General features: G+C 32.3%; 4 protein-coding genes across 4 annotated transcripts in view; 2 read left to right on the top strand and 2 right to left on the bottom strand.

The window, feature by feature from the left end:
* LOC124917828 (3-phosphoinositide-dependent protein kinase 2-like) overlaps positions 1 to 2,656 on the top strand; it is a 4,518-nt gene extending 1,862 nt beyond the window's left edge. The window contains exons 5-10 of the mRNA XM_047458127.1: positions 1 to 14; positions 153 to 231; positions 412 to 712; positions 828 to 991; positions 1,499 to 1,721; positions 2,266 to 2,656. The exon at positions 1 to 14 is cut by the window's left edge and continues 95 nt beyond it. Coding sequence (XP_047314083.1) covers positions 1 to 14; positions 153 to 231; positions 412 to 712; positions 828 to 991; positions 1,499 to 1,721; positions 2,266 to 2,349 — 865 coding nt within the window. The 3' untranslated portion in view covers positions 2,350 to 2,656. The remainder of the gene's footprint in view (positions 15 to 152; positions 232 to 411; positions 713 to 827; positions 992 to 1,498; positions 1,722 to 2,265) is intronic.
* Positions 2,657 to 29,013: 26,357 nt separating this feature from the next.
* LOC124917830 lies at positions 29,014 to 31,151 on the top strand. Its single transcript, XM_047458128.1, has 2 exons — positions 29,014 to 29,423; positions 30,632 to 31,151. The coding sequence occupies exons 1-2, from the start codon at positions 29,118 to 29,120 to the stop codon at positions 30,737 to 30,739; spliced, it is 414 nt and encodes a 137-aa protein (XP_047314084.1). The 5' UTR covers positions 29,014 to 29,117; the 3' UTR covers positions 30,740 to 31,151.
* Positions 31,152 to 33,876: 2,725 nt separating this feature from the next.
* LOC124917827 lies at positions 33,877 to 34,320 on the bottom strand. The gene has a single exon (XM_047458126.1). It carries the CDS (start codon positions 34,318 to 34,320, stop codon positions 33,877 to 33,879), a length of 444 nt encoding a protein of 147 aa, XP_047314082.1.
* Positions 34,321 to 57,955: 23,635 nt separating this feature from the next.
* LOC124917826 (alpha-galactosidase-like) lies at positions 57,956 to 61,148 on the bottom strand. The gene is made up of 15 exons (XM_047458125.1): positions 61,030 to 61,148; positions 60,893 to 60,951; positions 60,431 to 60,487; positions 60,324 to 60,358; positions 60,134 to 60,237; positions 59,964 to 60,039; positions 59,811 to 59,869; positions 59,597 to 59,662; positions 59,434 to 59,517; positions 59,273 to 59,337; positions 59,123 to 59,205; positions 58,661 to 58,751; positions 58,440 to 58,489; positions 58,148 to 58,288; positions 57,956 to 58,071 (listed from the first exon to the last, which is right to left on the bottom strand). Exons 1-15 carry the CDS (start codon positions 61,146 to 61,148, stop codon positions 57,982 to 57,984), a joined length of 1,179 nt encoding a protein of 392 aa, XP_047314081.1. The 3' UTR covers positions 57,956 to 57,981.
* Between the last annotated feature and the right edge of the window lie 10,941 nt (positions 61,149 to 72,089).

Raw genomic sequence — 72,089 nt, 5'->3', positions numbered from 1 at the left:
AAATGCAGCATCTGGTGAGTGTTGTTATGCATATCTATGAATATCAATCAAAATTGCCATGCAATATGATGACTCCGCTTGGCATGTCCATTATAGATACTTTGGCATTTATGGATTCTAACAAATTTGATCAAATTGGTCTTCTTTACCAGATGACAAGGCTTGCACCTTTGTTGGCACAGCTGCTTATGTGCCACCTGAAGTTCTAAATTCTTCTCCAGCAACTTTTGGGTAAAGAACTCTTTTCCAAGATATCTACGTACCTTGCTAATGTGGCTGAGACATTAGTCCCTGATCCGCCCCATTATCATCCATAATTTTAGCACAAAATTCCCTGTATATAGATAGTCAGAGTTTAAAAATATATTTCCTCGGGATAAGGATTCACACTCCTTTTTATATTGATAACAGAAATGATCTTTGGGCACTGGGGTGCACTATTTACCAGATGCTTTCAGGAACTTCACCCTTCAAGGATGAAAGCGAATGGCTTATTTATGACAGAATTGTTAAAAGAGATATCAGATTCCCTGATTGCTTCTCAAATGAAGCGAGGGATCTTATAGACCAGTTGCTGCATATGGATCCCAGAAAAAGAGCAGGTGATAATCGAGATGGTTATGCTTCTCTCAAGCAACATCCCTTCTTTCGTGGAATTGACTGGAAAAATCTAAGGACTCAAACCCCTCCAAAGCTAGCTACAGAGAAACATGTGCACTTCTTTTGCTTCACCTTCTTCCAATTAAGCTAACTTTAATTAAGATTTGTTAATCTTGATTATTGTTCTAATTCCTTCCATTACTTAACTCACTCTCTCTATTTACTAGTCTCATTCAAGTGACGGTGAAGATGGTCAAACGGCTTGGAATCCATCACATGTTGGTGATGGTTCGAGCAAGCAGGTTGAAGGAGGTGGAGGAGGCTCTGCATCACCTTCTGAGTACAGCAATTTAACTCGGCTTGCTTCAATTGACTCATTTGATTCAAAATGGTAACTATTTATCATCTTTCAGATCTCTATTTACTATCGTTCTCTCAAATTTATATGTTGATTGAATAATAACTCCCTGGCAAAACACCTACAACTTTATTTTTATCTATAAATCATCAAAGTTTTGTTCTTTTATCATTTTTGGATTCTGCAAAGTGGTATATCTCAATTGGAAAGATGCCTTAGTCATTAAATTTGGTATAACAAAAAAATTGTACTCAAATAACAGTTAATAATACATGTATCTGCAATTGTTTATTGCAAATAGACTGAAAATAGCACAACATAGAGGAACTGTGTTGTAACCTACAATTATCTTACTGTCTCTCTTTTTTTCTCTGGATATTACCCTTTTACTGTGGTTATGATCAATTGAAATTTCACTCTACTTGTTACTATTTTTGTCATTTCTGGTGTGAATGAATTTTCAGCTTTTCTACAAAGTTTTTTAGATTACAGTATCTGAACAATATCGAATTTTGTAAATTTTATTACTTTGATTAACAGGCAACAGTTCTTAGAACCTGGGGAATCGGTTCTCATGATCTCATCGGTGAAGAAACTTCAGAAACTAACGAACAAGAAAGTGCAACTTATCCTTACTAATAAGCCAAAGTTAATCTATGTCGATCCTACAAAATTTGTGGCTAAAGGGGATATACTCTGGTCTGACAATCCTACTGAGCTTAATATCCAAGTCACGTCTACTTCACATTTCAAGATCTTCACTGTAAGTTCCCTTCCAGCCTCTCTCATGCCCACCAGATTTCTACTTTTCTCCTCTTCTTTTTTTTCAGGACCATTGGGTTCAAATAAATGAAATGGAAAAGGAAATGTGGTAGGAAAATGAAAGAAAAATAATTGTCTTGTATATGTATCTGGTTTAGATGGATTGTTTCTTATATAAAAATGTTGAGACCAACTCAAAGTGACTTGATGGTTGAGTTGTTCAATAAACAAGGTCGAAGGGGGGCCTATCTGATCCAGATGACAAGCCACCAATAAATTGAATTTGTGCTTGGCGAAGTTTTGTTTTCAAATATGATCTCATACGGATCTACATAGTTAGAGATCCTCTACAACCATTAACATTTGAAAGGTTTTTAAAAGTTTCATGGAAAAACAACAATTTTCTTGTGCTTTTACTTGAAAAATATTACAAAATTTCACTTTTCATTCTTTTTTGCTCGACTAAATGGACTTCATTGTATATTTAAACTACATGAATGCATGTCTAAAGATTTACCATTGTTCTTCTTCCATTACAAACACAGCCGAAGAGGGTTTTATCATTTGAGGACACAAAGCAGAGAGCTTCTCAATGGAAGCAGGCTATAGAGGCTGTTCAAAATAGGTGAAGCGTATATCCTGTTAATGAAGTTATGCATTCTTTTTTTATGCAACATTCTTGTAGAGGAACAAGTCAAAAAGTTCATGCAGTTATTGGTGGAAAGAGATTAATTATTTTTTGCGGAAACAAGCCTTCGCAGTACAGTCCTAAGACACGAGATTGTGGTCTTGACTCCAACTATTGTATACAACCGTTAAGAATCACAGCTCTTGTATTTGAATCTAAACATGTTTGAAGGCAAAGTGGGAAAGTATGATACATCATGGATGCAAGCAAAACAGTTTTATTTTATGGCAAGTTCTCAGTTTTGACTATGTAGTAGAAAATGTGAACCATGGCATAGTAATCACCAATGAATTTTTGAATATATATATCCTTATAAGTTTGGCATGAAAGATGTGATTGGCCGAGATGCATAGAAAATTGTGCAAATTTCAAAAGTTTAGATACACTCCTATTATGGAATGAAATCTAACAAAACCATATTCATATGAAATGGTGTAAATTAACCCAAACAATTTTTGTTAATTTTTCTAATGAGGACTCTTATCTTTCCACAAACTTTTATTAAACTTTTAATATTTCCTTAAGTTTTGTATGATAAGTAACAAATCTGACCAAAATCTCGACTTGAATCCGGACACTTATCATATATATATATATATTAGTTAGTTAAAAATTTGAATTTATATTGTTAAGAATGTCCCGTGTTAATCAAATTTGGTGTTAAATTTAAAATATAAAGTCTTATTAGCCCAGTTGATTAAATAATTGTACTTATTTTGTTATGTTGCAAGTCAAAACATACATATAACATTTTTAATATTATTTTTAACAGTTTTAAGTTTATGAGAGAAGGACAACCCACAATCTGACCTAAGTTTCTATTACTCTCACATATATATACAAATTAAACACAACTCTCGAACTGGCAATTTGAACACTTTGAAAATTACGCATCATTAAATATATAAAGTATTCTGATCAACGGGCACTAATTTGGATGGAAAACTGTATGAAACTCAAAAAATGGGCAGAAGGTATGAACCTCTTTAGTAAGTCCAAAGAAACTGCGTAAATCTGGTTTCAATTGCGCAACATCCCTCCCCACATGTATAGCCCTGAAACATTAAGTCACTTTGTAAGTCTATTGGGGAGTTTACTCTACATGGACTCAACTACAGAAAAAGGTGAGCATATGACTTATACTAGGATGTGCATTGAGATACACCCGAGATCAAATCATCCATATCAGATACGGTAACAGACAGAAAAAACGAACCCACAATTATGAGAATCTCATATGAGTGGATGCCGAGTAAATGCATTGACTGTAACACATTCGAATATGTTTGTTACAAATGCTCGAAAATGATTGAAGAAGAAAAGAAGAAAAAGATCGAGCAAGAGACAGAAAAGAAACCAAAAGACGAACATGAAAGGTTGAAAAAGGAAAAGGCTGAGAATGAAAGGCAAAAAGGAGTTACTAAAGAATTAGTATTGAGTAAGTAGAAGGATCGAGATAAGAAAGAAAATTCAGAACAGGGTTTGATGAACAGGGGAAGGAAGATAGAGTGGTAAGAGATTCAGAATCAAATGCTGAGAATGAAGAGGTAACAAAAAAAACTTAACCCGGAAGCAAAAATTAATACCGAAGAGGTCGTGGAAAGAGAAAGCGTGAGAGAAAGAAAGAAAAGGGAAGTGAGTGAAGGAAATGAAAAAGATAAAACAGAGGTAGCTGAATCGGGTGAAATTGTGCAATCTCCAATTCAGAAGAAGGTTGACCAGAGAAACACAAAAATCCAAAAACAGCAAGGTAAGCAAATTAAAGAAAATACAATTCCTTATAACCCTGTTACATTAAAATCACTATTTGTTGTTTGCCTAAACTTTTGTCCGGTTTACTAAACACAATGACAAAGTGTATACAATAAAAACCGTTCAACTTAGCTATGGATCTTACACCGTTTTTGTCTGTCTTTATTTATTTTTTTATTTGATCGTGAGGGGGGATTTATTCTTTTTAGTGAATGGACAATAAAAAAATAAACTCATGAAAGAAAGTAAGCTTTGTAGTCACCCTATAACTAACATTCTCGTTGAAATAAAATGGGAGATTGACATAGGTCTTTTTAAAAATTTAATTTTAAAAATAAATTTGCGGTTAAAGAATTGTAACGTAACTATTTTCTAGCAAAACTAGGAAAAAATGATTTAAGTGTATGCACGTTTTCGCACATTAAACACGTTTTTGACATGTTTAATACGTTTTTCACATTTTTACGTTTGACACGTTTAATACGTTTCTCAAAATTTTGACACGTATAATACGTTTTCACACGTTAAATATGCTAAAACATGAAAAACATGTTAAACATGACAAAAACGAGAAAAACATGTTAAAAATGTCAAAAACGTGTTAAACGTGTTAAAACTAGTCAAAACGTGTTAACGTACAAAAAACATGTTAAACATGTCAAAAATATATTAAATGTGCGAAAACGTGTTTAAATGTCAAAAACGTGTTAAACGTGCCAAAAATGTGAAAAACGTACAAAAAAACGTGATAATGGTGAAAAACATGGAAAATATACCAAAACGTGTTAAATATGCTAAAATTGTGTTAAATGAGCCAAAAACGTGTTAAACATGTTCAACATGTCAAAAACGTGCCAAAATGTGAAAAACGTATTAAACATGTAAAAAACGTGTTAAACATGTGAAAATTGTGTTAAACATGCCAAAAACGTGAAAAATATGTAAAAACGTGTTAAACATGTTTAAAACGTGTTAAACGTGCCAAAAATGTGTTAAACATGTTAAAATGTGTTAAACGTGTCAAAAACGTGTCAAAACGTGTTTAACGTGCCAAAAATATGAAAAACGTTTCAAAATGTGTTAAATGTGTCTTTATCGTGAAAACGTGTCAAAAATGTGTTAAATTAAATTTGTCAAAAACATGAAAAACGTGTTAAACGTGTCAAAAACGTGCTAAAAACTTGAAAAACTTGTTAAACTTGTCAAAAACGTGATAAACGTATTAAACTTGTCAAAATGTGTTAAACGTGCAAAAAAACGTGAAAACGTGTTAAACTTGTGAAAAACGTGTTTTAAGTGTGAAAACATGTTAAACATGTCAAAACGTTTAAACATGCTTAAACGTGTTAAACGTGTGAAAAACGTGTTAAACATGTCAAAAACGTGTTCGACTTAAAGTTAGAAGATGATTAGTTTATATTGGATTAATAATAAATAATTAAATTAAATTTATATAATTTGGATAATTTGAGTAACCCTAACTCAACCCAAATTAAACTCAACTCATACTCAACCCAACCCAAATTAATATTTTGGGTTTGGGCTAGGGTTGGGTTTGGGTAAACCCAATTTATGCTCACCCTAGTCCTTACGTATAACATATCGCCGAGGGTCTTTTCTACGTGTAACCAAACACCAAAGCATAAAATATAATCTAAAAACTCATATTCATACACATGACATGTTTTTTTTCTTCTAATTTTAATGAAATAAATAAGGGGCGACTCTTACATGTCAAAGCTAGTTTAGGCCAACAATCTTATGCATAAATTCGAATTTAAGTATTAATGTCTGAGTTACGAAGGTACAAGTTTATTTGTAGTCGGAACAGCCTATTTTCGAAGTTGCGTTGGTAAATAACTTCGATTAAATATAATAACCACATAATATTAAAATAAACAAAATGAAGTCATAGTTGATATTTTATAAGAACTGAGAAAAAAGAAATTTTACTTTGTTCTTAACTTCTATACATTACAGATTGAACTACAAATATGTACAATTTGTAATCCATGTTGGCTATCAAATATAATATTAGACAATTATTTATTTATATATAACTAAATAATTATCCAAATAAATAAATTTCAATATGTGGCTTATAAAAAGATTATTTATTTAATTAATTATTATCATATATCATTAAAATCATTAATGAAAATATAAAATTATTTTATTTCAATTTAAACATTATATATTAGTCCAATATTAATTTTGCTTTTAATAAATTAATAATACTTTAATAATTTTTTACTAATTATTTGATCAAGAAGTTTTCGATTTTCATAGTAAAAAGTTGATGTTACTCCAATAGACAATTACTAAATTGAACAACAAAACAAAAATAAAATTATTATTTCATATAAACATAACAATATTATTATATTTATAAATAACCAACACAATTATCTGATATAATTAATAAAATAATAACAATTTGTTAATCTGTCTATTAGAAAATAGACAATTTGACATTCTTTTAGACAAATAAGTGTTCAATTTGTCAAATTCTTAACAAAAATAGTAAGATGTCATGCTTCGATTTGGATTAAAGTACTATGAATATTAATCATATTTAAAATTATCAAAATAAAAGTTAAAGAATTATGACATTTAATAGGAAAATTTAGATTAAATCAAATAAAAAATATTTATGTGAAAAATGGGATTTTTTTTCCAAATTTTTAGATAATAATAAATGAAATTGTTTTATTTTTTTTATTAAAACAACTTTATTTTTACAAATTGTAGCATTTTCAAAAAATAAAAATGAAAAGAAGATATAACTTGATTGAGATTGTGCCCAAATAAAGCCGTGCATATTAAATATAGATGAAAAAGAAATTTAATTTTCATCTCGTTAATATAAATATGATGATGTGAAACCCTAATTAGTAAACACTTCCACCTCACATTGAAGTACTCACATTGAAGTACTGTTCATATCTTTTTTATATTCTGGATTGGAGTGTTATTAATATTAATCATATTTAAAATCATCAAAATAGAAGTTAAAGAATTATGACATTTAATATGAAAATTTAGATTAAATCAAATAAAAAATATTTAAGTAAATATGAGACTTTTTTTCAAATTTTAAAAATATAATAGATTGACAATTTTTTTTTTTTTTACTAAAACAACTTTATTTTTACAAATTGTAGCATTTTCAAAAAAATAAAAATGAAAAGAAGATATAACTTGATTGGGATTGTGCCCAAATAAAGCCGTGCATATTAAATATAGATGAAAAAGAAATTTAATTTTCATCTCGTTAATATAAATTAATATGATGATGAGAAACCCTAATTAAAAACCTGCATCACATTGTCCAATTCTGCATCACATTCACATTGAAGTACTTTTCATATCATCTTTTTATATTCTGTATTGGAGTGTTATGAATATTAATCATATTTAAAATTATCAAAAATAAAAGTTAAAGGATTAAGACATTTAAATTGAAAATTTAGATTAAATCAAATAAAAAATATTTAAGTGAAAAATGAGATTTTTTTTTTCAATTTTTTAGATAATAATACATGAGTTTTTTTTATTTTTTTTACTAAAACAACTTTATTTCTACAAATTGTAGCATTTTCAAAAAATAAAAATGAAAAGAAGATATAACTTGATTGCGATTGTGCCCAAATAAAGCCGTGCATATTAAATATAGATGGAAAAGAAATTTAATTTTCATCTGGTTAATATAAATATGATGATGAGAAACCCTAATTAGAAAACACTTCCTGCATCACATTGAAGTAATGTTCATATCCTCTTTTTATATTCTGGATTAGAGTGCTATGAATATTAATCATATTTAAAATTATCAAAATAAAAGTTAAAGATTTATGACATTTAAATTGAAATTTTAGATTAAATCAAATAAAAAATATTTAAGTGAAAAATGAGACTTTTGTTTTCAAATTTTTAGATAATAATACATGATTTTTTTTTTTACTAAAACAACTTTATTTTTACATATTGTAGCATTTTTAAAAAATAAAAATGAAAAGAAGATATAACTTGATTAAGATTGTGCCCAAATAAAGCCGTGCATATTAAATATAGATGAAAAAGAAATTTATTTTTCATATCGTTACGATGAGAAACCCTAATTAGAAAACACGTCCAATTCTGTATCAGATTGAAGTATTGTTCATATCCTCTTTTTTTATTCTCTTCCATATACTTGGATCAATCAAGGGAAGAATCTTTCCGATATTACTGATTTTACAAATTGAGAATGGAGTTCTTTCTTGAAGATAATTCTACATCCATGTCCGTGATTGGAATTATAATTTGTTTGTGATCTTCATTTTGTATTATCTTCTCTTTCGATTCTCGATTGAAGTGATATTAATCATATTTATAATTATCAATATAAAAGTTAAAGAATTATGACATTTAATATGAAAATTTAGATTAAATCAAATAAAAAATATTTAAGTGAAAAATGAGATTTTTTTTTTCAAATTTTTAGATAATAATAAATGATTTTTTTTTTTATTTTTTTTTACTAAAACAACTTTATTTATACAATTTGTAGCATTTTCAAAAAATAAAAATAAAAAGAAGATATAACTTGATTGAATTGTGCCCAAATAAAGCCATGCATATTAAATATAGATAAAAAAGAAATTTAATTTTCATCTCGTTAATTTAAATATGATGATGAATTAAAAAATAAGTCCAGTTCTGCATCACATTGAAGTACTGTTCATATATCTTTTTTTATATTATGGATTGGAGTGTTATGAGTATTAATCATATTTAAAATTATCAAAAATAAAAGTTAAAGAATTATGGCATTTAATATGAAAATTTAGATTAAATCAAATAAAAAATATTTAAGTGAAAAATAAGATTTTTTTTTCAAATTTTTAGATAATAATACATGAAATTGTTTTATTTTTTTATACTAAAACAACTTTATTTCTACAAATTGTAGCATTTTCAAAAAATAAAAATGAAAAGAAGATATAATTTGATTGGGATTGTGCCCAAATAAAGCCGTGCATATTAAATATAGATGAAAAAGATATTTAATTTTTATCTTGTTAATATAAATATGATGATGAGAAACCCTAATTAGAAAACACTTCCAATTCTGCATCACATTGAAGTACTGCTCATATCCTCTTTTTATATTCTGGATTGGAGTGTTATGAATATTTATCATATTTAAAATCATCAAAATAAAAGTTAAAAAATTATGACATTTAATATGAAAATTTAGATTAAATCAAATAAAAAATATTTAAGTAAAAAATGCGACTTTTTTTTTCAAATTTTTAGATAATAATACATGACAATTTTTTAATTTTTTTTTTACTAAAACAACTTTATGTTTACAAATTGTAGTATTTTCAAAAAATTAAAATTAAAAAAAGATATAACTTGATTGAGATTGTGCCCAAATAAATCCATGCATATTAAATATAGATGAAAAAGAAATTTAATTTTCATTTGGTTAATATAAATATGATGATGAGAAACCCCAATTAAAAAACACGTCCAATTCTGCATCACATTGAATTACTGTTCATATCATATTTTTATATTCTGGATTGGAGTGTTATGAATATTAATCATATTTAAAATTATCAAAAATAAAAGTTAAAAGATTATGACATTTAATATGAAAATTTAGATTTAATCAAATAAAAAATATTTAAGTGAAAAATGAGATTTTTTTTTTCTTCAAATTTTTAGATAATAATACATGAAATATTTTTAATTGTTTTACTAAAACAACTTTATTTCTACAAATTGTAGCATTTTAAAAAAATAAAAATAAAATTAAGACATAACTTAATTGGGATTGTGCCCAAATAAAGACGTGCATATTAAATATAGATGGAAAAGAAATTTAATTTTCGTAGTTAATATAAATATGATGATGAGAAACCTAATTAGAAAACACTTCCAATTCTGCATCACATTGAAATACGGTTCATATCCTCTTTTTATATTATGGATTGGAGTATTATGAATATTAATCATATTTAAAATCATCAAAATAAAAGTTAAAGAATTATGACATTTAAATTGAAAATTTAGATTAAATCAAATAAAAAATATTTAAGTGAAAAATTAGAGTTTTTTTTCAAATTTTTAGATAATAATACATGACAATTTTTTTTTTTTTTTTTTTTTTTTTACTGAAACAACTTTATTTTTACAAATTGTAGCATTTTAAAAAAAAATAAAAATGAAAAGAATATATAACTTGATTGGGATTGTGCCCAAATAAAGCCCATTTAATATGAAAAAAAATTTAATTTCAGAAAACACGTCAAATTCTGCATCAGATTGAAATACGGTTCATATCCTCTTTTTCGATTCTCTTCCATATACATTGGATCAATCAAGGGAAGAATCTTTCCGATATTACTGATTTTACAAATTGAGAACGGAGTTCTTTCTTAAAGATAATTCTACATCCAGGTCCGGTATTGGAATTATAATTTGTTTGTGATCTTCATTTTGTATTATCTGTTGTTCTTCGAGGAGTAAGAAATATTGTTCTTTATCTTCAATTCTTATATTCGCATTCTTCGCCATTTTTGATTATCAAGCTTCATTTGCACGCTCTCCGAAGACTCTATATGTTCTCTTTCAAGATTTGGTCTCAATCCTCCATCTCTTCTCCGACGAAATTCAACTTATCCATCTACAATCATCAAACCGAAATCCTTGAATTGCAGGATGGTTCATCCAATACCTGCATTAGAGTATTCCAGTAAAAAAGAAATTATTGTGTAACAAATAATATAAATTAATAATACATGCAGAAAATCATAAATAGATCGCTCAAGTCGTGTTTAGGGTTTGGAGCAAGTGAGTCTATTAAGTTCGGTATTACTGTAATACCGAACTTAATAGACTCACTTGCTCCAAACCCTAAACACGACTTGAGCGATCTATTTATGATTTTCTGCATGTATTATTAATTTATATTATTTGTTACACAATAATTTTTTTTTTATTATATCTCATTGAATTATTATTGTTTCAGAGTGACGACGAAGGAGACAATAACCAAATGTGATAAAAGAGAGAAGAATTTTGGGAAGGGAAAGAAGAAGATCGAGATAGAAAAAAATGAAGATAAAAAACAAAATCGGTGGCTTTCTCAAAGCGTAGAATGGGACTCTTTAATAAGGCGGATCAATACCACCAAAGTACTGGCTCTAAGATTGCCACCATTGCCTTCTCACCGGCGGGTCATCTGTACACCACCGATGGCACGTCTGTTGATGCAATTGTCGACAATTATCTGAGTTTTGCCGGTCTTCCATCCACGAGAAATGGTTTTCCATCCACGAGAAATGAAGACGATAGCAGCAGCAGCAGGTGGCGGCAGCAACGATGCTGCAATGATGACTGAGTGGATATTGGACGAGATGATTGTTGGAGAGAAAAGTAATGGAGATGATCCCCTTGCGATGAAGGCCAGTATAACATGCTAGCTAGTGATTTAAAAGTATATATGTATTGTGTAGCGATTTAAAAGTATAAATGTATTGTGTAGAGATTTAAAAGTATATATGTATTATTAATATGGACGGTAATTTTAAGTGTTAAAATTTCCACTTGTGTTGAAGTCTTATGAATTGAGTATAATTATTTTAGTGAATATCTAAGTAAATTGAATTTGGATTTGGTAAAATCAAAACATGAGACAAATTCTAAAATTTGATTTATAGAAATCTTTCCAATTTAAACCTAACTTGAAATTGAATTGAAAAGTGAGATAAGAAATTTATTTAACATCTTTTGCTTTTTTTTAACAAATTTCAAAATATAATTTCAGAAAATTGTCATATAGAAATTTATGTTCAAAATAAATGAAGATAGATTTGGAGGAAGTGAAAGAGGTTTATTCATTAATCAATGATAATTTTTATCTGAAAAACATCAAACTGATTTGAAAATTATAGAATTCTTAACAGTTTAATAACTTTGAATAATTAGACCTAGGATTCAAAGATAAATGTAGTTTAATATAATAGAATGTTTTATTCATGTTATAACGTTTTCTATTTGAATTGTCTTTTAAGCTAAAATTAATTAATTTTAAAAATGTTAGAATTTTGAAATTAATTTCTAATCACGGTCTTAATTTGATTTTTATTTCAAGTTGTGTTCCATCGACTTGAGATCTAATTCAATATTTTTTATAATATAAAGATAATAAGTGTAATGTGATAAATTATGATAATATCTATTATATTAGTTTTTTAATGTTTATACATTACACTTAAACTAGATAATTTTAAATAAACATCTAATACAATCTCCTTATATATTTTAACATGGTATAGAGCTAAAATTGTATTGTTGAGCTACAAAATATAGTTTTTCGCTGCCTCCATCGATGGTTTCGGACTCTAATGCTATATTAATTATTATTTTTTTAATAATTTTTTTTTAAATAATTATATTGATTTTCTTTTTTTTTTGCCAATCACATTCTCTGAATTTTGTTTTCAGTTGTTGTTTTATCCCAGTAATTAATCTCCATATTTTTATTAGTATTAATCCAATCATATGTGCTTCTTTATAACTAATTATTTAGTCAACACACTATCATCATTTCGTTAGAATAAATTTCTTTGGTGTTTCACCCCATCATTCTATGCCTATGGGGTTATACATTTTTCACTAGTTTTTTTTATGCAACACTGTCATCCCATCATTAAATGGATCTCAAGACTCACGAGTAACTTTGGAGTTTATTCAGTTGTTGTTTCACCCGAACATTCAATGCCCATGACATTCTACCTTTTCGTTGATTTATCAGTCAACACATTGTCATCTTATAACTAGATGTAGCTAACGAGTTTTCAATCTTGAAGAATACATTATCAACATTTCAACATCTCGTCTTCAACCTCAAGTTGTTCAAGTCCTTTTCATCTTGAGTTTGAAAAATGATGTTATAATATAAAAATAATATATATCTGTAAAATAATATCATAATATGATAAATTGTGATAAAATCAATACTATATTATTATATTATATTAGTCTCCTTATAAATATAATTTAATGTCTATATATTAGACAAAACCTATGTAACTCTAAATAATAATTTAATATATTAAAACCCCATGAAATGTAATGCTTGATAAACTTAAGTGTACTGTCTAATTAACTGAAGTATAATCATTGATAAACTGAAGTGTATTGTCTGATACACTGAAGTGTAACGTTATATTTATTCAACTGTAATTATTTTACACTAAACATTAACATTTTATAAAACTCAACTAGAATGTAAGGTAATGTATGAACTGTAATAAAATGTCATTTAAATACTGATCTTTAGTGGATTTTTAAACTAAAATGTAAATTCAGAAAAAATGATGTGTAATGCTTAATAAACTTAAGTGTACTGTCTAATTAACTAAAGTGTAATACTTGAAAAACTGAAGTGTATTATCTGATATACTAAAATGTAACATTATATATACTCAACTATAATTTATTTTACACTAAACATTAACGTTTTATAAAACTCAACTAAAACGTAATGTAATGTATGAACTGTAATCTAATGTCATTTAAATACTAATCTGTAATGTATTTTTAAACTGAAATGTAAATTCTAAAAAACTGAGGTGTAATGTTTGATAAACTTAAGTGTATTAGTGTAAAACACAATGAAATTTATTAATAATAATAATAATTTAAATAAATATATTAAAATATAAATAATCAAATTTATAAAAATAATAATTTAGATATATATAATATAAATTATTAAATTTAGATATATTTAATAATGAGTTATAAAAGTTAAAATAAAAATAAAATAACTTAGTTTGAACATTAAACTATATTAATTTAAGAATAAATTCATAAAGTAGATTATTTTGAGAAAATAGATTTCAAACAAAATTATTTTGAGAACTAACTCCTAAAATGGACAAAGAGGTGAGTAGAACAAGAATGAATTAATCTACAAACGATTCTTATAGTAAAATTCTTGAATCATTCAAATCAAATTTCTTACATCTCATTCAAACATTACATTTAGCCTTTGTTCTATGTGGATATATAATCCACATAGATATGGATAATAATGTGTATACTAAAGTTAATGAGTTGTTTGATTATAAAATTTTATAGAAAAAAAAGCTTATTTAGACATATGTTTTTGTACAAGTAGCACACTAAACATACGTTCTCATAAAATGTAATTTAAATCTATGTACTATAAAAAAAATAGGCTCATTTAGCTTCCGTTAATAAACAAAATTAATTTTTATTTTTTAATTTATATATTTATTAATTAAATATTAATATATTTTCTCTCTTATTTTTTATTAATTAATGATTTCTCAATTTTAATATTTTTATAAATTTCTTATTATTCCTATATGAGTATTTATTATTGATTATTTTGATTTTATTAAACATTTAACATTAATTATTTTAACTTTATATTTATTCTCTTTTTTATGTTTTTTTCTTATATTAACATTGATTATCAATTATTTTAAAATTGTTTGGTCTTAATGGTTGGATATAACAACGATTTATCATTTCAATAATAAAAATCCTTCAATACAAAAATAAATTAATTAATAATAAAGAATTGAATAATAATAGCAATTCATTCATCAAACAACAAAAGAGTAATAATCAAATATTAGACAAAATAATATTTCTTACTACTACTATAGGTCATGAATCAAAATTTAAATAAAAAATTATTAATTTTATTTTTATTTATACTAAATTAAATAAGAAAGAAACCCTTAACAAAAATATTACACTAAAACAAAATTCATAAATAAGTTACTAAAATTTCTTTAAAAATGAGAATTTAAGGATTAAGAGAAATAAAAATTGATAAAAAAGAAAGATGAAATAAAAGAAAAAAAAAATATATATATATATATATAAAATATGATGCTTAATTTTTAAAGTGTCCGGATTGTCGGGTCGAGAACTGTGGTAAATTTGGATATATAATATATATATATATATATGCGAGAGTAAATGGATACTTGGGTCGAATTGTGGGTTGATCCGCCCATAAACTTAAAACAGTTAAAAATAAAATTAAAAATGTTATTTGTATGTTTCGAACTTGCAACCTAACAAAACAAGTACAACCTTTTAACCAAATAGGCTAACAAACTTTATATTTAAAATTCAACATCAAATTTGATGAACGCGAGACATTTTAACAATAAAAGTTCAAATTTTTAACTAACTAATATATATATATATATATATATATATATATATATATATATATATATATATATATATATATATATATATATATATATATATATATATATATATATATATATATATATATAATGATGCTTAATTTTTAAAGTGTCCAGATTGACGGGTCGAAATTTGTGGTTAATTTGGATATATATGTGAGAGTAAATGGATACTTGGGTCGGATTGTGGGTTGACCTGCCCGTAAACTTAAAACGGTTAAAAATAAAATAAAAAATGCTATTTGTAAGTTTCGAACTTGCAACCTAACAAAACAAATACAAGCCTTTAACCAACTAGGCTAACAACACTTTCTATTTAAGATTTAACACGAAATTGATGAACGCAAGACATATTAACAATAAAAGTCAAATTTTTAAATAACTAATCAATATATATATTTATATAATGATGCTTAATTTTTAAAGTGTTCGGATTGCCGGGTCGAGAGCTGTGGTTAATTTGGATATATATGTAAGAATAAATGAATACTTGGGTCGGATTGTGGGTTGACCCTCCCATAAACTTAAAACGGTTAAAAACAAATGTTATTTGTATGTTTCAAACTTGCAACCTAACAAAATAAGTACAACCCTTTAAACAATTAGGCTAACAACACTTTATATTTAAGATTAAACACCAAATTTGATGAACGCGTGACATTTTAACAATAAAAATTCAAAATTTTAACTAACTAATATATATATATATAGTGATACTTAATTTTTAAAGTATCCGGATTGCCGGGTCGAGAGCTGTGGTTAATTTGAATATATATGTGAGAGTAAATGGATATTTGAGTCGGATTGTGGGTTGACCCGCTCATAAACTTAAAACGGTTAAAAATAAAATAAAAAATGTTATTTGTATGTTTCAAACTTGCAACCTAACAAGACAAGTACAACTCTTTAACCAACTAGGCTAACAACACTTTATATTTAAGATTAACACCAAATTTGATTAATGCGAGACATTTTAATAATAAAAGTTCAAATTTTTAACTAAAAAATCTATATATACTTATATAATGATGCTTAATTTTTAAAGTGTCCGGATTATCGGGCCGAGAGCTGTGATTAATTTGGATATATATGTGAGAGTAAATTGATACTTGGGTCGGATTGTGGTTGACCCGCCCATAAACTTAAAACGGTTAAAAATAAAATTAAAAATGCTATTTGTATATTTCAAACTTGCAACCTAACAAAACAAGTAAAATATTAACCAAGTGTGATTGAGATGTGGTTTGCCGAGGAATAATAGGTCGGTATCATTTGAAAGTGGTTAAACAAATATGAATCAAATATTTGATTGACCAAAGTGTGAGGTCACAATGCTAATTATTAAAAAATATGAATCAAATATTTGATTGACAAAGTAAAATTGTAAAGTAATGAGATGAGAGATTTATTCGGAAAAAATATGTGATGAAACATGTGAGAAAAATAAGTTGTTTTACCGAAGTGAATAAAATGTGGGATGAGAGCATTCTATTTTTTATTTTGATATATTATTCGTGATTTATTAAGAATTTTAAACATTGAATAAATATTATTATAATTTTTTTTAATTTATTTTGTTTTTATTCTTAGCCACAGAAATTTTCCTAGTTAATATAAAAATAATAACAAATTAGGAATGAGATAAATTTAAATTGTTTAATTAATAAAAAAGAAGGAAAGAGAAAATATATTAATATTTAATTAAGAAATATATAAATTAAAAAATAAAAATTAACTCTAGTTTACTAAAAGGGTTAAATGGGCATATTTTTAATAATACATATGCTTAAATGATCTTTTATTAGTATATACGTTAAGTGAGCTAGTTGTACAAGTATATACGTCTAAATGAAATTTTTTCCAATTTTATATCTATAATATGTATAAATTATACCTCAAAATACTATATAAAATTATAACTATTAGTATTAGGTATAAATTTTACTATTTTTTACTTTCCATATTTAACAGCTAGATATAAATCTCTTTCTCAATAAACCCCAATTTTTCATCTTTTATTTTATCTCTTTTCAACCTTTATCCATTTCTTCTTCTTCGACCTAATGTGTAAATATAAGATGAAAATCTTAGAAAGTTAATCTCAAGATCAATCCTAAATCGAACGAAGAAGAGGCGGTGGTGGCTGAACGTTTTCATCTTCAACCTAATTAAAAACAGATACAGTAGTGGTGAACGAAGTGAAACTTTTGAAACCTAATCTGAGAACGAATATGAAGAATAACAGTTTTCTATCTACATCAAGACTCCTCACATCATCAAGCAAACATGTTTTTTTATAGTATTTCTTTATATACTGAATAACATTTTCTTTTATTTGCTTAGAAATTATAGATCTACAAACTAATATGGAAAATAAAATTAAGTTTGATATATTTGATTTGAGTTGAGTTTTATCCGTACATAATTTCAGAAAGGCTTTCATAAAAGAACACAAGATGTTGAACTTTAGTATTACAGTATAAGTATTTATAAATAGATGGTGATCTTTATAGGAGTAATTGATCTTTATAGGAGTAACTGAATATATATATATGCAATGATAACTACAATATCCAACTATGTGTAATAGATAACTTTAGTATTGTTAAAATATATTATGTGACCCAACCCATCTAGAATTTGCCCTAATTTGGGCGCTAAGATAAACCTTGTATATATATATTGTAACCCTTTGTTATCATATTAATTATATATAAATATAAAAATATTTATGAAATGGTATGAGAGTCGCTACCATCAGATCTTATTGTCATCCGCCGCAATTCAGTTCAACTTCGATCATTGACGCACCTGTGCAGTCATATTTTGATTTCGACTATTTTTTTTATTTATTTTCAGATCTGATTTGGTTTTATGAATTGTCTACTGTTTTCCAATTCGCTGAGAAGTTTTAGTTCTTTACTGAATCTTTTGATATGTTTTTTGGCTAGTTATTTGTATTTTTTATGACTTGGATTCTTCCTTTATGTTTCTCAATATGGATCGTGTGGAGGCATCTGGTATTACGGTTATATTGTCAAGAGACAACTATGATTTGTAGTCTGATATATGAAGAGTTTTTTAATGGGTAACAAGTTGTGGCGATATGTCACTAGTGACTTCACTATACTAGTAAAACTTGTTGGATCTTCCTCTACTCCGCTGGCTACAAAAGAAATTGACGATTATTGTGTGGCTATTGATGACTTAGTAAGAATCATACCATTCTTATCTAGATTCGAAATTCGTCATCTAGAAATAATAAGATCCAACTTTGGCGAATGGATACCGCCAAGATGACATGTGATTATATGAAAAATTGATTCTAGGCTACCGGAGGAATGCACCACTATCAGTTGTTGAGTTCGTTGCATGCACTGAAACATGATCCAAGAAAATCCATTGACAATTTCTTCTCTACTGTTCAGTCACTCTAAGATCGCATTGACGAGGCCATCATTAATGAGAAACACTTTAGGGTCATTTAGTTACTAATGAATCTTGGCCCTGAGTATGAGTCTGTTCGTGGATCATTGATCCATTGTCATCCACTACCTTCGTTAGACATATCTATGAAGGAGATCTCTTTTGAGGCTATTCGTCTTGCCATGCTTCGATCTCCCACTACTGATTTTGTTATGGTTGTTTCATCTTGTCTTCCCGTGTATCCTCGTAAGAATGCTCGGAAAGATGCTCGATCATATATGTCTGTTAAATGTCGTCGATGCCTGAATGTTGATCATGTGTACACTCATTTCCCCAACATTGAGTGTTGTTATTGCCACCAAAAGGGTTGTATCCTTTAAAAATGCCAAAAAGGGTCATACATCTTCTTTAGTTGATTCTTTCTCCTCCATAGCCGTCGTCACAAATGATTGCAGCTGCCTTAGTTCACTACTCCCACCCTTATAGATATTCATAAACTGCTCACTTATGTTTTATTTGTCATTCCTTCATTAACCACCACATCAGGTAATCAACAATGGTTTATAGACTCTTTTTGTTGTATGACCTCTAACATTAATCTGTTACATTCCCTAAAACCTCTCACCACATCACCTCCCATTCACACTGCAAATTGTGCAACTATGCACATCACACATAATGTTCATGCCACTTTACCATCTCTCTAAGATATCTACTACATTTCCCGTTTAACATTAAACCTTATTTATGCTGGTCAGTTGGTTGAGCAGGGAGTTATTGTTACTTTTACGACTTTTGGTGTACATGTTCAGGATTCACAGGCGGGTCAGATTCTTGGGAAGGGGTGCAAGACAGATCACTTGTTTGAGCTTTGTTCCCTTCAGCCTTTTCCTTCCATTCTTATGTCGTTTCTCCTTCCCCATTTATTAGTGGCATCTTAAACTAGGGCATGCTTCATCAAATAAACTTCAGTCTCTTGCTGCTAAAGGTTTTTTTGGGTCCTATTCAATTTGAGTTATTTGATTATGTGCATTGTAAGCTTGACAAACAACCAACACTTTCTTTCTTGAATAATCATTCTATTACTGATAAACCTTTTTCGCTAGTTCACTTAGATATTTGGGGGGCCTCCCCTGTTGGTACATTTCATGATTATTGATATTTTGTGATATTTGTTGATGATTATTCATGGTTTAATTGGATAAAATTTTTCAAGAAATGTTTTGAACTTGTCTATACTTATTCCATTTTTGCGAAAATGATTTAACACAATTCTCATGCCATATTAAAACACTTCGTACTAATAATACTCTAGAATACAATGATTATACCTTTCTCGACTTTCTTTCCATCTAGGGTACTGTTATTCAGCGCTCATGTCGATCCTTACACTTCAATAAAAAATGGTAGGGTTGAACGTAAACATAGACACATTCTAAATACTATTAGTGCCATGCTTTATTATGCTTCATGTCCAGATCGGTTTTGGGAGAAGTTGCCTTTACTGTTGTCTATACAATCAACCGAATGACATCTTCTGTACTTTAGGATGTCTCTCTTTACCAAAAAAATCTTTGGTCAGACATCAGATTACTCCATTATTCGCCCATTTGGTTGTGTTATTTTTGTCCACCTTCCCCCGCATGAGCAAAACAGATTGGAGCCTTGGAATCGTCTATGTTGTTTTTTGAGATATAGGGTAGAATATAAGGGCTATCGTTGTTGGGATCCTATGTCAAATCGGATTCGTGTTTCTCTTTATGTCACCTTTTGGGAACATAAGATGTTCTATTCTGATTCCAAGTTACCACTCCTTTTCAGATAGATTCCCCATATTTTTGTTTAGATCCATTCCTTCTTTTACAGGTCCTAAGCTCACACAAAATTTTGTTGACACTGTTGCTTCTCCCCTGTCACCCTCATCTGACCCACCTGTGTCTCATGAACAAGTACCTAATTGAGTACATCATGTCCTTGATGCCACTAATTGACATTTTACCCGGGTACATTGTCTTCCTCCTCATCTCTAAGATTACCATTGTTTCTCTAACATTCTAGCTAACCATGAGCCTAAGATCTTTGTGAGGCAAATTGTGATCCATTGTGGCGTGAGGCTATGTCTAAGGAAATACAATCTCTTCAGAAGACTAGGACTTGGGATATCGTTGATCTACCACCTATCAAGAAATCTTTTATTGAAAATGAGTTTACAAGATCAAAAGAATTATGGATCTATTGAGCACTACAAAGCTCATTTCATGGCTAATAGTTTCTTACAGGAGTATGACATTGACTATGAAGAGACTTTTGCTCCCATTGCCCGTTTGACTTATATTCGTTGTCTTTTGGCTATTGTTGTTGTTTTTCGATGGTCTCTTCACTATTTGAATGTAAAGAATGCTTTTCTTCATGGAGATCTTTCTAAGGAGGTTTATATGAGTCTATTGTCGGGTTTAGACATTTCGGGGAAGGCATGTATACTACGCCATACTCTTTGCGGCCTGAAGCAATCACCACGAGCTTGGTTTGCCAAGTTCAACTCATTACTTATTTAGTATGGTTTTACCGCCTCTCCTTATGACTCTGTTTTATTTATTCGTTGCTCCTCATCTTGGATTATTATTCTACCATTATATGTTGATGATATGGCGATCACTAACGACGATACCTTAGGAATATCTTATTTACAGACCTATCTTCATCAACATGTTTGCCAAGTTTAGCTAAACACTTATTCAGTATAGGTTTACCGCCTCTTCCCATGACTCTACTTTATTCATTCGTCACTCCTCATCTGGGATTATTATTATATTATTATATGTTGATGATAAGGTGATCACTAAAGACGATGCATCTAGAATATCTAATTTACAGACCTATCTTCATCAACATTTTGGTATGAAGAGTCTTGGTAAGCTGCGTTACTTTCCAGGTCTTGAGATTTCTGAAATAGCAGATAGTATCTATTTGTCTTAGGCGAAGTATGCTTCTAACCTTATCTCCCGCGCTGACTTGGCTGATAGCAAAACTGCATTGACTCCACTTGAGGCAGATTGTTGTCTTACTCCTCTCGATGAAACCCCTCTTAAGGACCCCACGCTCAATCGCAAGTTAGTGGGCTCCCTGATATATCTGACCGTCACTCGCCCTAACATAGCTCATGTAATTCACATCATTAGTTAATTCATGACTTGTCCTCGTACAACTCATCAATCTGATGTGTTACGTATTCTCCACTATATTAAGGGCACTTTTGCCGGGCCGTTTTTACATGTTATTGAGCAAACTCAAGTTGATCTCTACTCTACCACCTTGAGCTTGAGGGGGGGTGTTAGAATATATTATGTGGCTCAGCCTAGCTAGAAATTGCCCTAATTTGGGCGCTAAGATAAACCTTGTATATATATATATGTTGTAACACTATATTATCATATCAATTATATATAAATATAAAAAAATAAAAATATGTACGACGCGTATTACAGTCTCCAACTATGTGTATCATCCAACAATTGGTAAAATTTCTTAGCATCATCAACACGGGATCACCAAGATATTCATTATCATTGTTCATATTAGGATACAAATCAACAATAATATCGTCCATTAGGTGATCATTACAAACGGCAACAGGTTCATCGATGGTATTACTCCCGTTATTGTGTTGTACATTAATTGGTTTGTGTACAAGCTCATCATCTGATTCATCTTCCCCACTCTCACTAACAACATTTATACTTTCACTTTCAATTATCATTTCCCAGTAAAAATACCAATAACCATAATTATGTCTTATGCCGAATACAATCAGATGAGTTCTAATGACTGTCTTATTCTTATATACTCGATTTGCACATTTTACACAAGGGACATGCAATCAAAGATCTACCCGTAGACCTTTCCGCAAATTATATGAAAATTTCAACCCCTCGATATATTTTGGATAAGTCCGACGTAGGGTCATCCATGTTTTGTCAAGAATTTCCATTGGGAATAGGCAAATTATTATTATGTCAAAGAAAAAGCATATTCTTTCTAAATCATGCATATACCTAGGCCAATAATCTAACATAGAATCCAAAAATTTTCAATCAATTTATAAGCATGATTTAGTAATTTCAGAATATTCATTCTAGACAACCAATTTATAAGCATGATTCATCTTCAACGGTAAATGAAAGAACAAAATATACTCTAGTAGACAACTTCTACACATGTTTTGATTCACTATAACTTAAACAAAACAAATTAATTTGTCATTAAATATATTTATCATATTTGAATCTTCATATCTATTGATAAATTAATATGATGATATTTTCAAATGATACAACTTATAACCTCACACAAGGAGTAATCAATTTTATTTTCAAATGGGAACATCATAATATAAATATTTATTTTAACACAAACTATATAAAAGCAGCAATCCAACAACTAATCTAAATATTCATTATTGCGTTGTTGAGCACTAAATATTCATTAAACAATATTTGTATATCGATGAAGCCCTAATTTATCACTATAATTTAAAAAAGAATTGTTCAGGCGAAGTATGCTTCTAACCTTATCTCCCACGTTGACTTGGCTGATAGCAAAACTACATTGACTCCACTTGAGGCAGATTGCTGTCTTACTCCTCTCGATGACACCCCTCTTAAGGACCCCACGCTCAATCGCAAGTTAGTGGGCTCCCTGATATATCTGACTGTCACTCGCCATAACATAGCTCATGTAATTCACATCATTAGTTAATTCATGACTTGTCCACATACAACTCATCAATCTGATGTGTTACGTATTCTCCACTATATTAATGGCACTTTTGCCGGGCCATTTTACATGTTATTGAGCAAACTCAAGTTGATCTCTACTCTACCACCTTGAGCTTGAGGAGGGTGTTAGAATATATTATGTGGCTCAGCCTAGCTAGAAACTGCCCTAATTTGGGCGTTAAGATAAACCTTGTATATATATATGCTGTAACCCTATATTATCATATCAATTATATATAAATATAAAAAATAAAAATATGTACGACGAGTATTACAGTCTCCAACTATGTGTATCATCCAACAATTGGTAAAATTCCTTAGCATCACCAACACGGTATCACCAAGATATTCATTATCATTGTTCATATTATGATACAAATCAACAATAATATCTTCCATTAGGTGATCATTACAAACGTCAATAGGTTCATCGATGGTATTACTCCCGTTATTGTGTTGTATATTAATTGGTTTGTCTACAAGCTCATCATTTAATTCATCTTCCCCACTCTCACTAACAACATTTATACTTTCACTTTCAATTCTCCTTTCTCAGTGAAAATACCAATAACCATAATTATGTCTTATGCCAAATACAATTAGATGAGTTCTAACGACTGTCTTATTCTTATATACTCGATTTGCACACTTTACACAAGGTACATGCAATCAAAGATCTACTCGTAGACCTTTCCACAAATTATATGAAAATTTCAACCCCTCGATATATTTTGGATAAGTCCGACGTATGGTCATCCATGTTTTGTCAAGAACTTCCATTGAGACTAGGTAAATTATTATTATGTCAAAGAAAGCATATTCTTTCTAAATCATGCATATACCTAGGCCAATAATCTAACATAGAATCCAAAAATTTACAATCAATTTATAAGCATGATTTAGTAATTTTAGAATATTCATTCTAGACAACCAATTTATAAGCATGATTCATCTTCAACGGCAAATGAAAGAACAAAATATTTCATCTATTGACAACTTCTACACATGTTTTGATTCACTATAACTTAAACAAAACAATTTAATTTGTCATTAAATGTATCTATCATATTTGAATATTCATATCTATTGACAAATTAATATGATGATATTATCAAATGATACAAATTATAACCTCAAACAAGGAGTAATCAATTTTTATTTTCAAATGGGAACATCATAATCTAAATATTTATTTTATCACAAACGGTATAAAAGCAGCAGTCCAACAACCGATCTAAATGTTCATTATTGCGTTGTTGAGCGCTAAATATTCATTAAACAATATTTGTATAGATCGATGAAGCCCTAATTTATCACTATAATTTAAACAAGAATTGTTCAAATTATAATAGTATATTATAACTATGTGTTAAGCTTGAAACAATAACTTAGCTTTCCGAGTTCTTGATACTAAGAATCGGGTTCTTGATAGTTGGGACCGAGGGTGGGATTCTATACTCAAGCGCAACGGATATAATGTGAGAAGAGAATTCGAGGTTAAGGATAGAAGAACCAAAGGTGAGAAGAGAAATACTACTAGAATACACCTAGTAGTCCAGGATAGAGGTCCAAGACCGAGAGAATAACTTAGAGTAACAACTTTCACAAGCTTCAATTCATAGCCCAAAAAGTGGGATGGGCATCAGCATTTAAAGCCGTTGAATTACCCAAGAGTATTCGGTTACAAACTTGTTACAACAACTTTCGAAATAACAGAATTCGGTTTGAGAGAAATATAAGAGAAAGGAAACAAAATAAAATTATTAAAAAAACCATAAATTGGCCCATGTGCACCATAGGACCGAGAAAAGGGTGCTGGAAATTGTTCTAGGACCGAGGCCTTGATTGTTGACCCTAACATAATCTCCCCCTTCAAAGTTCGTCGCCCTCGACGAAAAGAACGTGAACTGGTCAGCCTCTAATGCGCATCCTCAAAACTTCAAAAAAGACTATTGCTTCGGTCGGGCTTCAGCAAGTTCAACAAGAGTCCCAACATAGGACCAGACTTCTTAAAAAGCTTTCGGCAGAATCGTTTCAATAGTGGAGCTGGTCGGGTCCTTATAGTCTTCTGCACTGCCAGGTCACTCGCCATTCCGCCCATGTAAGAAATTTTTTTGCACCCAAGGTCGAGTTTTTCATTGTTTAGGGTTGACCTTTGTTGCTACAATGTCGCCAAGACTTGGAGAAAATATATAAAACAATTCTTCCAGCTTCGATTATACTCTATAGTGTTATCAAAAATCCAGGCCAAGACTTTTTCCCGAACCAGCATAACAGGGGCAGCGAAAGAGCCATAGCTTCTAATTATTCTCCTAACTTATGGTCGGTCTTCGGGTTGCTGGAATAGAGCATTGAACACTTCAAATAGTTGTTGGAGATCTTCAGGAATATCTTCCAAGGTCATTGCCGCAAGAGAAACAGTTTGTCCTTCAGGCTTACTTTTTATTTGCACTTTGGCAGCAACACTACTTTCTTCCAAAGTTTTTTCCAACTGGTTACCATGCATCAAAGTGACCTGCGATCAAGGAATCCCCTTTAGGACCGTGGTTATGCCATGTTTCTCATACGAAAGGGTCATCTTTTCGAAGTTCCAAGATGAAAGACCTAAAGTAATCAACCATTCAATACCCAGCACAATATCATATCCGTCCATGGAAATTACCTTCATTTCTGTTTGATAGTCATTTCCTTCCATCGACCATTTCAAATCTTTGAAAATTCTAGAGCATAAAACATTGGATCCATCAACCACTCTAACCGATTGCACCCGGGTTGCTATGCTTTTGTGGCCTATTTTTTTTCCAAAATTCTGATATTGATAAAATTGTGGGTGTTGCCTATATCGATCAGGATAACTACTGGCAGGTTCCCAACTTTGCCAAGAATTTAGAGCGTTTAAAAAGCTTTAGAACCGGTCAATGCATGTAAGGATATGGCTGGTTCTTCCCTTTCCCCGAGCAACGAAGGTAGATCATCCAAAACAGATTCTTGAATGGGTTCTTGGTCTTCTTGATGATTGACCGAGACCATGAATAATCCGGATTTGCACCTATGGTATGGTTGCCATTTTTCATTGCAAGTGTAGCATATGCCCTTCTTTCTCTTTTCATCCATTGAGATCGAGTCTAATTGCTTAACATGGCCCTAGTTTGCACTTGAAGAGGACCCATATGATGAATTCTTGAAGTCGGTATTGGTGCTCGACCCGGCTGTGTTGATATTGGATGGCTTGGGCAGCAACGGTGCTTCAGATCTGTACAGGTGCCCGCTGCACATTAGGGACCGATATGTTGTTTCTTGGACCTTAGCCATGACCATGGCTTCATATAGAGAGTCGGGAAATCGCAACCTGATGCAGTTTGCAATCTTCTCCCTTAGACCGGACAAGTAGCAATCTATGACGTATTCCTTTGGCATGCCGTAGAGTTTTTGAGAGATCGACATGTATCGCAGATTATATTCTTGAACCGACCCAACCTGTTTCAAATTCATCAGCTGTCTCATTGGAGTGTCGTGTATAGAGGGTCCAAATTGCGTCATAAGATCTCTCTTGAACACATCATAAGATAAGGTCTCTATATGGTCTCAATTCTGGAGATAAGATCCATACCACATTCTTGCTTCGCCCGAAAAGTGAATGGGTGCAATTTCTAGTTTCGTGGCATCCCTAGTTTTGTCCACTCTAAAGAATTGCTCGACGGATATTAGTCAGCCCTCCACATCCGACCCATCAAACCGGGAAAAATTGACCTTGGTTAGCCGAGTGGGAGGAACATAGTGTTGGTCGCGGGTTTGGCCAGGGTGCTGGGGCCTAAACGGGGAAGGACCGTGGCAAGAATTATCATCGTAGGGTCTGTGGCGGGGTTCTTGCATATTTCTAGATGTCCCACTCTCAAAGGCTTCCATTCGTTCTTCAGCCGCATCCAATCTTCGGTCTATAGCAGTTTGCATCGCAGCTGTTTGTTGGGATATATTTTCAATAAGGGCCCTGAGCGCATCCATTTTTGAATGCTGGCGAGTTTCTACCATTCCGAGAATCGACCAGCTCTGATACAAATATGTTAAGCTTGAAACAATAACTTAGCTTTCCGAGTTCTTGATACCAAAAATCAGGTTCTTGATAATTGGGACCGAGGGTGGGATTCTATACTAAAGCGCATCGGATATAATGTGAGAAGAGAATTTGAGGTTAAGGAGAGAAGAACCAAAGGTGAGAAGAGAAATATTACTAGAATACACCTAGTAGTCCAGGATAGAGGTCCAAGACCGAGAGAATAACTTAGAGTAACAACTTTCACAAACTTCAATTCATAGCCCAAAAAGTGGGGTGGGCATCAGCATTTAAAGCGGCTGAATTACCCAAGAGTATTCGGTTACAAACTTGTTACAACAACTTTCGAAATAACAGAATTCGGTTTGAGAGAAATATAAGAGAAGGGAAACAAAACAGAATTATTAAACAAAATACATAAACTAACCCATGTGCACCATAGGATCGAGAAAAGGGTGATGTAAATTGTTCTAGGACCGAGCCTTGATTGTAGACCCTAACACTATGTAATTTTTAAGATAGATTGCTTACGGTAATAATAGGAAGACGGAAGACGACGAAAGACGGCGAACGACTAATAGTGAAGGAACGACGAGCGGTCTCAAACGACAGAGAAGCGAAGTGAGGAAGAAGAAAGAAGAAATACATAGTTAATTAAAAATAAGAGTATCAGTAATGGATATGTCATGATTCGTTATAGATGCTCCTTTAATGAGTATTAGTAGCAGTTATATACTTAGCCGTTACAGATATGGCAGCAACATCAGTAACGACCGTCATACAACCGTTACTATTATATCTATAAGTAACAACTCTATGACAATGTTGTTATTAATATTTTTGTCGACAAACTGGAGTATTAGTAACGAGCTTATATAGTTGTTACAAATAATAAATATCAGTAACGACCTTATATAACCGATACAGATAATAGATATAAGTAACGACCATGTAAGGTCGTTACTCATATTCGTTACAAAAGACATTTTTTCTACTAGTGGTAATAGATGTTGATTTTTATAAGAGTTACTAAAAATATATGTGTAACTATATCCTAACATCATTGAGAGACCCTGAGTTCAATCTCGTCAGGCAACAAATTATATACTTGATTAAATGATTAAGTGTGTTGTATATGTTTAACTCTATGATGAACTTATTTTTAACCCAACAAAGTATCATAGGTGATAGACTAATCTATCTGAAAATGATTTTAAAGTATTTTAAGAAAACGAGATAAAGGGTTTGTTTTATAAATATACATGTAGTCAATTATCATCTTTGTTCCTAAATTTTATTAATATTTAACAATAAAATGAAACTGATAAGATTTGAACATAACCTCGGGAATGGGCCAAGTAAGAACTCATCGTCATCATCATCTGTTCCGTCTCTCTCTTCCCCCCGATATCTTCGCCTCTCTGTCTCTGTTTAGCTTAGCCTTACCATGTCTTCCGACACCACACCGGAGCTAGCGGACAATTCCGGAATAGCTACCATAGACGACGTAAATCAACGGAAGATTCAGAATCCGATTCTCTCCCTCTTTCCACACTTGCCAATTTTCAACTTCCTCTTTCAGAATCAGGATTCCACTAAACAGGAAACTACCACACCTGCGAAAGAGGAGACGAAGCAGAAACCTTCCTTTGTCAAGCTTCCGTCTAGTTTGCCGATTGTTCCTTCGCTGAAGGTGGAAGAGGGTGAAGAGTCTGAGCAACCTGAGCAGACGAATCCCGTGGTCTTGTGGCAGGTGGTAAACTCTGTCAAATTCAAAAACTGATCTTTTATTATGAAATGCTGAACGAATTTGAGATTTGTCGATCCCCAATAACTGACTTCCTTAGCCCAAATTGTTTTAGCTGATTATGATGAGGGTTCTGTACCTTACTTAGCCTTAACCCCCTTTAGCTATAGCATAATTTATTTGCCAAATTTCTTTTTTGCATACCATGGTTCCATTTTGGGTAGGATAGTTCTTTCTTCATTCCTTTTAGGTTTAAGCTTGTCTTCTAAAGTCAGCTAATCAAGCAATTAGGGTAATGGTAGACCTGATCACTCTTAAGGAAAGATAACTTTTACAAACAAGGGAAATAGAGAAGAAGAAGAAGAAGAAGGGGTTAAACAAAAATCAAAGAACCTAGAAGAAAGCCTCAAATTAGATTTTCTACTAGGTCAAAGAACTCCAATGCCCTCTATGTTTTTTAAAGGGATGAACATTTTCATTGATCCACGGATTCTCACCTCCACTTTCATCGGTCTCCTGACCATAATTGATGCGAAGAGGCTCGATATAAGGTGGTCCTGCAAAAACAATGTGCTTTTCGATGGGATCATATGCCCTCCTTTATTGCTTGAAGCAAAATATTGGAGGAAAAAACCTTCATCCTTTCTCTCTTGAATCATTGTGTCTGTTGCCTCCTATTCCAAATTCCAGGTCAATCTGTGTTATTGAGGACAGTCATCGATCCATTCATCATAACATTCCGAAGTTGTATCAGACATGACCCAATGATAGTTAAGGGTTGCATAATGTATCAAACAAGGGGGAAATCAAGAAGGATATGGTGGACTGTTAATGATAGTAATAAGATTCAGCTCATATCAGTCGCAAACCAACACTCTCGACTCAATAGGGTTTCGGTCAGCTCCTCTAAATCTGGCACAATTATTATTAGTTATGCATTGAATATTTGTATTTGAAATTCAAATATGCTAATGAGTATTTTCAATAGGAAAGGTAGCATCTAAGATTTTCTCACAATCAAAGTCTTCATCTTCATCCATTTCTCTTTTCTATTGTACACACGTTTGTTGCCTCTGTTGGTGGTGATAATAACCACTTACAATCGCGTTATATTAGTTTCTTTCTTTCTTGGATTGTCTTCTCATTGCTCTTGCAAAGAAAACATGGATTAGCTAGAGCAACATCATTTCCTTTTGAATGATATTATTTTTCAGGTTTATGCTCTTGGAGGAGTGCTTGTTCTAAAGTGGATAATATCAAGATGGCAGGAGAGGAGGTCAAGAAACAAGCCACCTCCACCAGGGGATGATGATCTCTCATGAGACTTTTATCCTAACTAAGGCATGTTAATTACATCCGAGCTTGTCTAAATGTGTCGATTTAGTTAAAAGTTTTAATGTGCGATTGGCGTGTTTCTGTTTCTTGGCCTAATGATTTTGGTCATATACGAGAAGTATTTTTCGTGGTTTTTGTTTGAGAGCTGTAGCTTCTCCATAACTACTTATGATCATGAATCATATTTTGTTTGGTGTTCTTTCATGGGTAAATTGTTTCTCTGTACATTCCAGATTAACTTTATATCGGTTTAAGATTTTTTCTGTCGAAATTCCACACCAACATTGCTAAATATGGGGTTTGTTATTAAAGTAAAAATATGTCTTATTTATATAAGAGATTGTCTATTTATAATACAACAACTCTTAGGCATATAATTTGATATTTTTTTTAGACTTAGAAATACAGATGACAATTGCAAATGTGATTGGATTTTCTTTTACTTTTTGGTTTTGGGGAGTTTTTTAAGGCACAGTTTACATTATATTTAAAAAAAAAATTATTTATTATAAAATAATCTTTTATATAATTTATTATATTTAAAATTTATAATATTATGAAGAAATAAATTTAACTTTTTATAAAATATAAAAATAAATAAATATATTAATAATATTATATATTTACTTAAAGTGAATGAGTGAAATGAGATGTTAAAAGAGTTATGTTGGTAGTATAATACTTCAGTTTTGTATTATTATAATTAAATTTTAATAGATAATAAACTGATTTTATATGATTATATAATATTAATTGGCTTGATTTGTATTTGAAATGAAAGTTCACAATCAATTAGCTTATGTGGGTCAAACTTTGTTCAATTGAATATCACTATTTGAATGAATTGGTGATATTCTAATTTTAATTCTTTTAAGTTTTAAAAATATATAATAAAAATAATTTGAAATTATATTATATGTATTATTGAGATATGGGTCACAACTCATTAGAATGAATAAAATGTCAAGAATTTAACTCATTAGAATGAATAAAATGTCAAGAATTTTGGTTCAATTTTTATTAAGAAAAAAAATAACAAATATCGTTTCAACCTTTCTAAATTTAAAGAAAATTATTGGTTAATAATGTATTCATGTTATAAAATAATAAAATGTTTTTTTTTTTTTATAAATATAAACATTTTTCATAGATGGTAAATTCAAGCTAATGTAATTAAAATTTTCTAAATCATATTTAATTAGAATTTTATTAAAATTATTATTTTAATTCTTAATTTTAAATAATTTAATAAACATAATTATTAAAAAAACAACGAAGATTAATTAATTGGGAGCAATAATCAAAACATAATCAAAATATGCTCACCGTCAAACAGTTTATATTTACAAAATTATAATAATTTTAAAAAAAATCTCATACTAAGGTATTTTATACAATTAATAATTTTATTAAAAAAAGTATTTTAAATATAACAAGCTATATTCCAACTATTGAGATTATTAACTAACTATAATCCTAATATGTGAGTAAAAAAAATTATATATACAGAAGTTAAGTTGTTGATAAGTCTAGTTACATTTGTCTTTTACAATATAACCTTATGCATATTAAAAATATGCAGTGACATTCAATTAAATTGAATATATAAATAATTTATGTTAGTTTAAATTTTTTTAGTTTTTATTTTATAAAATATTGATAGTTGTGTAATTTTTAATTAATTTTTTAATCACATTTTATATTTTGTTTATTATATTTATCTAAATTTAATTGTTTAAGATATTTGATTAAAATTATTATTTTTGATATGTATCATAATTTTTATTCACACTTGTAATATGCAATTTCATCAATTACACAATATTACATTACATTTTTTAAAGTATTCATTTGAAATCTTGATATTTTCTTATTTTCAAATTTTCAATTTTTTTTCTTTTTAGTTACTATTATTGTTTCTTTTATATTCTCGTCTCCTCTCTTTCATTTTCAAATTTATTTCCTTTTATCTTTCGCACGTGCTTATCTTCTTCGTGCAAGTTAATCGTTGTGAATTTTTCGATTTCTGCCACAAATCTTCTCTACATAGATTATCACATCGATTAGAAGTTCACTATCACCACGTATTATCCCATTGGAGTTGTGAATTTCATTTTTCCATTTCTCTAGATTTGCCTTTTTTGGTTCAAGAAACTACGATTTTACTTCACTTCGCGGCATATATTTATACTTATGTCGTGTTATATGAATTGCATGTTCTTTTTTGTCTTACTAGAACTTGCTTACACATCAATACTCGTCTCCTTCTCTGAAAATCGACTAAGAAACAACACTCCTGTTTTTCTTTTCAAATTTTTGGTTTACAACAGGATTTGAGATTACTCTATGCATGGTTCTGATAAGCTATGAATTATGATTCGGTAATGTTTAGATCTAGGGAAGAACACTATCTTAGTAGCAACTTGAGATTGGATAGGATGAGAAGAGATAAGAAGAGAATTGTGATTACAGATCATGCAATCGGATAAATGGGATTAGAATTGTAGAGGAGAATAGGAATTGAGGAGAGTGAGTTATGATTAATCTTAGATTGAAATATTGGTTGAATGCCTTCCATTCTCAGATTGCTTCCTTATTAATCATTCAATTGCTGTAATCTATTTTCCCTCCAAATTTTCCCGTCAAAACCATTTACAACTGTACAACCCAACTTCTTTTCCCACCTTTTATTTAACTACTAAAATATAAAAAGCTTACTGTTAAAACAATTTATTTGTAAAATAACTGCCGACGATTATACCCACAAGCTTATTCTAGGGCTTACAACTCTAATTCTCAATTCCCTTCATAACATTAACTTCTCCATCACATCTTGTTTGACCACGAACAAGTTGAGAATCAGAAGCAATTTTCCCCACTGACAACACAAAATCAGGATAACGATCCATCAACTGAGATTCTTTGTCCCATGTTGTATCATCATCGGAGGAATTAGACCATCTAATCAATAATTGGCACACGTTAATTCCCTCTTTCCACACCACTTTTTCATTCAGAATAGCCACAAGTTTTAAAGCATAATTAGTGTATAAGATTAAAATATGAGGAGTAGTCAAGAGAACACCTACTATTTTCTTCAGTTGTGAAACATGTATAATACTGTTCATTCGTGATATTGAGGAATGTCCAACTTATATACAACTTTTCCAATTTTCCACCACCAGAAAGGGTCCATAGAATTTTGGACTAAGTTTGTACATTTTCCTCGAATTGACAATTGTCGATCTGGCTGTAATTTAACAAACACCCAATCCCTTACTTCATACACACAGTTCACCCATTTTTTGTCAGCTTGTTGTTTCATGCGGTTTTGGGCTCTTTGAAGATGAAATTTCAGCATCTTAAGGGATTCTTCCCTAGTAGATAGGCTACGATCAACTGCTTCTACTTTTGATTCTCCAACCAAATAAGGATAATTTAATGATGAAGGTTGTCCATATACAATCTCATATAGTGATGATAAAGTTGTCGAGTGAAAGTTGGTATTGTACCACCATTTCGCTAAAGAAAGCCAAGTTACCCATGACTTAGGATTTTGGCCAGCCATATAACGTAAATACGTTTCCAAACTCCGGTTGACTACCTCAGTTTGACCATTAATTTGTGGATGATATGCCAATGACATGGCTTGTTTAATGTCCTTCATCTTACATTATTCTCTCTAGAATATACTTACAAAGATCTTGTCCCTATCACTAAAAATAGTTAAGAGCATACCATGGAGCTTAAAAATATTGTCAAGGAATACCTAAGAAATTGTACTTGTTGAATATGGATGTCAAAGACTAATGAAATGTGACATCTTTGAAAGTTTGTCTACTACCACCAAAATTGTTGAGTACCCATTAAATTTAGGCAACCCCTCGATGAAATCCATAGATATGTCGTTCCCGATTGACTTAGGAATAGAAAAAGGTTGAAGAAAACCTTTGTAACCTTGAGTTTCTCATTTTTGTTTTTGGCAAACATCACAATTTCTTACGAATTCTCGGACATCTCGTTCCAATCCTTGCCAATGATAAGTTTGTCGAAGTTCTGACAATTACCATCACCCTCGAATGTCCACCCACCGCTGAGTAATTGTGCATTGTAGAAATTATATAGTTTCTCAACCCTTGGTTAACACCTATTACAATCCTTCCTTCCTTTCTCAGTTGTTGATTAATGAAAGTAGTGTCCCAAATACTCAAAACTCATTAGCAATTCTTTGAAATTCCAACTTATACTATAAGAGTTGATAACCATTCCCCTCTAAGAATGATATCATATTTTAGAATTGATAATACTCTAGCATTTATAACGAACTCAACCCCTTGAGAAAACCATTTAAGACCAACGCATTCACTGTTACCATTAGTTGTTCAATAGTAGTCATTAAAAACTCAGTATTACAAAGTACCGGAGGGTTCACAAAATTATGAGTGCTACCTGAATCTATTAGTATATACACACTGTTGTTTTCCACCATACCGTTAACCTTCATGGTTTCAAAGTTCTGACCTCCTTCTATGTTAAACAAAGGTGTTTGTTCCAGGATTTCTTCATTTCCGTATTCAGCTACCTCCTCCAATTGTACATTTTCTTCACACACATCAATATTCATAATAATCGGTCTAGTTTTACACATGTGTCCATATTCCCATTTTTCTTTTCAATTAAAACATTGATTCCACTTTCTTCGTTCATCCATGGTTTTCTGGTCCAAATTAGTCTTCCTAGGATTCTGACTGATTGCTACGGTTATGAATTACACTATTACTACTCGAAGTACCAGAATTTTGCGTACCTGGTCCAAGGGAGACTCCACTACTATTATTCCTATTGCCAAATGCAGGTTTCCTCGGTGTAGGAAAAAGTGGACTTCCCTTATTAGATAAGTACCCTCTTCACGCCAATAATTAACATAATGCCTCTTGTAATTTCTGATTAGTCCTTTCCTACAGCTTGGTCATGCCCATAGCTTCCGATAAAAATTTTGGTTTCTGAATTCTAATAGGATTAGCTATTTATTCTCTTAAACCATTTAGATAGTCTTTAATGGAATATTCTTCAGTTAGATGAGGGAGTTTATAGATCACATCCAGATAACACTTACCATACTCCTTAACTGTTGTCGTTTGCTTGAGATCCTTCTATTCGTCTAAAGGATCATCGAATTCGCTTGGACCAAATTCTTTTAGAACAAATGTTCTTAACTCTATCCAAGTCATAGCTCGTCCAGGTAGTCGGTGTTGTAGATATGAGCTAAACCAGAAGCGAGCTCATCCATACAAGTGTGCACAAGCATACTCCAATTCGGACTCTTCTAACGTTCGATCCACTTAGAAAAACATCTTTACTCCATAGATCCAGTCATCTACCTCATCGCCATTAAACTTTGGAAAATTCATCTTCAAAAGTCTCGTCGGTGGTTGGTACATATGATCCCGATAGTCTTGATCACCATTCTGATTTATTGCTTCTTCAGCTCGCTTGCGATCGGGAAAATTGTCGCCTCGGAAGTCTCTTTCCTCTACACCTCCTAGTTCACGATTATTGCTACCTTATGCTGGAGTTAAACGTCTAATTTCCACGTCCATGGAAGCCATTAGTGCTTTAATCCAATCGAAGCGAGCATCCTGCGCCGACAATCATTTGTCATGTGCCTGACTACGACTTCAAATTTCGTTCAATTCCCCTTCCATACGTGTTTCCACCATTATGTCAAGAAAGGTTCTCTGATACTAGTGATAAGATATGAATTAGGATTCAGTAATGTTTAGATCTAGGGCAGGACAATACCATATTAAAAACTTGAGATTGGATAGGATGAGAAGAGATAAGAAGAGAATTGTGATTATAGATCCTATAATCGGATAGATGGGATTTGATTTGTAGAGGAGAATAGGAATTGTGGAGAGAGAGTTATAACTAATCTTAGATTGAAATATTGGTTGAATGTCTTTCATTCTCAGATTGTTGTCTTCTTAATCATTCAATTGTTGTAACATCTTTTTTCTCCAAGTTTTTCCACCAAAACCAGTTACAGCTGTCATGTCCAACCCAACTTCTTTTCCCACCTTTTATTTAACTACTAAAATATAAAAAGTTTTTTTATTAAAACAACTTATTTGTAAAATAACTGCCGATGATTATAACCGCTAGCTTATTCTAGGGCTTACATTCCTAATTCTCAATTTCCTTCGTAATAGATTCTTTAGAGTTCATTATTTGTAATTGGACATTTAAGTTTTCATTTTAATGTATTCAAGGCTATTACTTCATCTGGAACAAAGAAAGGAGAATTGTTCTTAGCTGATGTGAATACTCAGTTGAAGAATAAGAATATTACTACAGATATCAATGTAGACGCAAGCTGCAACGTGATTTTTTTATCCCATTTCTTCTTTCGTTTCATTTTTTATGTCGATACTTAACCTGTAGTTTCAAAATTTTTCTACTTTTTCACAACCATCACAGTTGATGAACCTATTCCCAAGTTGAAGACAATCATTAGTTCTAGAGTACCTGATTAAAGATTTGGAAAGGAATGGGTGGGGGTACTAATTACTTATGCGAATGAATTTGAATCCATTTGATAGTTGGAGGTTCAATATCTACATGACTACATATGTCTGAAGCCATCAATAGAATGGCTAGTAGATTGGATTTCCAACAATGACGATACGTACTGTCCGGATCTTATCAATCTACGTATGTAGTGTCTCTTTGGTGGTCGTTCTCCTCAATCGCGCCATCTCCAACATTGCTCCCGTAGATGATGCTAGCATGTAAAATTAAGGAATCCTATTGTTCTCCAAAAAACACTTGGTTTTCCAACTCGTATTGAAGAGGATAGGAATCTAAGACTAGTGTGCATATAACTCCTTAATTCCTACCACATACATAGTAGTTTACCCATTTTTTTGGAGGTCACTGAAATGGTTGGGGACATAATACGCTAGAGAAGATACCTTGATCGTTTGATTCTTTCATGTTGTCGCAATGACAACACATTCAGAAGCATAACACCTCTTCTGTTATAGGTAAAATATCGCATTTAAAATGATTTTATGTAATCTTTATAAATGTATATCTTCTTCTATTCTAGATTATGAGAATTGATTTCTATGAGATTGTCTAGTTAGATATGTCTACCTATGCTGTTATATATGAGGTAAATTCCTAATGTTTCCTTTCATTATGAACCCTAAATTGTATTAACATTCACTGTCTCCAAATAGAATGTAAGACTTGTCAATGCTATTCTTAAGATTGGTGATGGTAACATGATGAATGTTATACTACAAAGAAAAAATAATAGTTTCATTGTCAAATATAAAGCAGATGAGCGTCAACAAGTACATGCTCTTGCAACAATTTATTCACATCAATGTGTATGCTCATAACAATTACTACTCATTTATAATATTATTCTTTCAAAGGATTTTTTCCTCTTGTTGTTTATATTTTTTTTGGTATTGGATGGTTAGGCGATGGATATAGTATCTTGGACGCGATGAAACAGTGAAGTTGATGGTGTGAAACAATAGTGACCCTAGCTTCAACTTGAGGTTCTTTGTTTTTTTTTTGGGGGGGGGGGGGGGTGGAACGACTTATTTGTCATTTTATTAAAAATGAAAAAAGGGAAGAAACAAAAACGGACATAGTTCATTTGTTTTATTCTAATAACCTAGAATAATCAAATATTCAGAAAATCAAATGAATTACAGATAATCAAACACTTGATCTTTTATCTCAATCTGACTTTTTCAAAACTAGTGACTTCTTCGTAGGGGATTCTCAATTCTTAACATAGGCTCCATTCGTTCACCCTCAAGAATTACCCTTCAAGTCTTTATAAGCGCTCCAAAATCAAACACAATATCGCTCCAAACATCGCTTACACTTCTACGGACTCTTCTAAATACATGTGCGTTTCTTTCAGACCATAGATGGTAGACTATTGATGCAAATCCGCACTTGAATACACTCACTGAAAATTTATTGTCTTTCACTTTTTTTAGACCAACAACTTTGATATCCTCCCATGCTATAGGAAAGCTCAATAAATCCATATCCGAGACAAATTCACTCCACACTAGCTTAGTAAACGGGCAGCCCCCAAGTAAGTGATCAGTGGACTCCTCGTTCTCATCGCATAATAAGCAACTAACATCCGATATATCCATGTATCTTCGTATACGGTCCCGTGTATTAAGCCTCCCATGAAAAGATAATCAAAGAATGTAAACATGCACCGGGATAACCTTTGAAGACCAAACAAGTGGAGCCCATCCAACGACTTACCCTCTCTCTCGAATAACGTTCCAAAACCTTGCTGAAAATAAGCTTCCCGCTATCCTCGGCTTCCCATGAATTTATAGCGGCTCTTTCTTGAAAATGAATGTTGTTGATATGTTCATGAACCCACTACCCTTCCGGAACCCGCCTAAGGAGTGAACCACATTGCCCATCTCTTACTTCTCTTACCATGGCAGCCAATCAATCCCTTCTTATTTGTATATTTCGAAATTCTTCCCTAAGAATAAGTGGCCGGTTTTCAAACCATGGGTCGTGCCAAGACAACGTGCTTCGGCCATCCCCAAATCGTATGTTGAAAAGCGATGTGATGTTGTCTTTAAGTTTTATAATCTTCTTTAGAGACCAACCTATACCTTCCTTCACTTTGCTTGTCCAAACGCTTGCTTCCCGTTTCATAAACTGAGAGTGTACCCATCTCACCCATAATGAACCCCGTTTACGCTCAATGGTCAAAATGTGTTCGTATGTGAATGCCTTATTCCATTCGATACAATTTTTCAACCCAATGCCACCCTCTTCTTTCGGTTTACATAAAGCTGTCCACTTGACATTTTTACTTCCTCTCCTGCGACTGCCCCACATGAAATCCCTCATTAATGTGTCTAATTATTTCATCACTTTCTTCGGGAGAAAAACGGTTGCACCCAATAATCGATGATTCCTATAACCACGCACCTAATTAGCTGAATCCGACCCGCGTATGAAAGTGTCTTTGCTGCCCATCCTGATATAGTATTCTTTACATTTTTAATCAGTGGCCGAAAATGTATAATATGTATTTGCTTAGCCATCAAAGGGATCCCTAAATATGACACCGGGAAGCTACCCTTCGCTTTACCCATGACTTCGTAGATATCCGCCTTCATCTCCTCACTAACTCCGCCATAGAGTGTCAAACTTTTCTCCTCATTAATAGTCAAACCTGTAGCATCAGAAAAGAAATTTAGCACATTCCTTACGGGTTTTATAGAGTCAACGTCCGCATGCACGGATGAATAGGTCATCGACAAAGCAAACGTGGGTAATCTCTTCCTCCTCACAAAAAGGATGGTAGTTGTATGGCTGGCTCTTTCGAAACATTGTAAAGATGTTCTCAAAGACATCCATGATCAATACGAAGATGTGCGAAGAGAGAGGATCCCTCTGCCTCACTCCACTTTTACCCTTAAAATAACCTACATGAATCCCGTTAACACTCACAACAAAATTAAAAGTAGAAATACATTGCAAGATCCAAACGATATAAATACAAGGAAAACCAACAACAATCATTAAATCAAGGACGATATCCCACCTAACCGAGTCAAAAGCTTTTCTGATATCAATTTTGAAAGCCACCCGGGGGATATATTCATTTTCCCATGACCTTTGAGAAGGTTCTACATGATTAATATATTATGAGAAATAATTCGATCGGGGATGAATGCAGATTGCCCTAGATTTACAATTTTAGACATGACATTCTTAAAGTGTTTAGACATAATTTTTGAAATAATTTTATAAATGATATTATAGTAGGAAATTGGCCTAAATTCATGGACTCTTTCGAGTACCAAAGTCTTAGGAATCAAGGTAAGGACTGTAACATTCCACTATTTCAACATCTTTCTATTTTGAAAGAATTCCACACACCCTCGGTGACATTGTTACCCGCAAAAGACTAGTTTTCCTTGAAGACTCGGCGTTAAAGTCATCCCGGCCTGGGCTCAATGCTGCCTTAACCTCCTCTCTCATGACAACTTTAATCAAATCTTGATTGTCCCCTGGTTATATTTTTGTCAATGATTTGGTAGAGTGTATTCAAATAGCTAGGATGTTGCTTTTTGGTGCCCATGAGTTGCTTATAGAACTCGACAGCAAGGTTAGACACTTGCTTTTGCCCTTGTGCGTACTCACCATCATCCTTTCTCAACACAACCTTCTCTTTACCTTTCTTTTCCTATTATTACTATTCAGGTTGAACATAAACTTTCTCCTCATCTGTCGGATTTTATTTGAATAAAAAATGGAATACATGTGAAAGGAAAAGCAAAATAGAGTTGTTTCTAGTTTTCTCTACATTTTTTATTGAAATTTTTTATAATTACCAAGCTTTATCCATCCGACTGGATTTCTTAGAGAATGTTTATGCTCAGTCCATGATGAGAGTTAAAGTTATTTTAAATTCTCACTCAATTGAACTTTCAAATGGCTAAAAGAATGACTTATTTTACCGGCTTTCCCTTCACAATGCTAACTTCCATTTCTGCCAAATACAATTTTTATGAGTAAGGTTTCATTTTAAAAATATAACACTTTAAAACCTATTATGAATGAAATGAATGCTTTGATCTTGATTCATGGTCTGTCGAAGAAATGATCAATTTTTAACCCGTAAAAAATATATTACTTTTGGACAGGTATAATGTGTGATTTTTAAATTTTAGCATTTTAGAGGTGCATAACATTATTAAAAATTTATAATAGGTTATAACGTAAATGATTTTTTATTTTAACTATAATATGATTTTATGAGATAATTTATGTTTCATTTAAAATGTCAATATGTAGGAAATGATTTTCTAAATATTATTTTTAATGATTATTTAATTAAAAAAAAATCAGATAAAAATGTTTTCAAAAATAAAATTGTTAAATTAAATATATTTTCGGCGACGCTTAAATTAATGTTACCGGCGCTTAAATAAGCATAACTTGCACCGACCCTATTTCTTGTGACGCAAGAATAAACGTCGGTGAAATTTTGATAATGCTTTTAATGGTTGTAGGAATTTTTTTAAGCGTTGTTGTGTGATTAACTATCAATCTTGTTTATCCAATTAACGAAATTGACCGTCCACAATTCACATATTCGTTTTGATCATATTCAGAATGGAACGAGGAAAAAACGGTTCAAAGAACATCTGATCCTTCTCTCCACTTGAAGATGCACATCTTAAATCGGAGTTGGCTTGGGACCTTTGTTCTCAGGTCGATTTAAGTGCATTAGAGGTACGAAGAATACAAATTAAACTGGGTTCCGTTCTATTATAGGCATAAGTAAATTGCATTCATGGAATATCTCTGTTAAGATCGGGGACGCCCTTGGAGGACCGGGGTGTTTCCGGTTTCAAGAAGGGTGGCCGCTTACAACACACACACCACTTTGGTGATAGTCCGGTTAGAGACTATAACCTTTCTCAGCACTACACAATCTGTCACAGACTCTTGAACCGGATTCAAGGGCGGAAATGTCTGTTTCAGGTTGAAGCAACGTATGTGACTCTTAGATGATGTTTTAGAAGGAGTAGGTTTTATGGATATGAGTGACCGGTTTTAGGAGTATGATTAGTTTGAGGTTAAGCTGAATAATGAAAGCAACGAAAGAACACGAGACAAAAGATTTGTTTATGGATGTTCGGAGCAAACCCTCCTACGTCACCCCTTCTTCTCAGGTTATGAGAGGATCTCCACTAACTCTTAGAGTTACAACAATACTGCCGGTCGAGCCCAACTTCGCTACTCGCCGGTTACACCAAACTCACACTTTGATGTAATACAACAACTCAACACAACAACACACAAAAAGCTTCCGGTTTTAGACACACCGGTTTTTGGAATAAAATAGTTTATCTCTCTAGAACTTAATGCTTTTCGTAATTCGTAATGTACAACTTTCAGAACTGATGATGCATTAAATGAAGACGTTTCGTCTTCCTTTTATAGCTGAGAGGACCCAACGGTCGTTTTTCTTCTCTCTTATGGATTGATTGATCATTATCACGCCTGGTGCAGAGAGGTTGCTTGCACGCTTCATTTTCCTCAACACCTGGCAGTCATGCAGGCAGCTCTGAGCAGAAGATGACGTAGCCGATTTTCAGATTTGGACACGTGTTGGGCATGCACCTCCGGTTGTCAACTTCGGATCAATAAAGCATCATTGCTTTCCTCGCATGCTTCCGATCGGATCTGATCTTCTTTTATTCTTTCAAGACACGTTTCTTTCGTCATGGTACGCCACTCTTGAAGTTTGAGTTTTCCGATTTCTGTGTCTTGTGCAGTATGCTCCGGTTGGTACGTAAGCTTTTGATTCTGCTAACCGGTTGCTTGAGAAAGTAAAACCGGTTCCTCTGATCTTTAACTTGATCACTTGAAACTGGTTTCTTTGAAGTGTAGTAGCAACCGGTTTTGATACGCCAACCGGTTCATACGGTTTTGATCTGTACCTGCACATGAAAGTTGACGACTGTTTAGTTCGTCTGGTCGGTTCCAAAAATTAACTTACTTAATTTTTCTATCAATTTCTCCCTTTTTGATTATTTAGAATAAATATTCAAAAATTGTAATGTGTGGCCGGTTTAAAATTAATCTACTTAATTTTTTTTTATCAATTTCTCCCTTTTTGATTATTTAGAATAAATATTCAAAACTTGTACTGAGTGGCCGGTTTTGAAAAATTTGCTTACTAGCCAGTTAGAAAAATTAACTTACTTAATTTTTCTATCAATTTCTCCCTTTTTGATTATTTAGAATAAATATTCAAAACATGTAATATATGGCCGATTTTGAGAAATTTGCTTAGCGTTTTAATTGTTTTCTTGTTGAAAGAGAATGTTTGAAGAACATGTGTTTTGATTTTTCAAAAATATTATATGTTGAAACTACCATAAAAATAACATAACCAAGTTCCGAGTCATAATTCAACAGAGATTGTTTTGACGGAAATAAAGAGATTAGGGCTTGGATGATCCCCCCTTGTGAAGCTCCTTTTCCGGTGCTTTCTCAAGCTGTCTTCTTTCTTCTTCCTCTCTTGCCTTCCACTCTCTATCACGACGTTCAGCATCAATCAGCACTCCGGCCCATACACTTGAGTGGCCGGTACCCCTTTTCTTGAACCCAAAATTGGCGCAAACCGGTTTTGGTGGTGGAGGCGGTGGAGCATTAGAAGGTCTGAAGCTTGGAGTTGAGGGTGAGCCTGCGGTTGCCCTTCTCTTTCGCCGGTTAAGTCCTCAGCATCTTCTTCTTCTTCATCAAGCGGTTGCGCATTTATCATGACCGGTACAACTGTTCTTTGTTCTGCCCGCTTGATCACGTTCTTAACTGCGCTTCGTTTCTTCTTATTCCGTGTATCCATTGAGTGGGACGATTGAACCAGTGGAAGTTCCTGGATGTTGGCCTGTTCCTCCTCGGTAAACTTTTGAGCGAGTTCAAAATCTCTTTCTTCAATCTCCTTCTGCAACCGGACCCTTTCAATTTCTTCCTCTTGTAGTTTCTTGGCGGTTTCAGCGTCCGATTCTATTTGTGTTTGGGTTGTACTGACCTGGGCTTTGGACATGTCCTCAATTTGGATGGCCATTGCCTGCAGCATGTCTAGCAATGGAGCGGTTGCGGCTTGGACGGACTCGGCAATCATGGTTTTAACTGAGGTCTGCATAGCTGTGTCCATCATGGTCTTTATAGAGTTTGACAGGTTATCCTCAGCCGTTGCAATTTTTTCGTCGGTTACGGTTTTAAAATTTCCAAGGCATGAGTCAACTATTTCAGCCACCGCTTGCTTGATTTGATCAATTTCCGGAGCTTTGACCGGTTGAGAGGATTCTTGTTCCCGGTTTTTAGTGGTTCCAGATGTCTCTCCGCCTGTATAGAATGGCTTACTTTGATATAAGTCGGCATTGTTGAGTTGGCGTTGGCAACCTTTCCTCCACTGCATGTCAAAACGATCAAGATTTTGTGCAAGCTGTTCTCGCACCGCAATAAACCGTTCGGCCATTCTCATTTCAATCGGGTTTAGCGTCGATCCTTTAGTTTCTTGAAAGGCATTCTCCACTGCCTGTAACTGAGCGTTTTCAAGGATGACTGCAGTTTTGCTAAAAGCAGGTTGAATGAGGTTCGTGTTAGCTAACTGAAGTGCCCTCTCTTCCAGCTTGATGAGCCTGTCCCAATGCTTATTACCGCTCAGACCTGGAGCCATGTCGGATAATTTCGTTTCACATCTGAGCTTCACCCACAAGAGGTATGGAGCTAACGCATCATTCGCACCTTTGTTCATGTCTCGAATAAGTTCCTCGAAGATCTCATCTTCTTGTTCTGCGGTGAAGAGGACCTCGTCTCCGGTTATGGTTTCTTGTTGAGGACCGGTTTGCAGAGTACCTTGTCCGGTTGCGGTTGAATCTTCAATAAGGACCCCTTTGCCTTTGTTGACCTGAATAGAAACTTCAGGTATTGTGGCTGACTGGTTTTCTGGAGCTGTCTTGCCCCCTGCGGAACCGGAAGGTTCCTGTTCTTCAAAATTTCCCTCCTGAGCCGGAGGTGTAATCTCTGATGTATTGGTCGCTTCTTCGGCCGGTTGAACTTCACTCTGATCAGGTATCTCAACCTGATTAACTGGCCTGCGACGACTTGACACATCGTCCTCTTCAGTTTCCCTTGCAATGTCTTGGATAACATCCTCAATTTCTTTGGAGGTGTTTAAGCCTACGTCGACTAATACCTCTTCAATTCGCTTACTTGATGATTTGGAGGTTTCAGAGTGAATACTTACCTCTGCTTCCTCCTCGAACTGGTTTTCTTGGCTCCCCGAGGATTCGGTTTGCCTTGGAGAGTGAGATGGAACGGGGGTGGGAACGACGGTGTTGATGAGAATGGGTTGAAAGACGTCTGCGGTTCTTTCTGGTGGATTATCCGAGGAAAGCGTTTTCTCGGAGTCCGCCGGTTTCTTTGAACTTTTCTTCGCAGCTACCTTCTTCCTCCTCTTTGGTTCTGGTGGAGCTTCGGCTTCAACGGCCTTTCTTGCCGGTTTCTTCTTCTTGGTTTCTTCTTCACCCAGAGCCGAGGAACTTGCTCCCTTAGACGACTTTGTTTTTGAGGATTTGGGTTTGATCGTTTTCTCCGGTTTTTCGATCATGGACTCGGAGTCAAGAATAGTGGAGATTGGAAGCGGTTTACCTTCACCCAGTTCCACATTAAGGAACTCAAGGATTTTAACAATCTGCATTGCAAAGGCCTGCACCCGGCCATCTTTCTTTATCACCATCTGGCAGAATTCTTCGTAAATAACGTATCCCCAGTCCACCTTGTCACAGCGGACAATAGCCAACAGCATTCTGAGTTTCAGTTTCGTTAGGTTGTCAAAATTACCTCCCCTTCCGTGGATTGACCGGGCGATGACAGTCAACAGCCATCTGTATTCTGGTTTGAGCTTATTCCTCCGGCTGTTGTGGATCACCAGATCCTGACCTGAGAAAGATACCAACAACCGGGCAGCATTTGATTCTGCATCGGTTAAGTCAATCTTTAGGTCCGAACCTGTGTTGGGAAGACCGAGAGCTTCAGCAAAAAGCTCTTCGGTGATGAGAATGGCCTTCCCGTTGACAGTCGCCGAGACCTTCCTCTTCGACAGTCTCGCCGTCGCCAAGAACTCCGTCACCGCCGCCGGATAGATGATGAACGGACCAGACAGAAACTTTTCCAGCCCAGAATCCCTCAGAAGTTGAAGAACAACCTTGTTCTTGTCATCGGCATGTTCGTCAATATCTGTGAAATCCACTTGTAACATCCATTGGAATGGAGCTTTGGTTAGATCCATGATGATTTTGTGAAGAAGATATGAAGATCGATGAAGATTGGAGAGATGAAAGCTTTGAAGATTTGAAGATTTGTAGAGAGAGAAAGCACAAGTGTTGAATAGGATGATATGAACTTATATACATGGCGGTTCTGAGCGATTTGAAGATGAACCGTCAATTTGATGCTTTTGGCGCCAATTTTCCCTCCAAAAGTTACTGCCGTAACTTTCGGCGGTAAAAGCGGAAATTCAATGGGCGGTAAACTTTGGGGGGTAAAACCGTGGGCGGTTAATATTTTTCAAATTTTCACTTTTGCTCGAAGTTCCGGTTTCACTTGAAGTCTTGTTAACCGAAAGTTTTTAAGTTAACTTTAAGTTTTTGTATAAGTTTGGAAAACCGGAAGGAAGTATATGAATAAGAACCGGAAACTTTGAAGATTAACTATTTCATTAATAAGAACATTGAACATTGAGCGGTTTTGGTCGTACAACAAAATGACCAGAAACCGGAGAATAAAAAGAAAGAGAATTTAGTCTTCTGTGAACCATCCTCCTTCCATCCTCCTTTCATACCACTTTTCAATGGTGTTTTGAGGAAACCGTTCCTCAATTCTTGATAACCACCTATGTATCATGAGTATGGTGATGGTGTTAGATGGTCCAACCAGAACACCGGTTCCAAGGTTGCGACGCTTGGACATCAGGAACCGGGTGATTTGAGGGGCGTAACTGATCCTTCCTCTTGCAGCGGTCATGAGCTGCTTCAGTTTGTTGTAGAGGTAGGATGCCCAGTTGATGGCGGAGTTGCGAATGATGGCTATCATAATGTCGAATGCCTCCCGGCTGTAGTTCTGGTTCGGCATTCGGCCTATGATAGACCTTTGGACCAAATCATGAAAGAGTTGGTAGTGAGGAGCGAGATTTTCTTTCTTCCCAAAGTCCTTGATCGGAGTGTAGGAAGAAGAAAAGATCTTGAAGAAGTCTTCCTTAGCCGGTAAGTATGGCGTTGGGAAATCAGAAAAACCTTCGGTCGGAAGGTGAAAGAAGTTGGCGAATTCTTCCTCGTTGAACTGGAAGAATTGGCCGTCGACGATGGTGCAGATGCTTCCATCATCTAAGATATGACCATTGTTGAAGAATTCACACACCTCCTCTACGAGGATGGTGTCTGAACCCTTAAGGAAACCTTGCAGCCCAGAATCTATGATATGCTGAAAGATGCAATCATAGTATGCGCTATCTTTGATATCTTCAAAGTCGATGATAAGTGTGTTTCTTAGTTCGGCAGTCATGATGATGAAGAAGAAGTGAGGAAGGATTTTTCTTAACTTTCAAATTTTAGAGAGAAGGAATGCTTGGAGGCGTGTTTTGAAAATGGATACAAGCATCCCCTTTTATAGCTTGGAACGATTGAGAGCATTTAATGAGAATATTTGAAAAATCTAGCCGTTTATGTCTAGTCATTAATGACTTTGTGATTTTTCCAAGAGAATACAAGCATGTCTTGTCTAATCAAGTCAGGCATGCTTATTGAGAATAAGAATTTCTGTTTCCAAGAGATTTGATATTTGATACGGCACATTGAATATTTGGTCATTTATGATTTTAGATTTTGACTTAACATAGGAAGGAAATCTACTTCATTGATTGATGTACAAAACCGGTAGTACAACAAAATTACCGGTTTTGTGAAAAGAGATGAAAATAGAGAAAAGGACAGGTTAGACGTTTGATGACTCAGCCGCTTGATTTCTTCTGGCCTTGACTGCTTCCCACTGGTCGATCATCTCTTGTACTCTTTCCTTGGTGAGCACATGCCTTGGATGGAGAGTTACAAATGGTCCGGAATGAATGTCCAGACTTGCACAGAAACCGCTCAGCTGAGGAGCGTAGCCGGTTTTGTTGGAAAGGAGCATCTTCTTCAGGTTACTGAAGATGATCCAGGACCAGTTAACCGGTGTCCCAACCGTTACAGCGATCATCATCTCGAAGAGCCTTTGAGTGTAATAGTAACTTTTCTCTCTGCACAAGACAGATTTTCCCAGAATCTCGTAGAGAAACTGGTACTTATGAGAAAGTTGACTTTTGGCACCCCAGGGTTTAACCGGGATATCTGATCCTGAGAACCAGCGACACATCTCTTCCATTGTCACCAGGGAGTATGTTAGGTCGGTTACCCCTTCATTGGGCAAACCGCAGTATACAGCGAAATCCGTCTCGCTGAATAGGAATTTTTGACCGTAAACTTGTGCAACGATGATATCTCGGTGCACTTCCTTTCCGGTTTGGAAGAGTTCTTCGACTACGAGGTAGTCAAGGATGAATCTGTTCTCAAGGAAACTTCTTAGCCCGCTTCTTTCTACGGCTAAGAACATTTCTTTGACTTCATGATCTTCATATTGGTAGATTGAATCAAAATCTGCCAATAGGATTTTCTTTGCTAAGGAGTTGGTGTTCATGTTTTTGAGAGAGAGAGTTTATCTCAAGAATGAAACTTGTGAATAGTGATCTTGTGAAGTTTTGTGAAGGATCATAGTTGGTTTATATAGCCCGGGGTTCGGCTAGTTTTAAATGAGTTTAAGCATGCTTGATGATGTCATCAGCTACTTAATAGACTATAACTTGTTGAAGTAACTAATGGTTATTTCCAAGGTAAAATCTAATTATTACTAAGATAACAATGATGACAAATATCTATTGACAAATGTGAGTCTCCCTCTCTTGATGATGGACACATGTCGTCATCTCGATTGTGGTAGACTTGTTATTATTTATTACAGACTTCATTTGTCAAAATATGCATGAAAACTCAGTCAGTCATCCCAGGTTAACCGGAAGAGTTCATTCTATCAGACCAGAATGCATTTGTACTAAGCGGTTTTCCATGACCGGTTTTAGTAGGATATTTTCTTCCAATTGTGAAGAAATATTGATTTTCGTCAACACTTGTTCAACTTCGGATTTATCTTATCCATTTCAACCCGGTTATTTCAACCGTATAGTAAATATACATTTGATTTGAAATTATGAAGTAATCGGGCATAACCGGAGACTTCCTCCCGGTTAGCATTTTTGACTTATCAATGGCCTATCTGAATATGGGTTGAGAAGCTTTAGCTTCTCCCTTAACACATATCCCGATTTCTTACATGCATACATGATTATTATATCAATTGATTAAGATTAGTAAGTCCCAAGATATTTCGAAAGTGAGAAAACTTAGCTTCCTGTAGCGGTTTTGTAAATATATCCGCCACTTGTTGCTCGGTCGAGACATATTCCAGCCGAATGTGTTTCTCCTGAACATGCTCCCGGATGAAATGGTGTCGGATGTCGATATGCTTTGTTCTTGAGTGCAACACCGGATTGTATGTAATTGCTATGGCGCTGGTGTTGTCACAAAAGATTGGAGACTCCTTGGCTTCTATTCCGAAATCCCTTAGTTGTTGTTGGATCCAGAGGAGTTGTGCACAGCAGCTTCCAACCGCTATGTATTCTGCCTCTGCGGTTGATGTTGCAACGGATGTTTGTTTCTTGCTGCTCCAAGTGACTAACCGGTCACCCAGAAACTGACAGGTTCCACTTGTACTCTTTCGATCAACCTTGCATCCTGCGTAGTCGGCATCTGAGTAGCTTATTAGATTGAAGCTCGAGTCTTTTGGGTACCAAAGTCCCACTTCTTGAGTTCCCTTCAGATATTTTAGAATTCTTTTGGCCGTCGTATAATGAGATTGCTTTGGATTTGCTTGGAACCTTCCGCACACTCCAACCGCAAACAAAATGTCAGGTCGGCTGGCTGTCAGATATAGCAGGGATCCGATCATTCCTCGATAGGCTGTGATGTCAACGGCTTGACCATCATCATCTTTGTCCAGCTTCACGGAAGGACTCATTGGCGTGGCCGCTTCTGCACATGTGTCCATCCCAAATCTCTTTAGCAGTTCGGCTGTGTACTTTGGTTGGCTTATGAAGGTTCCGGCTTCAATCTGCTTAACCTGGAGTCCTAGAAAGAAGCTCATTTCCCCCATCATACTCATTTGAAATCTATCACTCATCATTTTCGAAAATTTTTCACATAATTTTGGATCGGTTGACCCGAATATGATATCATCAACATAAATCTGAACAAGTAAGATTTGTTCTTTTCTTTCAAATTTAAAAAGTGTTTTGTCTACCGAACCTATTATAAATTTGTGATCAAATAAAAATTGTGTCAAAGTATCATACCAGGCTCTTGGAGCTTGTTTCAAACCGTAAAGGGTTTTATTCAGCCGGTAAACATGATTTTCATGTTCTGGATTTTTAAAACCTGGAGGTTGGTTAACATACACCTCTTCATTTACTTTCCCGTTTAGAAAAGCACTCTTAACATCCATTTGATAAACTTTAAAGTTTTTAAAAGCTGCGTATGCTAAAAATATTCTAATTGCCTCAAGTCTGGCTACAGGGGCAAATGATTCCTCAAAATTAACGCCTTCTTCCTGTTTATAGCCTTGAGCCACTAACCGGGCTTTGTTCCTCGTAACTAAACCGTCTTCATTGAGTTTATTTCTGAATACCCATCGTGTACCTATAACCGGTTTGTTTTTCGGTCTAGGAACTAAGTACCCGACTTTATTTCTCTCAAACTCGTTTAATTCCTCTTGCATTGCCAAGATCCAATCTGGATCTGACAGTGCTTCATCCACCTTTTTCGGCTCAATTTGTGATATGAAAGCAGAGTTTCCATAGTGATCCAAATTTTGTTGCCTAGTTCAGACGGGTGAGGATATGTTACCTATTACTAGTTCAAGAGGATGATTTTTGTTCCTTCTGAGGTTAATCCGAGACGTGTCTACCAAGCTTTCGGTTGGCTGATCAAGGTTAGACTGATCGGTAGGCTGAACAGAGTCAGACCGACCGATTTCTTCAGTAGAAATCGAAGCGTCAACTTTCTGCGGTAAGGCAGCTTGATCAGGCTTAATTTCAGCATCAACCGCTTGGTCCTTGACAAAGCGTCTAAAAACCGGAACCTCGTCTTCATCATCAGAATAGATATTAAAATTTTCCATTCTGTTGTGAAGGTCGAAGGGTAATGCAGTGTTTCGTTCAACCGATTCATCGAAAACAACGTGTGCGGTTTCTTCAACTGTTAAAGTCCTAGTATTGTATATTCTGTAGGTTTTACTCACAGCTGAATATCCCAACATTATTCCCTCATCGGATTTAGCATCAAAAGCGGTCAAATAATTCTTGCCGTTATTGTGAACAAAACATTTACTGCCAAAAATTCGAAAATATCGTACACTTGGAACTTGATCAAAGTAAATTTCAAAAGGAGTTTTGGAAAACCGTTTAGTTACTAAAGATCGATTTTGTGTATAGCAAGCGGTGTTGATAGCTTCAGCCCAAAACTTTTGAGCAATACCCGAATCAGCTATCATTGACCTTGCGGCTTCCTTGAGAGTTCGGTTTCTTCTCTCAGCCAGGCCATTTTGTTGAGGAGTTCTGGCACTAGACAGCTCGTGCCTAATACCGGAATCATCAAGAAAAGTAGTTAAATTACTGTTTATAAACTCAGTTCCTCTATCACTTCTGATTTTGTTTACTCGAATGGATTTTTCATTTTGTATTCTCAAAATCAGTTTAATCAAGTTTGGAGTTGCTTGATTCTTAGAAGCTAGAAAAGTAACCCAAGTAAATTTAGAATAGTCATCAATAACTACCATAGTATAATGCATGCCTCCTAAACTAGTTACTTTAACCGGTCCAAACAGATCCATATGCAAGAGTTCCAAACATCTTTCAGATTGATAATTTCCTTTACTTTTGAAATATGATTTTACTTGTTTCCCTATTTGACATGCAGCACATACTTTATCTTTTGAAAACTTAACGTTTGGAAAACCGTGAACTAGTTCCTTGGAACAAATAAAGTTAATTGTTTTGAAATTCAAGTGGTTTAACCGTTTATGCCAAAGCCAGTTTGGATCATTTCCGGCTATCATACACACAGGTTTTTCGAAATCAGTTTTCCAATTTACTTTGTAAATGTTTCCTATCTGGTTACCGGTTAGCAAAGTGTCATTATCTTGATTTTTGACTAGGCATGAGTTTTTATGAAATTCTACTTTGTATCCCACATCACACATTTGGCTTATGCATAACAGGTTAAAGCTTAGTTTTTCTACCAATAATACATTACTTATGGATAATTCACCATGGACAATCTTACCCTTGCCCACGGTTTTACCTTTTGAGTTATCCCCGAATGTGATGGCTGCTCCGGTTTCGTACTTGATGTCGGTTAGTAGCTCCTTGTTTCCGGTCATATGCCTTGAGCATCCGCTGTCTAAGTACCATTCCGAATTCTTTAGCCGGTTGCTCCTCCTAACCTGCAACAAACAATTATTTATACCTTTTTGGTACCCACATTCAGTTGGGTCCATGGTTGATTAGTCCATTTGGGATCCAGACTTGAATGAGTCGGATCACTTTCCCGGTATCTGTTTTTATAGTCTTTGGTTTAACTTCTTGGCTGTTGCTCAAGAATGCCTTATGTTGTGATGATTTTCTTTGATTTTTATTCGGTTTACTTGGTTTCCGGTTGCCTTTCCTTCTCTCAGGATGAAGCCATTTTTCAGATTCATTAGGGCTTACATATTTAAGCGTTTCTTCCGGTTTTAGGTCATTTTCGGTTTGTGAACTCTTGACAAATTTTATAAATGGAAGATTATTTTTCGTGAGTTTTGTTCCGTTAAACTGTTTTGTTTCATTTTATTTATTTGGTTCATAACCGATACCATACCTACACTTCGGATGTCTTTTGTAGTTACACATTTGTTTCACTACTTGACGTGATCTCTCCCACGCAGCAGTGACGTACATTGCTCGTTCATCGGTTTCGGTTACCGGTTGAACTGTCTTCTCATTATCGGAGAATAGTTCATCCGGTTCTTACATTTCGATTTCACATGTTTTATCATATACATTATTTATTTGTTCGGTTTTAGGTTCTATTGGAATTGGTATGTAAGCAGATATGTTTCTGAACTCAGCAACCATTTGGTTGAGTGCAGAAACTAGATCTTCTTTGGTAAACTCATCAGAAGAAAAATCGAATACCTCTTCGTCATTTGCCATGAAGCAGGTTACTTTCTCTTCACCATCTTCATTATCGGAGTATGCCCACTCGCTTCCACCGTCGGATGCAATGAGCGCCTTTTGAATTTCCTTTCCTTCATCAGCATGTTGATCATCGTTTCTTCGGTAGTCGTTTCGTTGGTTGTTGTTGTTTCCCCGATAGTTGTTCCCTTGGTAGTTGTTTCCCTGATACCGGTTGCCTTGATAGTTATTCCCTTGATAATTGTTTCCTTGATAGTTTCCTTCCGGTTTTCTATCGTCTCTTCTTGGTTTTCTACACTCTGACCTGAAATGTCCAAAACCATCACAGTTATAACATCTCTTGTTTGATTTATCTACATAGTTATAATTAAAATCATTATTAGATGATGGCTGGCTCTTCTTCATGAATTTCCCGAATTTCTGAGCTAGCATCACCATCACATCTTCGGTAATTTGATCGGTGTTTTTGACTGGAGCCGGTGCGGTTGATACTTGAGCCGCCGGTTCCACCGATGTAACCAAAGCTCTGGTTGCGGTTGATGTGGATGCTTCGTCTTCGATCCGAGACTTGATCTCGAATTCGTAGGCTTTCAAATCCTCGAACACATCATGCAACTTCATCTGCCCAAGGGTGCTTGATTCCCTCATCACCATGGTCTTGATATCCCACATGCTTGGCAAAGATCTTAAGGCTTTGATGATCACTTCTCGGTTGTCATACTTCTTTCCGAGTGTTTGAAGCTCGTTGACTACACTGGTGAACCGGTTGCTGAATTCCTTCATGTTTTCCCCCGGTTTCATTCTTATATTTTCATATTTCTGTGTAGCCACCAAGATTTTGTTCTCCTTGGTTCTTTCGTTTCCCTCGTGAATCTGAATAATCGTTTCCCAGGCTTCCTTTGCATTTTCACACTCTGATATTTTGTTCAAAGTGTTATTATCTATAGCCTTATAGATGTGCCTCATGCAATGGTTGTCCAGGTTACTCCGTCTTCGATCTTCACTCGTCCATAGGTCTGCCTCCTTGTTGATCTTGATCGGTCCCTCTTTCAGGACTTGGCTCATCTCATCATCTAACGTAATCAGATGTAGATACATCTGTTTCTTCCAACTGCTAAACGCATCGCTGTTTAGCATTGGCGGCTTGTCGCTGTGGGTCATGCTTCCCATCTTCTTTGGTTGCTTGAATGCTGAGAACCTCGCTCTGATACCACTTGTTAAGATCGGGGACGCCCTTGGAGAACCGGGGTGTTTCCGGTTTCAAGAAGGGTGGCCGCTTACAACACACAAACCACTTTGGTGATAGTCCGGTTAGAGACTATAACCTTTCTCAGCACTACACAATCTGTCACAGACTCTTGAACCGGATTCAAGGGCGGAAATGTCTGTTTCAGGTTGAAGCAACGTATGCGACTCTTAGATGATGTTTTAGAAGGAGTAGGTTTTATGGATATGAGTGACCGGTTTTAGGAGTATGATTAGTTTGAGGTTAAACTGAATAATAAAAGCAACGAAAGAACACGAGACAAAAGATTTGTTTATGGATGTTCGGAGCAAACCCTCCTACGTCACCCCTTCTTCTCAGGTTATGAGAAGGATCTCCACTAACTCTTAGAGTTACAACAATACTGCCGGACGAGCCCAACTTCGCTACTCGCCGGTTACACCAAACTCACACTTTGATGTAATACAACAACTCAACACAACAACACACAAAAAGCTTCCGGTTTTAGACACACCGGTTTTGGAATAAAACAGTTTATCTCTCTAGAACTTAATGCTTTTCGTAATTCGTAATGTACAACTTTCAGAACTGATGATGCATTAAATGAAGACGTTTCGTCTTCCTTTTATAGCTGAGAGGACCCAACGGTCGTTTTTCTTCTCTCTCTTCTGGATTGGTTGATCATTATCACGCCTGGTGTAGAGAGGTTGCTTGCACGCTTCATTTTCCTCAACACCTGGCAGTCATGCAGGCAGCTCTGAGCAAAAGATGACGTAGCCGGTTTTCAGATTTGGACACGTGTTGGGCATGCACCTCCGGTTGTCAACTTCGGATCAATAAAGCATCATTGCTTTCCTCGCATGCTTCCGATCAGATCTGATCTTCTTTTATTCTTTCAAGACACGTTTCTTTCGTCATGGTACGTCACTCTTGAAGTTTGAGTTTTCCGGTTTCTGTGTCTTGTGCAGTATGCTCCGGTTGGTACGTAAGCTTTTGATTCTGCTAACCGGTTGCTTGAGAAAGTAAAACCGGTTCCTCTGATCTTTAACTTGATCACTTGAAACTGGTTTCTTTGAAGTGTAGTAGCAACCGGTTTTGATACGCCAACCGGTTCATACAGTTTTGATCTGTACCTGCACATGAAAGTTGACGACTGTTTAGTTCGTCTTGTCGGTTCCAAAAATTAACTTACTTAATTTTTCTATCAATCTCGTATAAATGTTTAATTAGATTATTAGAATCTATTTTATTAAATATAGGTATTAATATCTAATTTGGATAACGAACATATATAAGTTCAGGTAATCGTAGTTCGATTAACTTATCAATATCGTCCAAAATAATATTAAATAGTATTTTCACTAATGATATTTCATAATAGCAGCAAGTCTTAAGCGAGATATCTACGCCTATATTACCATAAAATGGTAAGTTGATAAAGCCCTTCTCTTCATTTCATTGGGGTTGGAGAAATGTTCACGACGTAAGGTAAGTCAATGGAAGCAAACAGGCAATCGGCTGCCAAAAGGACCCGTTTGTGGTTGAAGACTAAGTTAATTTTTCGATTCGGTTTGCAGAGGGACTTGAATGTCACCTTGCCACCCATATCCGCTTTTCAGTACGTCCACCCATAGTGCATGCACCTTCTCTAGTTAGTAGTTGCCATGCCAATTTGAGTGCAAACGCATCATTCATAGTTCTTAGGCCCCGGATGCCAAGACCCCCTTCTGATCGCGGTCGACATATGTTATCCTAATTAACTAAGTTCAGGCTATGCTTCTCCTCAGTAGAACCCCATATCAACCTTCTGTTGGCCTTCTCGATGGCTTCTAGGTTACGTCGTGGGAGAGAAGCAGTTTGCATCGAGTAACTCGGTATGGTGGACGTCACAGAGTTTATAAGAGTTATTCTGCTTGCAAGTGATAGTGTTTTGATGCACCAGCCAGAAAGGCGTTTATGAACTTTCTCCACTACTTCTTTATATGTAGAGCAGGTGGTTCTGCCATTCCGAAGTGGGACACCTAAATATTTGACCAGATCGGCTGTCTCACTAAAGCCCAGATGCGATTTCAATGCCATTTTGTCCTGTCCTGAGGTGGGACACTCTTAGAGAATCATAGTAGAGATTTATTTGAATTAACCTTTTGACCAGAGCTAACACAGAACTCTCCCAATATGCGGCAAATGACCTCAGCATGTGCTGTATCAGCTTTGGCAAAAAGAAAGAGGTCGTCGAACAGATGAGATATAGGAGTAGTAGATCTGCCAATTTTAGCGCCTTTCCATCGACCCGCCGCTACTGTCTTATTTATGGCCTTAGAGAGTCTTTCCATACAAAGCACAAAGATATATGGCGAGATAGCCTGGGCTGACTACTATGACTACATGCACATCTAGTGCAGTGGCTTGGAAGCAATCTACCTTGACCATCTTCCGCAGTTCTAAAAAATCTACTGATCAAAGGTTTTGGATATATATGGATATGATTTGTTTTTATACTTAATACTTATAGAAAAATTATAATAGAGAGTAAAATTAATTATTGGCCATCACAATTAATTCAACATAACCAATTATAACCGACATAATCTTTAAATAGACTCATACCTTAATTCGTTAAAGATGTTACAAACCAATAAACTAAAGTATGCTTGTTATCTCTAGGAATAAATATTTTTATTATTTGTTAGGATTAAGGTCCAATTTAGAAACCATGATTCAGATAAGATTCTAAAACTTTGAAAGATTTATTTTATTTGGAAGATAACATCGTATGAAGGAAAACCATCATAATTTCAAAGGTGATAGACCCAATTTGAAGAAGATCACCCAAAGCTCGAAAGAGATAATGAAAACCATTCTATTAAAATTTAAATTATTTTCCCTCAAATTTAACAGTTGAGTCACCTTCTAACTGAATAATAAATAAATAAAACAACTGAACTAAATAAAATAAAACATAACCAAATAATTGTTCCATGACTAGCTAGTCTAAATGATTCAAGTAATCATTTCTCTCATCTTTAGTTTCCTCAATTCTTCTTAGGCGTGAGAATATACATCTTTACATCGTGAGGATTTACTTCAGCTTTTATAAAATCCTTCAAAACTGTTGTCGTGTGCTGCAATTTACGTCATAACAAATATGAGTATAAATCGGTAATAAATGACATCAACACAAGAAAATCAATTTCTAACCTCCCATAAATCTCGTGCTTGTACTGTAGTTTTTGGTCGAACACCAATATCAGACCAGTATGCAGTAATTGTATCCTTTTTCGATCCTCTATTCCACAAGACAACAACATATCTTTTGCCACTTAAAGGTCCAGCCCAAACCTATAAGGAAATGTACAATTAAATTTAACTTTTTCTAAACAAATATATATTATCTAATTTAAATTTAGAAAACTAACACGATTTTTCAACCATCCTAACAGCTAAATATATATGTCCTCAAAAGAATAAATATAATTAATATGAATGTTACCTCTAAATCTCCATTTTGTACCATCTTTCTACCTTGTACACCAAGTTTATCTAATAAATAAAAATAATATTATTAGATTAAGATAAAATAAAAATCGAGATAAATTGTATTTATCTATAAATGAATTTAATTTAAATGAAACATAAATATTGTATTGTGTTTAAATAATTAAAATAATATTTTATAATTAAAGTTGAATTGATAATTAAAGTATTTTTTACCTTGATTGACTGCAATAACTTCTGTATTGCTCAACAATGTTTTTGTATCTTTACTCATTGATCGAATATCACATCCGATGATAAGAGGAGCCTGTAAAATTGTCCATAAATTATATATTTTGAAATAATAATAATAAAATGTATTTATTAATATTTCTTCATCATACCTAAAATGTTTTAACAAAATTAATATTTTTGATTAAATAAGCATTTGTATAGAAAAAACAACTTATAAATATATTTTTCATAGAAATTATATCCTGCTTTGAATTTAAATTAGTATTGCATAATAACTTATAAACATGCACAAAACAATCTATTAAGTAATAAGTATTTAATTTATTGTTATATAAATAATTTTGAATTTTGTAAACATGTAGTAACTATTATTTCATTGAAAATTTCTAATTTATTGTTTAAATAATTTTGGAAGTTAATATTTTACATAATTTATTGTTTTACCTTTGCCATAGCCCAAATACTATAATGGGATCTATATTCTGCCGTTGTCATATTTCCATTTCCAACCTCTAACATATCGGGATCTAAAAAAAAATGAAATATTAAAATTTAAAAGTAAAAAATCAAACATTAAAATGGTTAGTGAATTACCATTCCACCCTCCTGGTCCAGCATATGCAGCCCATTGATCATTTGAATCAGCATTAGCAATAACACTATCCAAAGAACAAAATAATTCAATTTATCAATATTTATGTTTTATTTATTATTATTTGATAAAAATTGTAACTAAATATTAAATAAAATGTTACCTATCAAAAGAATCTCTAATATCACTTGTGGTTCTCCAACTGTTTCCAAGAGGATGACCCCAAGTTGATACATTTTCTTGTCCCCTAATATCAATTTGTATAATTAGAAATTTTATTAAGAGTAAATATGACTATAAACAATTTATAAAGTTAAATAATTTACCATTCACATAATGAGAAAAATATTGATCTTCCTGAATCCAATAAAGCTCTAGACATTATAGGATATCTATAAATATGCATCACAAATTAAAAGTATATGAGAATTAGTAAAATTATTATTTGTATAAAATATGTTAATATGAAAAAATATGTATGATCTACAATATCCAATTTTGTAAAGAAAATTCAAAATGTTAAATAATAAAATTATTGACCTCTCCCTTGCTGTTGTGCCATCAGTATAACAATTATCATACTTTACATAATCAATTCCCTATAAAAAGAACAAAACAAATTAATTTTATTTTTGAAATAATTAAAATTAATTAAAACCAATATATATGATTATATGTTAATTTGATCCATACCCATTGAGCAAATGAATAAGCATCATTTTCTTCATAACCAAGAGATCCAGGCATCTGTTTGCTACATGTAAAAGTTCTGAAAATATATATATAAAAAATATAAAAAAATTAGAATTTAATATAAATGGAATTTATCATAATCATGAGAATTATTTGATAATATTCTATACCCAGCACTAGAGTATATTCCCAACTTCAATCCTTTACTATGTACATAGTCGGCCAATGATTTCATTCCAGAAGGAAATTTTATACCTTTAGGAACCAAGTAACCCTGCATGACATTATTACATTATAGTAATTATAAGATTATATATTAAAATACAAAAAGTTATAACATTAACATTGCTTTAATATCACCTCTTGATCTCTTCTTTGTTCAGCCCAACAATCATCTAAAAAACATAGGTAAACAAGAAGTTATTAAGAAACTTTTTCTTTGCATAATATAAATGTGATAAACTTACCGATGTTGACATATTTATAACCGAGTTTTGAAAGTCCCGACGACACTAATGCATCGGCTAATAAGAAAATAAAATTGATTAGGACAATAAATCTTAACGATGAAGTTATTTAAAACTAATGTATTTTGTCACAATCATGCACCATTAAAATTATAATCATTTTTAAAAAATATTAAAGTAAAAGTTTGAAAGTGATTTTATTTTTATTTGGTATAAAAGATGTAATTGATTAAATGGAAAAGTATAGATAATGAGTGAATAAAAAAAAGTTTTTGATTCATTTTTAAATCATACTACCTAAAATTATTTCCATCAATTCTAACCAAAATGTTTAGTTTAGTTTTTTTAATAAATAAATAAATGTTTGTAATAAATAATATATTAGTATGTGTAAACTTAATTTTGCATTTTTAATAAATAAACATATTTTTATTATAGTTACTAAAAAAAAGTTTAATTTACCCGTTTCTTTGATAAGTGTCTCATTCACGTCGCAATAGAATCGATTCCATGTATTAAAGCTGACAAACAAATGAAAAAAGTATGAGTATAAATTATATATAAAACATATATCATGAGATAATTGCATGAATACTCACCCCATTTGAGGAGTGCGTGACATCGAGTTATCGATGAGATTCCTTCTAGCATGAGGCCACATTTTGTGATCAAACTCCGGTTCAGAAATAGACACTTTTATCCTAGCGTCAACAAACATCGTAATGAATGAAAACATTACGAAGAACAATATCCATATCAATTTCATGATTTTGAAATGTAGAAGTGTGATAAATGTTAAAAAATGTGAGTGTGATAGATGATAGATAATGATAACCACTAATAAGCTTTTATAAGAGTATGTATTATGGATAAGTACTCAATTAATGGATAGAATAAATTATAAATAATAATTTAAACTGAGTCAAATATGAAAACACAATATATATATATCCTTATTTTTCTATTGAATATTTTTAGCAATTTTAAATTGTTATTGTTTTATTCTATATAACTAATAGATTATACTTGTATTTAAAAAAAAAATAGCAAAGTTAAAAACCTATTCATTTTCAATTTCCTAATTTATAAAAAAACTCATTCATCTTACATTCTTAATTTATATCTAGATAAATAAAATATTTATTTTATTTTGTCTAAATAATTTATTAGTTTCTATTTTAAATATGATAACATTAAATTCAACTTATATTTCCCATAAACATTTAAATATAATTAAACTATGAAACTGAGTAAAGAGAAGCAGTCTTTGTTTTGACTAAACTAATGAAAAAGTCTATGTAAATTATAATGAACTATACATATTGTAGTTTTAACCATTTTTACCGGATATAACTTATATTTTTGACCAAATAAAAAATCATACATATACAAATCGATCACACCAAGTCAATATTAATAAATTGAGTTTAAAAAAATCATAACAATAAAATATAAAATATAAAATATCTTATTATATTCATAACACCTCATGGACTTCTTACACTACTCCTTATTATGTTTTAGATATTTCTTTCTTATTTAAAATTATTATTTTTAAAGTCACAATTATGCATATTTAATATAAGTCAAAATAATATAATTTAATGTGAAATTAAGTTTATGGTTTAGTGTATTTGTCATGAATATAAATAAAGTTAAGATATCTAAGTGAAATTTTAATTTTATGAAGAAGGTAAATTAAAAATGACCTAACTATAATAACTAACTTATTATATATATATATATATATATATATATATATATATATATATATATATATATATATATATATATATATATATATATATATATATATATATATATATATATATATATATTAGATTTGAAAATTTTAATAGGAAAGATATATTTTTCATTAAGATTCATATATTTTGAATTTAGATTAAAATTTATGATGTTATCCTCCTATATTTATAGATATTTAAATATATTTATAGATATTTATATTCTCTCTTTAAATTGAAGAGTTCTCTATTGTTATCAAAATAATTGAGGACGAAAATATAAGAGGATTGTTGATGTCATGTGATAATATTATATTCTATTGTTAATTCTTGGTTAGAGAGGAACGGTTATATTTAAATTAAGGAATATTTGATTTCTCTCTAATTTTAAATTTATGAATAGTTGAACTTTCTCTTATTAATCAATATATATTGATGAATTAAGATAGTTTTAAAAAACATGTTTTTTTGGGAATATATAGATATATTGTTTTTTTATAACATTAAAGTATGGAATATAAAGATTTATGATATTTTCCTAAATTTATGAATATTTTCCTTAATCTGGATTGATTATAGTAAGTATCTGTTTAAATTAAGTAAATTGAAGATATGATGATTACAATATCGGTTTATATTGAGGAAATTGAAGATAGGATGAATTATTCTCATGTGTTGTTAAGGAGGAATTCTACAATTATTATTAAAGATTCATATAAGGATAGTTCTGGGATTGATATAATATATATTATAAATTAAAGAGAATTAAGGAATAATTTTATTGTTAGGTATATATAAATCAATATATAATAAAAATTTAATTATATCATTTATTTAAATTTAAAGATTAAAAGATTAAGGTTAATAATTATTAATAAATTTATAAATAATTGGATTTCAGCTATAAGAATATTTGAAATTTAATTTAATTAATAGGTGACATTACAAATTTCAAATTCAAGAATTAAGATTTGGTGTACGGTATAATTTTATTTTTTATAATAAAATAAATTACATGTTTCTATGGAAAATTATATATTATTGATTTGGGTTGTAAAATAACATTTAAATTGAAATTAATGATATTATTGTTCATTATTTGGATTGTATTATTGATACAAATAATCACTAAAGTGACAATGTTTTTTGAAATTTATTCAAGAAAATTTTGAAAGTTAGTATTTTGTAATTTATGTGATTATATTATTTAGCCCAAAGGCTGATAATTAATTGACGAAATTGTATAAATATTTGTGGTGGTAAACATGTAATAATTATAAAGTCTTATTTATGTGAATAATTAATCCATCAAAAGATACATTCATTATTTGACATGTCTTATTATTAATGTTTGATCATTACAACAAAATACTATTAGCAATTAATATTACTGTCCAAAATAGGGCTGCAAATGAGTCAAGCTATTCGTGAGTCACTCCTGAGCCGCTCGATCAAAGCTCTTCTTGAGCTTGACTTTGACCGAGCTCGAGCCGACTCGTTTAAAATTCGAGTCGAGCTCGAGTTCATATAATTTTTGCTCGATGCCTTGTCGAGCTTTTTCGAGCCTAAGTATATAATATATATATTTTTTAATTTAATATTAAAACTCAAATAATATATTTTTTCCCTCTCTTACTCTTCAAAGCCCATATGAAGACCCACAATCTATAATAAAACCCTAATTTTTAACATATCTATGACTCTTCATTTCTTCATCGCCTCTTGTTTCATTTTCATCTAACATAATCTTCTTCATCTAATCGCCTCTTCTTTCATTCTTCCTTCACTTTCTCTTTGTAATTGACTCTTCTTTCATTCTTCCTTCATTATTTTCTCTTTGTTCATTCTTTTTTCTCTTTGCTCACTCTTTTTTCTCTTTGCTCACTCTTCACCGTTCTTTCACTCTTTATCTTTTCTTTATTCATTCTTCACAATTTCTTTAGCTATTAATCTCTTATTCTTTAGTCTTCACATATTTTTCACTCTTCATCTATTCATTTTCTTCTTTTTTTCGTCTTCACGATTTCATTTAGAAGAGGATTTCATCAGAAGAGGCTTACAAGTAATTAAATTTATTTTCACTTTTATGATTACTATTGTTTTTATTTTTGATTTAACTTTTATTTTTTTTTTTTACCTTAAAGAAATCCAGCAACAAAGAAAAGAAAAAACTATTTTATTGGTGAACTCAGTTGGATGAATATATAGAATAACACTTATTGGTTATAAAAAAGATTGTTTTAAAAAAAAGACGTAAATATTTTTTAAAAATAAATTATATATAATAAAAGTTTATTATATATAATATTGAAAGAGATAAATAAGGTTTAATATATTATATATAATAAAATTAATATTAAGATATAATAATTAGTTTAGTATAAAAAGAAATAAAAATAGTTAATATTTTATTTATAATAAAAGTATATATAATAAAAAGTTATATTGAAAAGAGATAAAAAAAAAAGTTAATATATTATCTATAATAAAAATAAATATTATGGATATAATAATTAGTATATTATAATATATAATTATTTACGGATAAAAATAGTTAATATATTATATATAAAAAATGTTTATTATATATAAGAGAAATGATTAAGTGAGGGAATTTGGTGAGGAAATGACTTGGCATAATCTTATTTGAAAAAATTAAATAATTTCTCTTTTTTCTCTTTTTCTTCTCACTTTTATATTTTCCAACCAAACTAATGAAGGTTATTCCCTCACCAAATTCTCCCTCTCTATCACTCCTCTATATATAATATTGAAAGAAATAAAAAATGTTAATATATTTTATATAATAAAAGTTTAATATATATACAGTAATATTTAAAGATATATATATTATATATAATATTGAGAGGAAAAAAAATATATATATTATATATAATATTTTTAGAGAAAAAAAATAATTTATAAGATTAATATTATATATTATAATATATATAAAAATAATAATAAATTGTTGTTATAAGTTATATTCTTCTTATAATATTTGAATCTTATTATAATATTTGAATCTTATTATACTTGCACCCAAATAATTTAAATATATATAATAATATCTAATAGTTCTTAAGTTATATATTGAATTTTATCATCTATTTAATTAATTTTTCACTTTTTCGGAAAGAGAAGACATATCAATTGTTGCTGTTATCTACCTCTTAAAGTAATTAAATTTTAGTTATTTGTTTTAAAATTTATTTTTTATATTAATTATTTTTAAGATTAAACATTTCATATTATTGAATGCAGGTAGTTGAAGAACATGAGTTAAAAAATTAATATATTGAATGTTCAAACAATTTTTATAGTTTTGTACTTTAATTTTTGAATTTTATGTTTTAGAATTTTGATTAGTAATGGTGATTTAATAATATTTTGAATTATTATGTTTTAGAATTTTGAATAGTTATGATTGTTTCATATTTTAATTTTGAAATATCATGTTTTAATTTATTAATATGTATGAAAGTTTGATATTTTAATTTTATAAATAAATTTGGTTCGAGCTCGAATTGAGTTCAAGCTCGAGTTTGAGCTTGAAAATTAAATTTTTGTTCAAGCTTTCGAATCGAGCCGAGCTTGTAGGTAATATAGTCGAGTCAAACTCGAGTTCAAATTTATAAGCTTGTTCGAGCTCGAGTTCGAGTCGAGCTAATAAATACTTAATCGAGTCGAGCTCGAGCTTCAGCAAGCTCGAGCTCGGCTCGGCTCATTTGCATCCCTAGTCCAAAGACTTGATATTAATGTTGTATTGAGTATTTTGAGATGGGATAAATCATTATTTGAATTTAGTTGTTACTTAAGTTTATAAATGTGAGTGATTAGTTTATTAAATATTCTAAGTGATTAAGGGCTATAATTTTTGTATTATGTCAAGTTAAAGATATATTTTTTTTAGACGAGACTACAATATTTTATTTTGAAGATGTTGAGTTTGAAGGGAGAAATAATTTTGTCTTTAAAAGTGATTTAGATCAATAATTCCTATTGTGGAAGATTTGATTTATATCTCAAGTATTTGACATTGATAAGGATTTTATTGATATTGATGATAATGTTAAAAAACCAAGAGTAACAAGACAATATTATTAAATTCATTAAGTACAAACTCAATAACCTCAAAATCAAGTGTCTTTATGACAATCTAGTTTAATTGAATTTCTCTTTAAGGACAATTTATGGTACTCGTTGCATATTTTGATATGGAGCTTCACCAAAATAAATATTAAGGATTTTTCAATAGAGACATTAAAAAACAATTTGTTGCAATGAGAAAAATTTGTGTTGAGAGATCAAATTAATATAGTTTTCAAATTAAAGAAATTCATCTATATACTTAAAGAAGCGTCTCGTTAGTGATACCATAAATTTCACAAAATAACAATTATCTCTTTTGATTTTGAGATTAATTTAATTGATAATTTGTGTATCACAAGTTCAGTGAGAGTACACGTCTATTTATGGTTTTATATATGGGTGACATTTTGTTTGTCACAAATTTTGCTTGGCATTAAATAACCAAGAGTTATGAGATATTTGAAAAGAACTAATAATTAAATGCTCACATATAGAAAGTCTTGAGATCATTGAGTATTCTGACTTTGATCTACTTCGGGTTATATTTTTCGCAAGCTGGTTTTGTCGTTTCTTAAAGAAGTGTCGAACAAACACTTAAGGCATCATCCAATATTGTAGCGGAATTTGTGACATGTTATTAGTAATCAAATTAAGTAATATTGATATCAAGTTTCTTGTTATGAAAGAAATGATACAAAGTGGATAGATTTCTATAAAATATTTATGTACAAACTCCGTGGTTATAAACTCATTGACATTGAGTTTATCGCCTAATGTCTTTCATGAGAATATTGCTCGTATGAGTATCATAGAGATCGACGATCTCTAACTTCAGTGGGAGTTTATAGTTTGGTTGTCTTTCGGTTTAGTTATTTTATAGATATTTATAAAGTTTCTTATTCTGATCAGAAATTAAGTATTATTCAGTTCATTACACTTTGTATAATTATGCTTAAAGTATGATCTCACTAAAGTCAAGTAGGACTAGTTGAAAATTGACATGAATAGATCACCTTTCATGAAATTTTTATTCATCACATTCCTGATATAATTTGTCAATTAATTGTATTTATTTATGTGATCATTGTTGGTTCTAGTTGTTCTTAAATACAACGACGAACTCTTTGGTCCTATATTGATATAATTAATTGATAAAATTGATTATACAACATATGATTGAGATGACATAAAACCTCAAGCGCATTATGGTTGATACATTTATTTTTGTACATACGTGACCCAGTGAGAGATTGTTGAAATGTTTAGGGTCACTAGTATAATAAATAATTGTGCAAATGTCATATTTAATATAAGCCAAAATAATGTGATCTAATGTGAAATTAAGTTTATGGCTTATGGGTGTATTTTCCATTAATATAAAGTGAGAATACCTAAATGACATTTCTAATTTCATGAAGAGGCTAAATTAGAAATGACCTAAGTATAATAACTAACTTATTGTTGGTTATATGTAACGGTAATTGTCTCCATTTGATGTACGACCAATTCTCCTTTGTCTCCCCATCAACAGAGAGAGAAATCTATTAACGTATTCATCGAATGGAAAAATCATTCCATATAAGGAAAGTTTAAGGAAGGAGAATAAAGAATCATTCAATCCATGCAAAGTCTAAGAAAGAGAAAATTCATGATTCATCAATTTAAGGTATGTTTCGCTGCATTCAGATTTTAATTTCTCATACATTAAATTAGGATCTAATTAGGATAATTTTAACATCAATTTCAAATTTGTTAATAATTCCGATTAATCAAGAAAAAAAATTTTATTTTAGTTTTGTGTACATGAATAGATTAATTGAGTATAATTTGATGGATCTCTAAGATCTAATTATTTGTAAAAGGTATAAAATTTAAATGAAATTCTTGTAATAAGTAGGGTTTTTTTTTATATGTAAGTGAAATGAATATGTAAATGTGGAATGTCTCCATTTTAAATTTTGTAACTCTCTTTATCCAACTAACCTTTTTTTAAGAAATATCAAAATAATTTGTCATGATTTATTAAGTAGGTTAACTTTTAGTTTTGTAAGTATTGATTAGTAGCGATTATAACATTTGTTGGGGGTTAAATAACATTTATTATAAATTTTTTGATATAATTTGTACCTAATATAAGTTTAGGAACATATAAGGATTGAAGAAACAAATAGGAATGTATCTTTGTCGCTGGAGTATGGTTTGTCCTAAAATAGGGTGTACCTAGCGTCCACGTTCTGGACCATTACCCAGGGTTTATTTATCCTTTATTAGAATTAAACTACTTCTTAGAATATATAGAGAGTAATGATATATACAACACCCTTATACAGTACATTCGCAAAGTACCTACCTCATTTAAAAAGAAAGAGAAAATATTTTTCTCTTTTTTTATTTTTTTAAGATATATTTTTTCTTTCTTTCCAAATGAGGTAGGTGCTGTGTGAAGGTGCTGTATAAGGGTGCTGTATGTATCATTACTCATATATATATATATATAAGTTAATAATACTATCGGTCTTGGACTAGCCTAGGGATAGGTTTCTCGGTCGAGGTGTATAAACCTCTCGGTCTGGGGCTAGCTTTAGGCTAAGTTCCTCAGTCTTTGGTCTCGGGAGTCTCAGTTCCGGGTCTGGGATCCTCGGTCTCAGGGTTAGACCACTCGGTCCTAGGTCTTAGGAGTCTTGGTCCTAGGTTTGGATTTCTCAGTCGTTAGTCCTAGAAGTCACGGTCCCAAGTCAGACCTCTCGAACCTAGGTCTGAATCTTCGGTCAGATTTTTCGGTCCTAGCTCAAGAACATCGATCCTAAGTCTAGGTCCTAACTAAAGAACATTGGTCCTAGCTTATTTTTATCGATCATTGGTTTTGGTCCGGACCAAGGATCCTCGGTCAGATCTCTCGGTCCTAGGCTAACAAGCCTCTGTCCTCAAGAATTGTAGATTTTTTAAATTATTTTTTTAGTTCTAATTCTTTGATCTAAGAGTTTGGGTAGCTTCACAAATCTCCCATGAACATGTTGATCATCATCTCAAGGTATGGATCGTCTTGGATGATAATTTATTTGTTCAAAACAGTTATGATCAAAAATCGGGTTTTTGATTTTAAGGCTATCTTGAAGTGCAAGGAGCTATACAATATATTCCTTATACTAGATATACTTGATTGATACTTAAATAAGAACACTGACGGTTCGTTTTGAACAAATCAAGAACTCAAAATTTTCATTTATTTTGGAAAATTTTATTTTGATCAAACATGATCGGGATGGTCAAACATGATCCAAATAGTTGCCCAACATCATTAAAATAATGTTGGAAAGCTTTCAGATCTATGATTCGATCGAATTAACCCAAGAATAACAAACCCGTTTTTTTCAAATTCAAATTTGTGTTTTTGTTATTTAGATCGATTGATCGGTTCTATCATATCCAAATAGTTTATAAACTATATAAGGATAAATTCACAACCATAAAACACCATAAACAACAATGCGTGTTTTATAGACCAACGAGGGAGTTCCAAAAATCTAAAATTAACACGACTGTTCATTCTTATCTTCGTTGTGTCGCGATGATGAAGACGACCGGAGGCAAAAACAACATTGTTTTAGGCGTGTTTTGGTGTTCCTTCTTAACGTCGTTGATATTTGGACGGTCCGTTAGCGATCTAGCTAACGATTGTCTCCTCATCATGTTTATCGCGAATGCACGCATCTTCAGCTGCGACGGGCTGGATGGAAGCACCTAGAGCATTCAATGAGAATCCAGTACTGATCCAACGCGCGCGGTTGCGGCTGTAGCTTCTTCTCCCGGTTTCGGCTACACCGGATTAGAAATTTATTTTTGTTTTAAAACCTTAAGGGTTTGTTTGAAATTGATTTTTCTTTCACCATTTTGGCTTTAAATTTGATCTTTTTATATATACACAAAATATTAAAATAAATATGGAAAATATTTTACCAATTTTTTATTTTATATATATTTTTAAATTTAAATAAAAAAAATTCTTTAGATGAAATGGATACAACAATTTATCAAAATAATTTATTTTTATCTTTTAATTTTTCTAAAATTATTTTGAGACATTATGTGTACAATATTTATCTCAAATAATTTTATTTTTTTTATTTTGGCCTTAATCCTTAATTAATCTGATTAATTAACACATTAATTAATTCTATTAATTGTTTTAAATAAGTTTTTAGCCACAGACTTAATTACTTTGATCTTATTTATTTAAAAATAATTCAAAATAATTATTTGAATATTATAAATTGGAGTGTAGATTTTTAGTACTTACAAAGGTGTAGAATAATATTATTTTAAATCACAAAAAATTTAAAATAAAAACTGTAATGTGACAGACAAGTGAAACATTGTGTGGTAGCCCTTTCTTACGTGTAACCAAGCACAAAACTAAGAATAAAATCTCTAAAATACGTTTGAACACATAAAATATTTTCTTTCCTAATTTCATAAGTCGTAACACTAGTAAAGAAAATGTAAATGACGATCATCTCCATCGATTGGTTGCAACATCAATCTGTAATATTAGAATAATAACGATTGGTATTATAATCAATCGGTATTATTCTAATAATATCGATTGGTGTTACATTTAATCGGTAAAAGACCATTAAAAATACCATTTGGTTATAATACCAATTGGTATAGCCCAAAATATCTCTAGAAAAATGGGCGACAATTTTGTCCGCGTTTATTAAGTCATAGTATCGATTGGTTTTAATACTATTCGGTATTAATGAAGTCATAGTACCAATTAGTTATTATACCGATCACAATTTCTCAATTAATTAGCAAACCCAAGAGCAACTTCTTTCTTCTCTTCTTTCCCCCTTTCGAAACCTTCTCTCTACTACCGTCCCTTATTGAAGCTGATCCCTTTCCAAAGTCGATCAAATTCCATAATCAATCTCCCCTTTCTCTCTTCATTTCGGATCATAAACTCAATCTCAGAGGCATCACATACAAGTATCTCTTTCAATCTCTCCGAATCAATATCTCATTCTCTCCTTTTTGTTTGGTCTAGATCTTGATTAATTTGTTGTATAACATAAGTTTTGACTATTAGCGTTTGACGATTAGATTTAAGATGAATTCATAATTGTTGTGTTGGGTTGCATTCGTAGATGTTGTGTTGAGGATGTTCTTTCTTAAACATTTTTCAGGTATCCATTGTTCTATAGTTTTACATAAGTGACATTTTTATATATAAAAAAAAAATTATCTTTTGTGATATAGCTATTGTAATGGTAGTCTCTTTTGTTTGAAGCTTTTTTCTGCCTTAAATTATCTACTTGTTTTTTATAATTATCTTCTTGTTGTTTGTGTTTATGCTAAACTTTTCTTGACTAAGATTGGTCTGGTTTTGATAAGAATGGTTTTGTTTGATGGAGGTTAGATAGATGATTCAATAATAATGATAATTTAAACTATTTCTGATCAAATACATTTTTGTATATCTATATATATATATATGGCTTTGGTTCTTATTTGTTGGGATTGAACAAGAAGATATATATATATATATATTAGGAAGATAAAATAATTAAGATAAATTAGGAAAAAATACCTTAATTATATGAATGATTTATTTTTTTAACCGTAATTATATACATATGTAGGGCTATGCAAAAAAACCGGAAAACCGGTAACCCAACCGAACCGATAGTAACCGGTTTCATTTTAACGGTTTATTGGTTAACCGGTTCTATCGGTTCTAGTTAATCGGTTTTTTACCGGTTAAACGGTTCGGTTTTCGGTTTTCCTATTTTTCTAATGGTTTAACCGGTAAACCGGTAATA

This window comes from Impatiens glandulifera, unplaced genomic scaffold, assembly GCF_907164915.1.
Source record: "Impatiens glandulifera unplaced genomic scaffold, dImpGla2.1, whole genome shotgun sequence".
NCBI lineage: Eukaryota > Viridiplantae > Streptophyta > Magnoliopsida > Ericales > Balsaminaceae > Impatiens > Impatiens glandulifera.
The sequence above is the reverse complement of the archived record's forward strand: the minus strand, read 5'-3'. Positions and strand labels throughout refer to the sequence as shown.

What these genes read in the sequence shown, in the direction of transcription:
- LOC124917830 (XM_047458128.1), top strand. Translation starts at nt 29,118, where the DNA reads ATGTCTTCCGACACCACACCGGAGCTAGCGGACAATTCCGGAATAGCT. An exon ending in ATCCCGTGGTCTTGTGGCAG is followed by an intron (nt 29,424 to 30,631) that starts GTGGTAAACTCT and finishes ATTATTTTTCAG; the next exon opens with GTTTATGCTCTTGGAGGAGT.
- LOC124917826 (XM_047458125.1), bottom strand. Translation starts at nt 61,148, where the DNA reads ATGTTTGTTGACGCTAGGATAAAAGTGTCTATTTCTGAACCGGAGTTT. An exon ending in TGGACCAGGAGGGTGGAATG is followed by an intron (nt 59,206 to 59,272) that starts GTAATTCACTAA and finishes ATTTTTTTTTAG; the next exon opens with ATCCCGATATGTTAGAGGTT. An exon ending in AAGCACGAGATTTATGGGAG is followed by an intron (nt 58,072 to 58,147) that starts GTTAGAAATTGA and finishes CGTAAATTGCAG; the next exon opens with CACACGACAACAGTTTTGAA.
- LOC124917827 (XM_047458126.1), bottom strand. Translation starts at nt 34,320, where the DNA reads ATGGCTGGCCAAAATCCTAAGTCATGGGTAACTTGGCTTTCTTTAGCG.